Source organism: Amphibalanus amphitrite, unplaced genomic scaffold (genome assembly GCF_019059575.1).
Source record: "Amphibalanus amphitrite isolate SeventyFive unplaced genomic scaffold, NRLGWU_Aamphi_draft 000877F_arrow, whole genome shotgun sequence".
NCBI classification, from domain to species: Eukaryota; Metazoa; Arthropoda; class Thecostraca; order Balanomorpha; family Balanidae; genus Amphibalanus; species Amphibalanus amphitrite.
The window spans coordinates 193,534-264,541 of record NW_024882371.1 but is presented as its reverse complement, the minus strand read 5'-3'; the positions used below and the strand labels follow the sequence as shown (position 1 = coordinate 264,541).

General features: G+C 47.1%; 5 protein-coding genes across 6 annotated transcripts; 3 read left to right on the top strand and 2 right to left on the bottom strand.

Moving 5' to 3' along the window:
* Positions 1-11,119: 11,119 nt before the first annotated feature.
* Positions 11,120-44,648, bottom strand: LOC122367558. Of its 2 annotated transcripts, none has more exons than XM_043340784.1 (12): positions 44,641-44,648; positions 37,464-37,592; positions 33,260-33,364; positions 28,930-29,076; positions 27,219-27,416; positions 26,138-26,242; positions 22,219-22,454; positions 20,183-20,455; positions 16,837-17,178; positions 14,186-14,932; positions 13,613-13,811; positions 11,120-11,341 (listed from the first exon to the last, which is right to left on the bottom strand). In XM_043340784.1, exons 2-12 carry the CDS (start codon positions 37,468-37,470, stop codon positions 11,319-11,321), a joined length of 2,382 nt encoding a protein of 793 aa, XP_043196719.1. In that variant the 5' UTR covers positions 37,471-37,592; positions 44,641-44,648; the 3' UTR covers positions 11,120-11,318. The 2 variants fall into 2 exon arrangements, with proteins under 2 accessions (XP_043196719.1, XP_043196718.1); XM_043340783.1 differs by lacking the exon at positions 44,641-44,648 and adding an exon at positions 39,767-40,653.
* Positions 39,939-45,996, bottom strand: LOC122367555. The gene is made up of 4 exons (XM_043340778.1): positions 45,985-45,996; positions 45,503-45,509; positions 43,500-43,945; positions 39,939-39,944 (listed from the first exon to the last, which is right to left on the bottom strand). Exons 1-4 carry the CDS (start codon positions 45,994-45,996, stop codon positions 39,939-39,941), a joined length of 471 nt encoding a protein of 156 aa, XP_043196713.1.
* A 3,711-nt stretch (positions 45,997-49,707) lies between these two features.
* Positions 49,708-54,531, top strand: LOC122367559 (shematrin-like protein 1). The gene is made up of 3 exons (XM_043340785.1): positions 49,708-49,884; positions 53,290-53,429; positions 53,713-54,531. The coding sequence occupies exons 1-3, from the start codon at positions 49,876-49,878 to the stop codon at positions 53,918-53,920; spliced, it is 357 nt and encodes a 118-aa protein (XP_043196720.1). The 5' UTR covers positions 49,708-49,875; the 3' UTR covers positions 53,921-54,531.
* A 3,573-nt stretch (positions 54,532-58,104) lies between these two features.
* LOC122367550 (shematrin-like protein 3) lies at positions 58,105-61,696 on the top strand. The gene is made up of 3 exons (XM_043340762.1): positions 58,105-58,179; positions 60,904-61,046; positions 61,416-61,696. The coding sequence occupies exons 1-3, from the start codon at positions 58,171-58,173 to the stop codon at positions 61,597-61,599; spliced, it is 336 nt and encodes a 111-aa protein (XP_043196697.1). The 5' UTR covers positions 58,105-58,170; the 3' UTR covers positions 61,600-61,696.
* Positions 61,697-65,645: 3,949 nt separating this feature from the next.
* LOC122367560 (glycine-rich cell wall structural protein-like) lies at positions 65,646-67,438 on the top strand. The gene is made up of 3 exons (XM_043340786.1): positions 65,646-65,677; positions 66,414-66,550; positions 67,054-67,438. The coding sequence occupies exons 1-3, from the start codon at positions 65,669-65,671 to the stop codon at positions 67,229-67,231; spliced, it is 324 nt and encodes a 107-aa protein (XP_043196721.1). The 5' UTR covers positions 65,646-65,668; the 3' UTR covers positions 67,232-67,438.
* The last annotated feature ends 3,570 nt before the right edge of the window (positions 67,439-71,008 follow it).

Here is a 71,008-nt window from a genome sequence, read left to right as displayed (position 1 = left end):
ACATCATAAGGGGGCCTCAGGACAATTAATGGCGCGGTGCGCCACAATCGCTCCCAAGCTACTTGCCAACAGTTGCCATTTTTGAAAATATTATTTTGAAATAAAGTTTCAAGTAATGAAAATATTGTAATAAAGTTGTAACTTAAATCTATACCATATCTAAAAACTTACTGAAAAATGATTTATCCATAGTAAAAATATAAGCTCGATGCGTTTTTTCGTTGCTTTCCTGCTGCTGCAGAGGGCTTGTAAATCGTCTATATCTTCAAAACCAGCCATTTCTTAGCATATTGCTGCTCTTTTTTGTCGCTGGAAAATTAGTTGGGCTTTCCATTGACATCAACGGCTGAGCGATATGTGTAGAGTGCCATCAATAATCTTCAAATGAAGTTAGTCATTTTTACGTTGCAAAGGAATGGAGTACCCCTTGCGAGCATCAGGGGTGACGTCACTCAGGATCTGTCTCTGATTGGTCGGCGGGGGAGTGACTGTACCTTCTATAGATGGCCTTGGGCTAGCCCGCTGCCCCAGCGTACCTTTGAGGTACTCCGGCTGCTCCGACACAAAGATACGCTCGACAGCACTCACTGTGTGGTATGTTACCAAATCCTTGGCAGTCAACCACTTCAGCTGCTTGATGACAGCCGCCACGCTATCACGTCGTCGCCGACCGGACACAACGCGTGCACAAAAGTTTATAACTTTTTGCAGCCGTCCTAACTGCACCTCACCACACGAGCCGTACACCGACAGACAGTACCGCAGCACAGATACAACCAGGGCTTCAACTAGCGGAAAAGACGAGCGTGTTGCCCGTGATGAGAGGAAGCCGATGATACCCAATTTTAAGGTCCTAGGTCATCGGTTGACCTTCCAGGTCAGGTCAATGACCCAAAAGTCGGGAAAATCGCGACCTGTTAGAAATGTTAGAAAGTCGTAAAACGTGGCTGCTAAGGGGTTTTTCGGGGTGCTGATCAAGAATATCATGTTAGTTTTGATCACAAATGATGCCTTCATGCATTTAGGCCAGGTCGGGTCAGGTCAGTTCAACCAGTAAGGGTATTCGTAGTAGGTGGCAACCGCCTCTGACAGCTTCGTAACATGTTACGAAGGCACCAAAACTACTTCGTAAATGTTCATATGGTTGCTAAATTCGAATTCAGCTCCAAAAACTGGCCTAGAAACATGTTAAACTCGAAAAAGTGAACCGAGGTCATCAAAGGTCAATGACCTGACCTGACCTTCCGGTGACCTTGACACCCACCCTAATGCATGGGAGCAACATCATATCCCGTGTTTGAATGCTGAAAACCACGAAAAGACTGCAAACACGCGGCTAATGCGAGCCAACATACGCCGAATCGCGATTCCGGCCAAACATGGTCTCGAAAAGTAGGTCACAGGTCAAAGGTTATTACGATCAGGGTCATGAAAGTTTTAGGGTAGGTGTAAAATTGATTAACGCGAGGGTACTCACAGTTTCGTCGCGATCGGCCGCTATTTACGCGAGTTATTCGCGAAAAACCGAGGGGGGTACGTTCGACCCCCCCCCCCCCTATTCGGGCGAGGGTTAAGACGCACTAGAGTTTATTTATCGGCCAGCAGACGTGTCCACTTAAAATGGCTACGTCCCTGAACATTGAACAAGGCGCAATCACACAGCTGAGGGTCACGATGGATCAAGTTAAGCCACACGAAGCGTGAAATTACCCATTATCGACAAGCAAACCCGGCGCTAGGGCCGTCTCACCGGCCACGGAATAAATGTTCTAGACCTTTGAGGTACTCCGGCTGCTCCGACACAAAGATACGCTCGACAGCACTCACTGTGTGGTATGTTACCAAATCCTTGGCAGTCAACCACTTCAGCTGCTTGATGACAGCCGCCACGCTATCGCTGCCCCAGCGTACCTTTGAGGTACTCCGGCTGCTCCGACACAAAGATACGCTCGACAGCACTCACTGTGTGGTATGTTACCAAATCCTTGGCAGTCAACCACTTCAGCTGCTTGATGACAGCCGCCACGCTATCACGTCGTCGCCGACCGGACACAACGCGTGCACAAAAGTTTATAACTTTTTGCAGCCGTCCTAACTGCACCTCACCACACGAGCCGTACACCGACAGACAGTACCGCAGCACAGATACAACCAGGGCTTCAACTAGCGGAAAAGACGAGCGTGTTGCCCGTGATGAGAGGAAGCCGATGATACCCAATTTTAAGGTCCTAGGTCATCGGTTGACCTTCCAGGTCAGGTCAATGACCCAAAAGTCGGGAAAATCGCGACCTGTTAGAAATGTTAGAAAGTCGTAAAACGTGGCTGCTAAGGGGTTTTTCGGGGTGCTGATCAAGAATATCATGTTAGTTTTGATCACAAATGATGCCTTCATGCATTTAGGCCAGGTCGGGTCAGGTCAGTTCAACCAGTAAGGGTATTCGTAGTAGGTGGCAACCGCCTCTGACAGCTTCGTAACATGTTACGAAGGCACCAAAACTACTTCGTAAATGTTCATATGGTTGCTAAATTCGAATTCAGCTCCAAAAACTGGCCTAGAAACATGTTAAACTCGAAAAAGTGAACCGAGGTCATCAAAGGTCAATGACCTGACCTGACCTTCCGGTGACCTTGACACCCACCCTAATGCATGGGAGCAACATCATATCCCGTGTTTGAATGCTGAAAACCACGAAAAAACTGCAAACACGCGGCTAATGCGAGCCAACATACGCCGAATCGCGATTCCGGCCAAACATGGTCTCGAAAAGTAGGTCACAGGTCAAAGGTTATTACGATCAGGGTCATGAAAGTTTTAGGGTAGGTGTAAAATTGATTAACGCGAGGGTACTCACAGTTTCGTCGCGATCGGCCGCTATTTACGCGAGTTATTCGCGAAAAACCGAGGGGGGTACGTTCGACCCCCCCCCCCCCTATTCGGGCGAGGGTTAAGACGCACTAGAGTTTATTTATCGGCCAGCAGACGTGTCCACTTAAAATGGCTACGTCCCTGAACATTGAACAAGGCGCAATCACACAGCTGAGGGTCACGATGGATCAAGTTAAGCCACACGAAGCGTGAAATTACCCATTATCGACAAGCAAACCCGGCGCTAGGGCCGTCTCACCGGCCACGGAATAAATGTTCTAGACTCTAGTCTCGTCCTGCCAAACAAGTGTCACATTTGTTTGTTTAACGATCCATATCGCTATCAAAGTTATTCAGGATACCTGCGAAGAAAGTTCATTGTTCTACTAAATTTATGACATGCTTTAACTTATTGTGAAACTATTTTTTCTCTACATATGTTGTTACGTTCCTTATTGCTATCATTGCTACGGTTGGGATTACTGTTGGTAGCGTGGCGTGCCGAAGTTAACTGTGCCGTTTAAAGGTAGCGTTTGTTTGAGCTTCCGAGCCGCTCTATTTTGCGTTTGCCAAGTTCGGTCCCGTTGAGTTCAGTTCGCCGTTCTTTCTCTCCCCCACCATTTGTCCCACAACAGACTGTGCAAGTCTTCAAGGTTATTATTTACATAAACACACATGATGATTAACACTGGTCATGGCTATATACAATGCCCCAATAAGGGCCGCACCCTTCTACTTACATGATTGGTGTAGATATGGACGCACACGTCGCGCACTGGGCAGTCTAACGTAGCTCCCGAGTGGAGAGCGAAGAGAGGAGATCACTGCGGGACTCAGCTTATATACCGCGCCTCCGGCGGATGGCAGTTGCCTCGGGCGCGGCCGGTACGCAAGGCTAGTCCCGCAGGACAGAGCGCGCCGAACATGGCAGGGCAGAACAGGACAGAGCAGAACAGCCACAGAACTCAGGACACCGTAGTAGAAGAGGTCACCGACTCGCCGTGGCAATGACCTCGCCGGCCGCCGGCCTGCCCGGTGCCCCAATCGTGGTGGGGTTGTTTGTTGCCCTCCGGCGGCAGGCGGCGCCGAACAGTGGGAGTCGGTCGGCCAGGTAGATGGCGGAGATGGATGTCGCAGGGGCGGCGTCAGGAGGCCCGGCGTGGTCCGCTGCGCCGTCGGAGGAGCTCGGGTCTGTCGACCTGCTGCTGGTCACGCTCCTGCGCCGGCTCTCGGTTCCCACCACGCCGCATCCTCCCCCGCGGTTGTTTGTGCGCGGCCGCCGCCGCATTCCGCCCCCGGCCGTCGGCAGATTTGAGGGCGCGCCGGGCCCATCCGCCGGTGGGGTGCGGTGCGGTCGCCGCGCGGTCCGCCGGGTCCGGCGGTGGCCACGGTCTGGCCCCGTCGGAGGAACAAAGTTTCTCACATCCCTCCGATGAATATAGATGAGAGAATGATTCCGAACTCCGGGTAGACATCTGTGGGTCATAAAACACAGGTCAAGTCCTGAACATGTTGATATTTCAACTGAATTGGGAGATCCAAAGGCTCAGTATAGCTCTGCCCCGGGTACTGCTTCCACTAGATCCTTAACTATGGTTTCATATTTCTTACTGCGTTACTGCTTTGCTGTCGCTTTGGTTTAATATGCGGTTATCCATAAATGTTCTACGTCACACTACCAGTAGCTCAGAAATGGTTTACGTTCAGTTTTCGTCTTAACTCTCCCATGGCTTCCCAGAAAACACAAAATAGTGTTATTCACGAGACATGCTTTGCGTTCGAGATATGCGGGATGGTTCATTTCCAATGCTAATCCATGCGCCCCCTCGACTGCATGACATGCGTTACGTCCTCGTCATTTACAAAATAAATGGCCATTTGGAACCAATGTGGACTAGGATTTAACTTGGTCGTGAGAGGAGCGGAATGGCGTCAAACAGTCGAGCCTCCGTAATAACTGGTTATGGCTTTGCTTAAATTTATTGGTTTCTTGTGCTTTTGAATGTGCGAGGAGCGCTCTCAGCTCTGTCGTATATTCGCATCCCTATCCCAAACTCGGACAACTGAACACAAAGCATCGGCTTCTTGCCTTGCCACGTTAACAAACGTTTCACTGGATTCTAGTCCTTAAGCATTGTACAACTTATATATTAATGTAATTAATGTAATTTTTGGGTGACTCCGTGACGTCCCATCACTGATGCCATTTTAGTGACAGCCGAACATCTCTGTCCCGAGCGTAATTGACCGTCCCATTTGTTGGACTACACAAGACTGCCGGTGTGCAGGTGCCAGTACCATTGTGCTTGGGACAGTTTGCCATGACTTTGTGACCCTTTTAGCCCGCTCATGGTTACCTTCCATACAGTGATAGCTCACTCTGACGCGAACTCCTATCTGCAATGGAGTCGACCCATGTTGAAGACGGAGACCACCGCTGTGGACGCCGATGGGTTTCACTGCTGTAGGGTCCCAAAAAGCGAGCAGCAGGTGTGCACTTTGTGCTGCCTGGGCTGTCTTTGCAACCATTTGGCGCTTGGCTATCTGCCACTGCAAGTAGGTACTGCAACTAGAGCCGACGCTCCATACACCGGACAGCTGTGAGTCATGATATCGGGAGGCTGAGTTCGCTCAGAACATCGTTGCTCAAATCTCGTCATTTGTAACGGCCATGGATGGACATTGCCGCAGAATTGGTCTAGTTTTTCAAATTAGCTTGTTTCGATAGAACCGTACTTTTATGACCGTTTCCTGGCGTTCCAGTTAGTCTCGACAGTTCAGCGTTCGGATGCAGTTATTGGACTTCTGGCAGCGCTCACTCTTATTCATGGCACTCCAATTAGACTGACAAAAAAGACATGATTGACTACGCCGGAAAGCATATAGGTATGCAGACGGTATTTGGTATAATAAATGTGCTTGACCCTGGTCCTGGACAAGGTTATGAGCCAAGATTCTTACGTTAGGAGCAAGTAGACCACCCTTAGGTTACTTAACATCGAAGTCCTCTAGGCAAAATGATTAAACACATTTAATCGTATTTTTGTTACGGTAACTTTAGCAGCTAATGCACTAAACCCTTGCATCCGACCACTTGATTGGCCGATGTTGCAACACTTGCATGTTTGGCAGTAAGCAATACTAAACCATCAAGAACGTTTTAGACACTTGCGACTTGCGAGCTCTACAGTCTGTTACCTACCTGCGTTCTTGTTTCTCCGCTAACGATAGCCGTGCTAAAGGCACTGAAATCAATATCCACTGGAATGTCTGTCCGCCTTATTAACACATTTACCTATACACTTGAAGCCATATACCATCATACTGGGGCGCAAACTGATTGCTTAACTATCCTTACTTTACTCCCAACTCAGTTTCCTCAGGGCAAGGCCATATAGGTCATCAGGGACTATAACGGTCAGGGGGTCTCCTCTCCCGCTGAGACCTCCTGGCCCCGGGTCGGTTTGTTTGTTTGTTTGTTTTGTTGGGTTTGGCCATTTCGGTCCAGTAAGACCATTTCAGAGCCGGGAGGATGATAGGATGTAGGGGGAGACATTGGTCTGGGCAGGCACCCTAGTGAGTCGCCGGGGCTGAGCCCGTCCAGAGGACAGGCCACCCAGCCCCAAGGCACTCACTGCACCCGGCTACGGGGTGCGCTCCCTCGGGAGCAGCGGTGCCGCTCCAAGGGAGCAGCCCGCATGAGATAAAGTTGCCTGTCCAGCCCGGAGGGAGGTTGCGGCGTGGAGGAGAAGGATTTCAGTATCCTGAGGATAGAAGCACGGAACGGTGCCGGGTCGGTCGTGCCGCCGCCTCCTATCCTGGGGAACCTGTGGAGTGTGGAGTCAGTTCGGTCACTACCACCTGTGACTCTGCGTCCGAGGAAGACGAATAGTCCTCCCGGAGCTGCGGCTCCTCCACCGCCTCCAGCCCGTTCTCATTCCGCTGCTGGCGTCTCCAGCAGCGGTCTCGCATCATGACCAACGCGTGGTCCGGTAATGCTCTGGAAGAAACTGTCATCCTATGTTTTCCCCCGTCACGTCGGGCCATGTAGAAAGAGAGTGGGATGGAATCGGGTGGGTGTCGTTGGTCATACATAGGGCAGACTTTGGTATGACGTCGGGCCGCTGTCGGCAAGAGGAGGCAGCGAAGAGGGCGGATATCGGCTAGATTTCGGTGTGTTATTGGGCGCCTGTCAGCAAACGGCGCGGGAGAATGTCTGCCGAGCATTGGTGGATACGGTCTTCATGACGGTACACTGTCGGGCGGCCGCCGGCAGATCGCCAAAGGGCATCGGGCTGCTAATGACAGATATCGGGTGAATGTCGGTATGACGTCGGGCATCTGTGGCCGCGTATCGGGATGATAGTGGCTTGGTGGCGGGCCGACATCGGGCAGCTGTAGGCCCGCCGGGCTCCTATCCCGTGCCGAGTTACCACGTCGGCCCGACCTCGGCCCACTGGCGATTGCATGTCGGTCGGATTTCGTACTAGGTGGACATAGCCCCTCACCAGCCGAGGATCGGGCCGACGGTGGACCGACAGCGGACCGAGTCCCAGACGACGTCGGTTCGCTGTCGGGCCGACATCGTCATGTTCACTTGGTTGCTCATGCATGTGGATTTATTATTAAATTTAATACCTATTAGAAAACACAAAACAAGATATATGTAACAAACGTCTATACCTTGAAATAATTCTTTTGGAAAACTGGCGCGAATGGCTTAATTTTATTTCCTTTGTCAGCGTACGAATTTAGGTACTAGTCGGATCTTCTCCGCTAATCTAGTCAATGTTAATAAACATACCTATAATTATTATAACCGAAATCTGTGGCGTGGTTTTCCATTTTATTCGAAAAAAGTCAGCTGAAGGAAGGGTCAAAATACCTTAGTGTTGTAGCAGCGAACCAGTCACCTAGTTCTCTATATACCGTGCGCCATTCCGCCGGGCGGCCAACTTTCCTTACATGGGCATAATGCATAGCTGAGTTGCGCAAAGTATGCACACATAAATGCAATGCAAATTCATACATGATGTGTAAATGACAGAGCAATGAATGTTCCTCTCAGGTATCCTGAACAACTTAAATACCGACTTGAATCGTTTAACTATAATATATATGACGGCCGTTTAGTAGGGAGACAGCCGAACGTCCTTATTCCGTGGCCGGTCAGGCGCAGGGTATATTGAGTGAAGGTCAGGCGGGCCGAGAGCGCCGGGTTGCGCGTCGATAAGGGTCATTTCACGCTTTGGTGTGGCTTACTTTGACCCATCGTGACACTGAGTTGGGTGATTGTGCCTTGTTGCCGGCAGTGATAATATGCGTCTCGGCGGCGCGGGTTAATATTTGAGAAAAACGCATTTGTAGGTATTCCTAGGAATCCGACGCCGGAACCCGTCCCTGATGGTATAACCACTTTCCGTGGGCACTCGGCGAAAGGCAGCTCTGAGCGGGTCGATCTCGGTGACGCATGGTGTGGGAAGGAAGAAAGGATTTCTGGGGATTTGAGTCCATCAGAAAATTGGTAAGTTCCTCAGGAAAAGAAGGTCGTACTGGACTCTGAGAGGAGAAGGCAGAAATGCCAAAACGATGTAGGAGTGATTGTGACTGATAAGACAGTGACGGACAACGTCGTGCAACGTGATTTAAGATACAATGAGGGTAGTGCTGTACGCGATCAACCAGCTCAGTGTGGGTTTGGCCACCCCACCCAGATAACCCGTGCTATATCGGCTGGGTATAGCGCCCGGGTACCTATATGTCTGTAGATGACCGGCTGCTATAGTAAGGGGCTGGGTCAAGCGAATTCGTCCTCCGTCCGCCACGCCGTCTGTGCGTCACGCCGGGCGCTATGGACTTTGTACCGGGCTCAGTCAGGCGAGACCGGCCGCGGCCGGTCGCCGGTTCACCTGGCGCCCCGTGCGTCTGTGCGCCGCCGCACGCTCGCTCAGTGCCGGGCGAGCCCTTCCGCCATCCGCCGCGCGGTCTGCGCCGTCCTACAGGAGCGGCGGAAGACCTTCAATTAAGGGGGGGGGGGAACACTGCCGACTTTTGGTCCCATTCTTTCCATTTAAGTTTCATCGCAATCGGTCTCGGTCCGGTAGCGGCTGAGTTATTATAGTAATTATTATTACCGTAAACGGGGGTGACTTTGCCATGTTTTCAACTTTAGACGCTTGTATTTTTTAAACTTGTTAAAGCATTGAATGACTCTATGTTCAAAACACGGATGAAGGTAAGCTCTTTCGGTTTTGCTATTATCGTATCTACGCAGTTGCCGACCCAGCACGCCAGCCTGGGACCGCCCCTGCCGAGTCCGGTAGCGGCGCCCGAGAGAGCTCCCGTGGCGCATCGGGTCGGAGCAGGAGCGTGCGCGGCGGTAGAGCCGCCCAATAGCGCCTTGTGTATGGCGCGGCCTGCCCCACGCCGAGCCGCTTGATTGACGCCGCCCCAGGACAGCTGCTGCCCTGGTCGATTCCGCGGCGTCTCGGACATCGTGTCTGCTCGACCTGGCCACGCGGTATCTGTCTGCGAGTCTTCCCACCCACTCGACTCCGGCGGTGTGACTCAGTGAACTCTGTTGACCTGAGCTCTCCAGCTCGCCGTCTGGTCCAGCCGGGACCGAGCCCAATGCTGTCAGAGTGCGAGTCATTAGCCGTATGTGAACTACAGCGATCGGCACAGCCGATCAGTAGCAGCTGTCAGCGCTGTGCTGAGCCGGGCGTTCACTGCTGTCGCCCCCACTGACAGGAGCTACCTGCGCCCGGCGAGCCACCGTAGTCGCGCCCACAGACAGTAGCCCGACTAGCTTATACGACACCGTGGCTGAGGCGTCTTGGGAAGGAAAGAGGACTCGGTGATCGCGGCGGATACCTGGGAGAGAGTGCCATTACGAGGGCGGGGAGGGGAGGGGGGAGGGAGGGTGTGGAAGGATGGGGTGTTGTAGGCTGGTAAGTGGGAGTCGGCGTGGGACGGTGGGCCGCTGGCCCGCTGCTAGTGTTTAATAGTTTATTGTTGGCTTTTTTGCCTATCATGTGATAGCCTGTCTTCCTCAGTTTGACAGATTTTGTCTTTATCTTGCTTTTATTCCTTGTTTGCAATCTTGTGTTCGCCTGTTTCTGTCTGAGGTTAATTGTTGGAGGTTGTTGATTTGTCATTATTACAGTCGGCATATATTCATTTTTGTTCGTACACTACCACAAATTGAATCAATTGTACCATATGCACTGCTGATCATACATATTCGTTTTTCACTTGTCACTCGCTGTCGCCGCCCATCGTTTACCAGCATGTGCTGTGTTGCAGTAGCCGCCGCCGTTCGGCTCGGGGTGCCCGTCTTCCGCGCTGCCTTCCCGCCCGTCTCGGCACCATGGAGGGGTGTAAGGGCAATATCGAGCGCGTGATTCATGTGTGTGGAGCGGCGGGCCGGAAAACCAGAGTGCGTGTATGAAGGCCAGTCCGCCGTGTGATTGACTCCGGCGAGAAAGGCGTGTCCGCCATGTGAGCCGGGAGTCGCTCTTTTGAAGAAAAAAAAACTATCTGTTATCACTTCAGGCAGGGCTGCGGAGTCGGAGTTAGAGTCGCTCGGAGTCGGACAGTTCTGCCCGGAGTCGGAGCCGCCAAAATCGGCTCAGACTCCGGAATCGGAGATAACGCTGCATGGCTCAACGTCATGCACTGCACCTGTTTCTGACGATACTGCGCTCGAAATTAGATTTTGTCGAAAAAACATTTTGCTGTTTTGGACGAACGTTTTCACCGAAAGAAGCAGAAGACGGTGAATACCCCAAAACTTGGGTTTTAATTCTGCATGGCTATTTTTAATGCATATTTGCAACGCAAAGCCTTGGAACACATAAGGGGCCGTTTCAGGCAGGATAAAGGCATCTCCATTATTAACTTAAATTCAATATCATTATACGAATTTTAATAGAACCGTCCGAAGTCGGAGTCGGAATCGCCTTAAAATTCATCAACCCCGCAGCCCTATCTCAAGGTGGGAAAATTTGAGCACAACTCGACGACTTCTTGGACAACCAAGGACCATTATTCGACGGTAGCCATCTCGTCCGGAAATCTAACAGACAGCGATACTGTGCCATTTCAGCACAATTATTGGGGTTCTTGGTGGCCACCACCATCCCCCCGAAAATACAGTTTCTCGAGAAAAGGCACAAAAGGGCTATGTCGTGTTGTCGTCTCAGCTCGGTCCGCATGTGGTACGAGGCTCAGGGAGCGTCCAAAGGCGACAGATGTCTCAGCGCAAAACTGTATTAATCCACACTAGACGGGGGCAGCATGCGAACAGCAGCCAGTGGCAGCATCCCGAACGGTAGCTGGATGATACGGTCCGCACTGTGTTGCGATGTTTCCACCTTCCTCTGGAATATCTCCATAAGGCGGTTTACAGGCCGATCAGACGCTGCACTCGGCCTTCTGCTCCTCGTCCTCGTCACAGTGGGCGCTCATCTCGTCCTGTCGGAAACACAAATCACGATTACAATCAAGCCAATCGCGCTGCCGCTATTCGCCACCCATCACCGGTCGACAACGTCAATAGTTCAAATTTCAGGCCTTAATTTGATATTAGTTCACCAACTGTTTAATTTTCCACAGTCGATATTTGGTCTTTCTAGTTATGCACTTTGATGCCCAGTAGCAGACTGCTTAACCCGCGCCCTGGTGAGGTCTGTTTAAAACGCGACCTGGTGTGTGTGTGTGGGGGGGGGGGGGCTATTTTTTGCCCCCCCCGTATCTCCGAAACTACTGGACCGATCCACAAAATTCAAACGGCGTTCGAAGGCCCAGTCAAATTTGTCGAAAGAAATCCAATTTCATTGACCTCAGGGTCACCGATGACGTCATAGGTCAGGTCAAAGATAAAATGTTTTGCAGGTCACGGGTCTTCTATGTAGGAAATGCGCTATAGCATCGAATAAAACGCATTTTATCAAAAATCAGCGATAGGGCGTCAGTTTCCTGGTGCATATGTTGCTATTAGAGGTCACTGATAACACCAGGTCAGGTCACAGGTCAGGTCACTAAGGGTCAGCACATGAACCCAATTTTACTAGGGCTGTGTGATGCATGTTTTATGGCCAATTTTTCATTTCAAACTCAATGGTGTTGATAAGACAATCAGGAACGGTTTAGGTCACTTCCTGGTGGGGGTCAGGTCAACAGGTAAAAAAGGGCAAATTTCAAAGTTGATATTTTTGCATAAAATGGGTATTGATTCGATGCAGCTCGTTACGGCCAGTCTAATGGTGGTCTTTGTTTTGCGCTACGTGGTAAAAATTGCTAAAAATTGAGTTTGGAAATTTGACGTCATCAATTTTGAACAGTTTTTTTTCGCTATAATTTGGCCAAAGAGAGCTATCGATCTAAAATTTGGTATGTGAATAGAAGACGGTAAGGTCTATCACATATATTCCGTTTTTTCGAAGGTCGAAAACTTTTTGGATTTTTTTTTGGCAATTATATTCATTATTTTTATTTTTGGGGGTCAACATTAAAAAATCATAATTTCGATATAGTCAATTTGTACTTCTGGTAATTCTACACCTTTTATGTCTTAGACGTTTTTCTGCATCTTCAACGCTATAGGCCTGACAGCTCTTCCCGCGAAAGCTTTTTATGGGTCGAAAACGGCAGAACATGACGTCAGTCTGACGTCATTTGCGGCCAACCTATCATAGCCTTTGGAAATTTTTTGGTCACAATGTGTAAAATTGATGCCCGGGGAGGTACCGTAAGGTGGGGCTATTTGAGACAGTATTTAAAATTGCTATAAAATAAAAACCACTTAAATTTATGCTTAATTTTGCTCAGGCGATTTACTGCTCGATTCCACATCTCCCTGAGCAAAAATATCACACAAAAATCAAACGATCTTCATTTTATAGCGATTTTAAATGCTGTCTCAAATAGCCCCACTTTACGGTACTGAAAGTTTGGTGACGATCGGCGCAGCGGTTCTGAAGATATATAGAAAAGTCTGGAGGGGGGGGGGGCAAAAAATAGCCCCCACCAGGGCGCGGGTTAAGGGGGAGGGGGCGTAAAAACGCCCCCTCCCCGACAAGAGGCATTCGGGCCGGAGCAGTGGCACGGCGCGGGTCAGACATGGGCACGGACCCCAGACAACCCGACCGACGACCGACAACACGTCGGGGCGAGTTTCGCACTGGGGTACTCAAAATTTGAAGAATTTAAGACGTTTCCATGAGTTTTGAAGGTATGGATGAGTTCTAAAAATCCGGTTCTCCTTATCCGGGTCATTAACTCCATATGGTCCAGGAAAGCTGGCACACTACCTTTAAAACGTGGAATTATTGTGGAAAACATAGCTAATAGATGCCTCCAACGAACCAACTATTTTGCATCCGCTCAGAGCTTACAGTTTTCAGAAAATCCCTAAGATCCATCTCGGATCCACGATCAAGAATCATGGATCCGAGATGGATCTTGAGGGATTTACTTAGAACTGTTAACTCTGAAGGAATGCAAAATAGTTGGTTCATTGAGAGGCTTCTATTAGCCATGTCTTCCACCATAATTTCATGCTTTAAGACCGTCAATCTAATGGCCATCTCGATTTCCGTGATTGGTTGTCTGGGATCCGTGCCCATGTCTGGCGCGGGTTAATATTCGGAACGCTAAATGGAGGTAGGCCCACGCAATTTTACTAAATTTTTGGCGAGTGAGTATGTCAACACATCATCAGCATGCATATAAATAGACATGTACCTGGCAAATACTGCTGCAGCAAGGATTGCGCAATGTCCAGGTACGTCTGCCGCTCAGCAATCGCCTGGCACATCAGAGCCCGGAGACCACGGAGTGTAGCCTCCGATTCCTCCTGGATGCAATACCGGTTGCTCGTCGCAGTCAGGTGTATGAGAGATGTCCTTTCTGCTTGATCGCGATCCAGCTGCTCTTCCACAACCTGACGATAGAAGTCACGACGTGCTAAGTTATGATAAAACACAAAAGCGAGGTGGTGGGACGGGATGGGGCGTGGTGTTGATTTCACTGTTATTTTATTTTGAAGAAAACCAACGAAAATTGCGTGAAAGGAGGTAGCTATGCAGATGGCAGTTTTCAAGTAAATGGTAAATAAAAGGCATCAAAAGAATTAAATAACAATAAATACAAGGTGGCTGTCTCATATTTCCGAAATTAAACCGCCTGGTTCAATTTGACTTCCCTCAAGCAGTCTCTGGCTATGTGCGTGTCGACAATGACGTCAGTTTTGGCATATCCTTCCAACTTACACATTAAGCAAACGTTGGATGTGTTCAAAGCATGGCTGGCACTGACCTTGAGGGTGTGGATGAGCTGGGCGATTGCAGTTCTCGAGTGATTCAGCAGGCGCTCCATTTCCTCCCTTACGATCCCCAGCTCTTCCAGCGATCGCTGCAGCCGCATGTGGGTGTCGCAGATGGCGCGCTTCACTGACAGGGTCAGCCCACCACTTTCAGTGGGCTGGACATGCCATGGGAAGACCCCTTCCACAGCATCAGCCATCGCAACATTTTCGCCAGTTTCGCGCTCGTAGCGCTTCAGCAGCTTCGCGAGCCTGGCCTTGTCTGTTGTCGCGAGTCTTCGGCAGCGCCTTCTCTGCTTGGCCGAGCTGGCCACGTTGGTGACCGCCGCGAGACGGACCCGCAGGCTGTCGCTGGTCATCTCGATGGCGTTTTCCAGGTTCCGGCCGTCGGACTGCACGTCGCGGCTGCTTAGCGCCCGAGCCAGATTTCTCAGGTCTTCCACCAGAGCAGCTATCCGGTCCTGGGAGACACCATGCTCATCGAGCAGCGAGGTTAGCGTGCACTGAAGCTCAGGGATCCTTTTCTCGGCATCTTGCAGCCTACTGACCAGAAGTCTGGGCATGCGCTCGTGCTTTTCCTCATTGTACTTGAGGACCATACCAGTAAGCGCGTCGTTGCGTTGTGCAGCCGTCATGTATTTGGTCGTATTTGCGGCCCGGCTGAGGAAGGCGTTGGCAATCTCGGTGGTTTCCATAATAGACCACCCAGAACCATCCCGCCAGAAGCCGCCGAACGTGATCTGCAACACAAATACCGGAACACAACACATTTTCAAAACACAGGTAGTTTGAAAATGGTCGCGGCTATGACCGTATTCGGGTACTGTGATTTTTCTTTATTGTAAATTTAGCCCGAACCTTTTCCTTGGAGGGATTCCCAAGGACAAAGCCCCGCTAAGCGGAGCTTGTTGCGTTGACCCTGTGCTCTATCCCTTGATTGCGCTATTCCAGGGACCAGGTCTATGGCATAATTTAGAGCCCGAAGTTTGGGACCCTCCCACCTCCCACACTCAGAGCCTTCAAATACATTAGCCCCTCTAAATTCAAAGTGCTGCAACTTTGAAGTTGAATATTTTGGAGTCCACTTTGTTGGGACACTTATCTTCAAGTAATGGTAAATGTCTCCTCACTTTACGCTATTTTCCCTGCAGAAATCCGTCCACTATTGCCATGCAACGCTTAAAAATGGATTATGAATTTGATGTCACTCGGGCTTATGACGAGCAATACCATAACCCGTTTTCTGGAACTATTCCATCGGCTTAAATTGGCATATTCTGCCAAATCACCATCAGGACCACTGATAAAAATGTTCAAAGACGTCACAAAAGGTGCTTCTTGCCACCAAATCGGACGTACAATGATCCTGTTCGAATGTTTTTGGTCGGTATGGAATTTAAGTGACAAAATCTGCGGCTATTTCGCGAACTTCAGCTGTTTACAAAGCTTCTAAATTGGCCAATGAGCGTCAATTAACTAACATCCCTGTTATATTTTTGGTGCCAATTGGTAGCATTTTTAACGGGCTTTTAGGTGATTACGAGCGAGCGAGCGCAGCGAGCGCAGCGAAGTCTTTTCAATATAACGGAAAAATCTCAGTATGAGCGGCCCGGCCCGGCCCGGCCTGTAACGCTTTTGAGAGGCTTATATCTCAGCAACCGCTGGACCGAATGGCCTGCGGTCTTTTTTGCTGGGTAGCTCCATCCCTTTTACCCCGTAATTGACTACTTTTGATACATCTCAGTGACCGCCGTGGCACGTGCCACGTGAAAAGTCAAGGGTGTTCAAGCAGTTTTGCAAAAGTAATGATTTTGAGAGGCCCATATCTCAGCAGCGGCTTGAGCGATTGTCTTGCGGTCCTTTTTATAGGGTAGCTGCATCCCTTCTACCAAAGTTGGGATACTCTTCATCTTTGTGAGTGACCCCCACTGCACGTGCAAAATACAACAATAAGAGGTGCCAAATTTGTTCCCATTTCAGTAACTCAGTAATTACTGGGGCGATTTCGCTGAAACTTGGCATACAGGTAGGCACCCACCAGGCAATGCAATCCCATGTGTTGCGGTTAGGGTGCTACTGCACGTGAGCACGTGCAGGGGGCGCTCCCAGATCTCGAGAACGGCTGGGCCGATTGCGCTCAAATTTGGTACACGGTTGGGGACCGGTTAGTAGGGTGCCGTGCAAAAGTCAGTTTGGACCCCGTTTGCACGTGCGCACGTGCAGAATGCCGCTTCCAGATCTCAGGAACGGCTGGGCCGATTGCGTTCAAATTTGGCACACCGCTAGCGACCGATTAGAAGGGTGCCTTGCACAAGCCCCGTTGGAAGTACCCTCTCACCCTTACGCACGTGCAGGGCTCACTATCTCGCTCGCTCGTTCTTCGCCCAAAAGGCGTTTTACTGGTGATATTATTTTATTAATACCCCTCCTACATTCGACAATATGAAGCGTCAAAATGTCGTCCGGATTTCAACTACTCACCCATTAGGTATACTAATAATAATACAAATAATAATGATAAACCAGTGTGGACAAATATTTAATGAATAACACTGAAAATAATAAGGAAAATAACAATGAAAGCCAAAGTGACATGTGGGTTATGAGGTAGACGAGGGAACCAAACATGACAAAATGAGCATACCTGGCAGTAATACGCATGTCCAGTAGCATGCATCACGCTGAGGAAGGGCATGGAGTCGCCGGTGCTGTATTCTGGCCATCTTCTCGAAACACGCTGCGCCCAAGGCCAGTATTTGCATACAATGTCACTCGCAAAGTACTGGACATGAGGGAAGCGTTCTTGGTGGAGAAAGTGACTATATGCAAATGATTCTCCTCTGTACATATTTACACCACCCAGGATGACACTGTGACGGCATGTGGCTGTAACCAACCCAGTCTCATCTTGGGACCGCTTGGATGGCAGTGCTTCCGCGTCATTTCTCCCAGCAGTCCAAGTGGAGAGCCCGCACCGGTTGCTTGTCTGAAAAAAGAACCAGTAAAAATGAATAAGAGTGATAGTGCTATTTGCTTGGACGGCACACCTGCACGAGTGCTCATCCAATCGCATTCGCACATAACTGAGGTATTTTTCAAACCTAGCACGGCGCGGGTTAACAAGACATTTTTTTGGGTGAAAGTTATTTGCTTGATCTCTTTTACTCTAGGCAGCAGAGCGCTTCCCACAAACACTTGGTGAAAGTCATCTCACGCCGACGTACGAAAGCATTGACAAAATTGTCGGTGTACGCAAATTTGATTCTCAAAGAGTAGACCAAATATGGTGGCGCTGCGCCTTCTCGTTTAGAAGCTAATAAACCAAATTAGGTTTGGAGGAGAGGATTACGCTCCCACACGGTTCGTCGGAAGATCATCTCAGGCTCAAAAGAAACTATATGTACCATTCAAAAGCTGACGGTGAGCTGAATCCAAAAATGTAATTTTTATCAAAATCGATCAAAATCGCCTTTTTTGAAAATTGCGTTTTTTGTAAAAACTTTATAATCTTTTATTCAACGGGCTGTCCCGGACATTCTTGAAAACATAAACAGGTATTTTTGAGTTCCAGTGAAAGCTGAATGCCAAAAGAACAATATTTGGCGAAGCAATATTTCCAAACATTAATATGCGTCTCCCACAGCCGACAATAAGGCGCAATCACACAGCTCAGTGTCACAATGGACCAAATTCAGCCACACAGAAGCGTGAAATGACCCTTATCGACTCGCAGACCCGGCGCTCTCGGCCCGCCTGACCGGCCACAGAAAGAACGTTCGGCTCTCGTTCTACTAAACAAATGTCATATTTGTCAGTTTAACTGTCCACATCGCTATTCAAGTTATTCAGGATACCTGTGAAGAAAATTCATTGTCCTGTCATCTTCACATCATGCATTAATTTGCATTTGTTCATGTCTACTTTGCTCCATTGAGCTTGGTATCATGCCCATATAAGGAAAATTGGCCGCGCTGAAATGTCAGAGGTTGCACCGGCCTCAGCTCAGGTGGAGTGGGGGTAGCGCCCAGTGGGGCAGGGTAACCTTTGACCGGTCGCACGGCCGAGCAGCTGTCACCAGTTATACAGCCTCTGACAGTGAAACCCCGCTCACTTCCCCTGCGCGGGACTGAGCGCAGCTGGATGGAACAAAACATGTATAAGAAAAATGTAAATTAAAGCATGCTGTAAATCAAGCAGAACAATGAATTTTCTTCACAGGTATCCTGAATAACTTTAACCCGCGCCCTGCTGGGGGGGGGGGGGTGTTTGAACACCCCCCTTGTGGTTTTTCGCGAATATTTCAAAAACGACGGCGCGGAGCGCCGCCGTTTTTAGTACACCTTATCATACATCAATTCTACACATGTTGTGAAAATTTCAGACCAAGGTCATTCAAGGTCAGGTCACCAGGTCACTTGAAGTGACCTCACCTCATAAAAAGTTTCAATGTCTGTCATAGCTACACCGAGTGACCGATCGCTTTGAAACTTTCAGCGATTGCTAACAGCAATAGCATGTACAAAATATATATCTCAGAATTTTGATATCGATGACCTAAGGTCAGGTCAATTTTGCGACCTCCCCATTATAAGTCAATGGGAGAAAATTGAAATGCGTCTCTTTTGGACGAAAGGCATTATAAACACTCCCAAATACCGAATTACAAGTGGTTTAGACACACTGAACATGAAAATGGTGTCCGTGACCCCCTGTTTATGCCCTGAGGTCATCTTAGGTCACGAATGGTATCTAACAGTTTTTCGCAAATAACTTTTGATAGAGGCATGCTAGAGCGATGAAAACGCCTTATATGTGTTCAGCTCGACGATGCGGATCGACTGATATGCAACATGACCCTTTCCGGTCAGGTCATGACCTTGACCTGAGGTCAAATTTTCAAGCTGACCTTTCAAGGTCAAGTTATAGTTCATTCGATGCGTCTTGACGAGAGGAACACGATGCCGGTAAAAGTAAGCTCGTACAAGGCTTGGGTCAAAAGTTATTGCAGAAAAACTGTTTCCGAAAAAATCGGCTATTTTTGCAGTTTTTGCCCCCTGCAGGCAAAACCGTTGACGTTAGGTCAAATCTGAGAGAATTACTCAGAAAGGGCGTTAATAGGGCTATCGAATGCGCTTTTCCGCGGCGCTGTAGCTCTATTGGTTCCCGAGTTATGCGTTGGCTTCTTGGAACTTTTCGACATTTGACCTGGAAATCGGCGAAATTTTGCCTTCAATGACCTCTGGTGACCTGACCTTTGACCTGACCAAAAAATTGACCGAAGTGATTTCGTCATTATCTTTGACGTTCTTTCGAACGCCGCCTTCCGCGTATCGCTACGTGGCCCAGGAGCCGAGTTACAAGGGGGGTGTTCAAACCCCCCCCCCCCCAGCAGGGCGTGGAAATCCAGGACCCCCAGCCGGGCGCGGGTTAATAGCGATGTGGACAGTTAAAACTGACAAATATGACATTTGTTTAGTAGAACGAGAGCCGAACGTTCTTCCCGTGGCCGGTCAGGCGGGCCGAGAGCGCCGGGTCTGCGAGTCGATAAGGGTCATTTCACGCTTCTGTGTGGCTGAATTTGGTCCATTGTGACACTGAGCTGTGTGATTGCGCCTTATTGTCGGCTGTGGGAGACGCATATTAATGTTTGGAAATATTGCTTCGCTAAATATTGTTCTTTTGGCATTCAGCTTTCACTGGAACTCGAAAAAACATGCTTATTTTTCAAGAATGCCCGGGACAGCCCGTCGACTAAAAAATTATAAAGTTTTAAACGCAATTTTCAAAAAAGGCCATCGATCAATTTTGATAAAAATTACATTTTTGGAATCAGCTCACCGTCAGCTTTCGAATGATATATACCGTTTCTTTTGAGCCTGAGATGACCTTCCGACGAACCGTGCCCAGTGGGGCGCAGGCTCATATACAAATACATATAGGCATAATTAATGCATATGTTACGCTCCCCAACCGCACTCTAGTGTACTGACCTTGGTCACGCTCTTCATCTTGTCGACATGGGCGTTGACGGCATCTCTGTCTTCGATGAATGTTCCAACATGGTATGCAGATTCCATCTCACTGCTTCCGGACGAACGATACCGGTAGACCTTGGCATTGCCGTCTAGATGAACACAACGAGGTTCAGCACCGCACGCCTCGCAAGCCATGAAGTCCGAACCTTGAAGGCCTTGAAGTTCGAACTGTATGCAGGTCCATTCCGTAAACGCCTTCTCCAGGCGTTCGAAGTCTACTGGTCTATCCTGAAATGAAAGTTATAAGTTAGTTTTCGTACGCAGTCAAAGCTCTCAATGGTTCTCAACAACGTACTCAAATGACTAAGCGCGAGCCCACTCTCCTCCCACTGACTAGTGTATCCAGACAATGTGCCTCGTTTGTGGTGGCGGTGACGGTGGCGTTGGAGATGTGTGTGTTGGGGGGGGTGGGGGGGTGAAGGGGCCTATTTCGGCCCCCTGTAACTCCCGAACAGTTTCAAGTAGCACGACGGGATACGTGGTATGTACTTTGCAGCATGTATGGCTTTCACAAATATTCCTTTTTTAGATATCCTTATTTTATCGTTTTCGGTGTAAATAACACAAATTGAATAAAATCCGAGACAAAAATACTGTAAAGTGTAGAGCTACTACAGTTAGCTTTTTAAAAAATAAGTTTGACACTCGCAGTAAACGTTTCTTTGCACACAACACGAGGGTTGCTGGCTAAATAACTGAGAAATCTGGTAAGCGCACATTGTATTGGAGCCTTAAATGATATTTTCAAAATAAGATTTTAACACTATAATATACCGTTATTTCAGATGCAGCGCTACTTATTACGAGCGAGCGAGCGCAGCGAGCGAGCGAGTTCATACTGAATTAAGGGAAAATCCTGAGTATGAGCGGCCGGCCGGCCGTGGGGACGCTCTGCAAAATCTAATATCTTAGGAACGGGACATCCGATTGACAAGCGGTCTTCTTTACTGAATGTCACTTGGACGTAAAAGTTCTGTGGTGTGATGGCCACCATGCGTTCTTGCCAACCACCGCACGTGGCGCGTGGTAAAGTTGGACATTTTTTAAGAACCCCCATAATTGCAACCTCAATAACGGCACAACGGTTGGGCCGATTGAATTGAAACTCGGTACACAGTTAGGTCTCCATCAGATAATTCATCTGCATGTGTTAAGGTTGGGGTGCTACTGCACGTGCGCACGTGCAGGGGGCGTTTCCAGATCTCGAGAACGGCTGGGCCGATTGCGCTCAAATTTGGTACAGGGTTGGAGACCGGTTAGTAGGGTGCCGTGCAAAAGTCATTTTGGACCCCATTTGCACGTGCGCACGTGCAGAATGCCGCTTCCAGATCTCAGGAACGGCTAGGCCGATTGCGTTCAAATTTGGCACACCGCTAGCGACCGGTTAGAAGGGTGCTTTCCACAAGCCCGTTGGAAGTACCCTCTCGCCCTTCCGCGCGTGCAGGGCTCACTATCTCGCTCGCTCGTTCTTCGCCCAAAAGGCGTTTTACTGGTAAATAAGTTCAGTCATAATTCTTGACAAGTCGTCTATCTCTGTGGAGTTGGAAATCTCGGAAAATACGAGCTGCAAGGCTGGTAAATAGGACCAAAAGTAGAAATCATTAATAATGAATTTGATCGTCTGTGAAACCAATGTGCACCAACCAGTTTTTTCAGTTACGTCCCTCAGTTTTACGTCTTTTTACACACATCTAACGAAAGTGAACAGGTCTTATAGTTCGAAGTGGGAATACCGGCTCATATATTATATTTAAGGGGATGCGTACAATAAGATCTTGTTAAGCTATATCAAAGTACGTGGAATGATATCGCCTTTGAAACTCGATGCAATCTCTTTGGTAATGAAATAAATCTCAGTAACACTACTATTATAAAAATAAATCATAAAATGGTCGTACCTTTTATTTTAACTTATAACGCTATGCCTTCCAATTAGATTAAATTCAGTTAGGGACCTTGGAAAAATCATCAAAAACTATTCATCAACTCACACAGCCATAGGTCTTCCCGAGCTCCTCGAGCGACGAAATGTAGGCCGTTAGTGACGTTCCAGGAGAACGCGACCTCAGCTTTTGCCACATGATGAATACATCTTCATGAATGACTGTTGACAGCCTGACCGGAGACGCTCTGTAGAAACCGCAGCGAACTAAGTCGATGTGACTGACTTCTGTCGTTATCCCGCATGTCGCACACAACCAGACCGGGACATGCAGGTCAAAGCGGCCTGAAAATGGGAGAAAGTATGTCATATTGCATTATATTTGAGAGAACTACATTAGTCTGGGCCCGGAGGCCAAATAATGGAAAGATTGTGAATGCCAAATGCAAAAAATCCATCGATCCAATACCATCGGTATTAGGTGGACCACACATTGTGATAATCTTCACTGTACTCTTCACTTTTACTATACCCTTTTGCATTTGAACTGAAACATTCGCCTTGACTGTTTGAGGAGCCATTTCGGCAATCGGCATTAAAGGGACCCTCCCACCTTCAAAAAGTTCAGGAATGGGATCAATTTGGCTATTGGCATAATTGGCTTTACTATATGCCGGAGTATGCCTTTAGCATTAGCGCGAACGTGCGGTTCTTACCGTAAACGTGCGAACGTGCGGAACGTGCGGTTCTTAAAACCACGCTTCTCACCAGTTTCTTAGGATTTGACTTTGGTGATGACAATTAAGATTGTATTGAGTTTTGTTATTAAAAAACAAAAAGTCGGGAAACGTTAAGAAAAAAGTGAACAAGGCGTGAAGAATTTGAAGCCTTACAATACCAGTATAACGCCTTTTGGGGCGACTAACGGAGCGAGCGAGAGGGTGGGCCTTGCACGTGCGAAATTGCGAGGGGGTACCTCCAACTGACTCGTGCACGGCACCCTACTAACTGGTCTCTAGCGACGTGCCAAATTTGAGCACAATCGGCCCAGCCGTTCTCGAGATCTGGAAGCGGCACCCTGCACGTGCGCACGTGCAAAATGGGTCCCAACTGACTTGTGCACGGCACCCTACTAACCGGTCCCTAACCGTGTACCAAATTTGAGCGCAATCGGTCAAGCCGTTCCCGAGATCTGGAAACGACCCCTGCACGTGCGCACGTGCAGCTGCACCCCAACTCTGGCACATGTATATGCAGTGCCTAGTGGGTGCCTACCTACATGCCAACTTTCAGCGCAATCGGCCAAGTAGTTACCGAGATATTGCAACAATAACAAAACTGACACCTCTTCGTTTTGCACGTGGCACGTGCATAAGGGGTCACCCACATGCATTGAGAATAGTCCAATACTTGGTAGAAGGAATGAAGCTACCCTATAAAAATTACCGCATGTAAATCGGTCAAGTGGTTGCTGAGATATAAGCCTCGCAAAAGCGTGACCACGGCCGGCCGGCCGGCCGGCCGCTCATACTCAGAAATTTCCGTTAATCTAAGGAAAGACTACGCTCGCTTCGCTCGCTCCGTAATCAGTTTCCAGCTCCCCTTATATCGTGTTCAACATCAGCAACCGTGGAATCGTGAACATCAAAATGAAGTAAGAAGCACGGCACGGTAACACCCGGAGCTGTCAACACTGCTCTGTCGACTAGTCCAAAATGACGTGTACCTACCTGAATAAAAATTTGATTATTGGCGTTTATTTGCGTTTCGTACCTACGGATAGATATCGCCACATGGCCCACCAAAGTTATCCCGTCTTCTGGGCAACGCAAAGAAGAAAGAATCATAGCTAGAAATGAGCTTTGTAAGCAATGTTGAAAGACGGGTCAATGACCTCAAAACAATCTGCTGGTATACGAAAAATGACCACGGTCCAAAACCGTTTCTCAGATACCTAAAGCAGGGCCGAAAGCATATACCAACATTTTCCGAACGCTCGTGCCAATACTTAAGAGATACTCCACCATATGGTAATATATAATACTTCCCGGGGCCGGTATACAGTTTATTTTTTTAAGTCCGAGGTCAGCCTGACAAGTTTTTGCACGAGCCCGTAGGGCGAAGGCAAAGAATTGTCAGGCTGACCCAAGGCTATAGAACTCCGGCTGACCGAGGACTTGAAACAAACTGTCCGACCTTACGGAGGTACTAGGGTGACCCGCTTGCTCCGCAACGCGAATAAGGGGTGATTTTCGATCCGTGGTGTTGGATTGGTCCTGAGTGGATTTGGTTATGAATCCATTTCGGTCGATTGCTCTTTGGGCACGCGCCACGCGCTCCCCATCGAACCTATCAAAATTTTGCACAAATTTCCCACGTCAGATTTTGAAAATGTTTCAGCATGATATGTTACGAAGGCACCAAAACTACTTCGTTAATGTTCAAATGATTGCCAAATTCGAATTCAGCTAAAAAAAAACTAGCCTAGAAACATGTAAAGCTTGAAAAATTGAACCAAGGTCATCAAAGGTCAATGACCTGACCTGACATTCAGTCGACCTTGACACCCACCCTAATGCTTGGAACCAACATCATATCCCATGTTTGAACGCTTTAAACCACGAAGACTACAAACGCGCGGCTAACGCGAGCCGACATGCGCCGAATCGCGATTCCGGCCGAACATGACCCCAAGAAATAGGTCACGGGTCAAAGGTCATTTGGGTCAGGGTTATGAATTTTTTTAGAGTAGGTGTAAAATTGATTGACTCGAGGGTAATGAAAGTTTCGTCGCGATCAGCCGCTTTTTACGCGATTTATTCGCGAAAAACCGAGGGGAAGGGTTCCGTTCGACCCCCCGCCCCCTATACGGGCGAGGGTTAACATGCTTTACATGCATATTGCATAGAAATTCGAACGCCGCATTCTGCCTCCTGATAAAAACTGGTCCCCAGGTTATTACGGAGCGAGCGAAGCGAGCGGAGTCTTACGTAGAATAACGGAAATTTCTGAGTATGAGCGGCCGGCCGGCCGTGCGGACGCTTTTGCGAGGCTTATATCTCAGCAACCACTTGACCGATTTACATGCGGTAATTTTTGTAGGGTAGCTTCATTCCTTCTACCAAGTATTGGACTATTCCCGATGCATGTGGGTGACCCCTTATGCACGTGCCACGTGCAAAACGAAGAGGTGTCACTTTTGTAATTGTTGCAATATCTCGGTAACTACTTGGCCGATTGCGCTGAAAGTTGGCATGTAGGTAGGCACCCACTAGGCACTGCATATCCATGTGCCAGAGTTGGGGTGCCGCTGCACGTGCGCACGTGCAGGGGTCGTTTCCAGATCTCGAGAACGGCTCGACCGATTGCGCTCAAATTTGGTACACAGTTAGGGACCGGTTACTAGGGTGCCGTGCACAAGTCAGTTGGGACCCATTTTGCACGTGCGCACGTGCAGGGTGCCGCTTCCAGATCTCGAGAACGGCTGGGCCGATTGTGCCCAAATTTGGCACATCGCTAGAGACCAGTCAGTAGGGTGCCGTGCACAAGTCAGTTGGAGGTACCCCCTCGAAATTTCGCACGTGCAAGACTCACCCCCTCGCTCGCTCCGTTAGTCGCCCCAAAAGGCGCTATACTGGTCAGGGTAGATATAGGGGATCATTGGATATGACCCGGGCATTCGTTGTAACCGAAGCTTTAAAGGCATCGCTGGGTTCAAGGCCTGGACTTTCTATAAGGAAATGCAATGTCTCAATAAAATAACAAGCATGTGATGGTTGAGTGTTGACGTTATTTCATAGTGCATTCATCAAAAGACAATCCGCAATAAAATAACACAACTGCTTCATCTATAGCCGCATGTAGTCGCATGTAGTCAGTCCAGGTAGCTGTCGGTAGAGCGATGAATTCCGTGTGGTAAGAGCTTACGTCCCAGCGCAAGAAGCTCTGTATAGCGGGGCTATGTCCTCGTGTATCCCGCCAAGCAAAACGTCCCAACTAAATGTATTAAAAGAAGACACATCACATACCTTGCAAGGTGATGACAATCACCATCGCGGAGGAAGCCTGCATTTCGCAATCAGCTTTGCAAGTTCGGCAAACCTTCTTGGATCTGTACAGCGGCAAGACGGGAGCTGAAACAAACGATACATTTAAGTTGACATACTAATAAAGACAACGCATAAACGTGATTAAAAAATATAAAAGCAAAAAAAAAAAAAATCAATAACAGTGACGCTTATTTTACAAAAACAATCAAATAGGGTAAAAAATCAGACTAAGCATTCGCCTTGCAACATTTTCAAAGACTGCAGGGCAGCAGGCGCCAGTATCCGGTGATGCCACCCCATCGTGCGCGCTTACTGCCCGCTAGTTTTGAAATTTAATTTCTGAGCTCATTTACATTTTTATTCCGACAGCGCAGCGCGTGTTTCGGAAGCTGCGGCCCGCTGAGTGACCTGCATCCTAAACGTTTTTAAACCACATCTTTTAGACGATAACTAGAGCACGATATCCAAGGAGTGAAAAATAAAATAAAAAACTGGAGAAATGAGTGGGAAAATATTTCATGAGTGCCATTTTATTACTAAATTTTACGATTCTAGGATATTGGTTGACCCATGTCTTCAGCACGGGACAGGTCACTGCCGAAGCTAAATGGCAAGTACTTTTTACACAGTTTACACAATTATCTTAAGGCTGAAACAGACTCTTCCCGCATTCAGGAAATCGCATGCGAGAACCTATTCAAATACATTGTAATTTTCCCGTATCAATCAGATGCGTGAGGTGCGTGCGATTGATGCGAGCGTGCTTCCATGTATTTGATTAGGTTTTCGCATGCGATTTTCTGACTGCGGAAAGAGTCTGTTTCAGGCTTTACTGCCGAGTGGCAGCGACCCGTCCTGAAGTGGACATGCAATACGTACGTAAGTATGCAATACGTACGGGCATATTTACCATCCTATTCCTACCGCCAGGGAAGAACGACTGGCAGTGGATCTATTAGTAAAGTAATATTGAGTGAATCCGGCAAAAAGATGCCTAGATAACGTCGTTACATCTTGAGCATGGGGGAATGGGCGGCTACCATAAAAAATGGAAACTTACCAAAGTCAATGAATTCTCCTGTAGCCGAGACAGAGACACCAGGCGACAAGGGTTCCAGGAACCCACGAACCCAGTGCCGTCGACGATGAAACGGCTGAGACGTGTGACGCTGCACATCACACTTCAGGCACAACGCAGCCACTGGACAGTTGTCGCAAACAACACTGGCGTGGTAGCCACAGCTTGAGCATACCGACCCTGAAACAACAACGCATTATGGTCAGCTATTTTTATCTAAGGTATGACACCAGTCGAAACTAAAATCCAATGTTTCAGTGCTTGAATCTCTGATAAAATATATATTGATGATAATCCGTTAAAGGGACCCTCCCACCTTAACATTAGATTTGAGTTGAGATAGCCAAAATGGGGTCCCTGGCTCACAATTACCGGTTTCGGCACTCACAACATCGAGAAATGCCTTAAATCGGAAATATTGAATTTCAAAATTGCAGTATTTTGATTCAGAGGGGCTAATGCATAGGAATACCCCTCTGAATGTGTGACGTCAGCGCAGATACCTAACGATTTTTAAATGTTTGACTAAAACGTTTTGTAGCACGCGGTGGTATATGCTGCTTTGCGCGCAGCAAGTGCCGCACTTTCAGCTGCCAAACTATTGCTTCCAAATAAAGTCGCTAGGAACAGCGGAGATCCCAAAAAGTAAACAAAAGTAAAAGTCTAATATCTTGAAAACCGGTGAATATTTTTCGGTGAAATTTGGTAGATATTCGTTTTCGCTCTTTCTGAACCGAGTGACATCACTTTCATGTCAATTCATAAACTTTTTTGTAGGTGGGAGGGTACCTTTAAGAAAAAATGTGTTCTCGAAATTTGCTATCTGTTTAAAATCTCTTATAGACCTATTGCCTACGTTTCCAGGGCACAAGTTAAACCAATTTTGCAAAATGGATTTCCTCGACCATATCATTAAGACATTTAAAACTGTAAATACAGGATTAAGCGGTAGCTAAAACCATAAATCAATCAATCAATCAATCATTCGTCAATCGATCGTCAATCGATAAATCATCAATCGATCAATCAATCGCGGTCTGAAAAGCCGCGATATGTACAAATACAAATAAATACACTCATTTTTTTTTTGCACAAGATGAAGATGAATAGTTTCCGAGAAAAACGCACGTGAAATTTCGTTAAATCGATTTAAGCGTGTCATGGAAACGTAGTGACTGTTGAAGGCTGAAGAAGGTGATTCGATTACAGCCCTCGTTGCGAGCCTCTAACAGATACGGTCTGCGGTTGACAGATGGCCATACCTGGGCCCTGTTCAATCGCTGTTTTTTTTTTAATCAGCAGACTATGACGTCGGCGCCTGATTGCTGTCACGGTTACATGACGTCATCACAGCAGCCCACGTGCTATGTAAAGGAGACATCATGATGCTGTACTGAAAACCTATCTCGCTTCAGCACTTGACCATAGTAAGGGCTGAACAGACGTCAGCAGCTACGTCACGGCTTGCGTGCGTTTCTCGGTCTCTCATTGGTCAACAGCACCAACCAAACAGCATAGCCCTCGCCCTCGCGCCTCAACACAGTAAGCCATCTAGTGGGCTGTTGGGGAAGCTGTTTTGGCAGCAGCGGGTGAAAAGCGTCCCGATTAAAATAATTGAATGTCCACTCCAAATACATGTAAAATGCATGTAAGATTGTAAGATGGATGCGTAATCTGCTAAACCCATCCTCACCTGTTGCTGGCACTGTGCGGGCAGCTACGACATCCTGGAAGACTGCACTTCTTATGTTGTCCCAATTGTCAGTTTCCACAGCCTGTCTGGCACTCCATGACTGCCCTTCTGGATTATGTTGATCACCGGAAGATGGCTGATGTTGTTCTGAAAAGCACATGGACAACCAGCTGAAGATATAGCACATGCATTGACAATTGCAATGCATGCATGAGCCAACAAGCCCAAACAAAAACATCAGCTTCATTGAAAATAATATGATTAAATAAAGCGCAGTTTTAAGGCGCTTTATTATATATATAATTTATCAGCCACGTGACTTAGGTTTTTCATTACAGTTATAGAAAATAATGTTTTCAAAAAGACCAGTTTACATGAGCAATTCTGCAAATTAAAACAACATTTATTCAAAGTTTGGTGTTCGTATATTTGTTCATGAACAGTTCCGTCAACAATGCTTGTTTGTTTATTTGATTGCTCACGAATTCTGGCATTAAAGGGAAACTCCCGGCTCCCACCTTCGAAAAAGTTAATGAATTGGCATAAAAGTGATGTCGCTTGGTTGAGAAAGATAAAAAATATATCTACCAAATTTCACAGAAAAATATTCACTGGTTTTCAAGATATCAGACTTTTACTTTTGTTTACTTTTTGGGACCTCCGCTATTCCTACGACGTCATTTGGAAGCAATAATTAGGCATCCTTAAATTGCGGCAGATGTTGCGCAATGCAGCATATATATCACCACGTGCTACCAAACGTTGTAGTTAAACATTTAAAAATCGTTACATCTGCACTGATGTCACACATCCAGAGGGGGCATTCAAATACATTAGCCCCTCTGAATCCATGTGCTGCAACTTTGAGATCAAATATTTTCAATTTGTAGCATTTTTCGATGTTGTGAGCACCCAAACCAGTAATTGCAGGCCAGGGACCCCAATTTGGCTATCTCAACTCAAAACTAATGTTAAGGTGTCAGGGTCACTGCAAAGGTCACGTGTTTACGAGCAGTGCCCTGTTCACGAACTGTTCGTGGACGTTCATAGACAAGGCCGCATTTTTATAGCTTTTGCGCTGGTATTCCCATACAGTAACTCACACGGTTATAGTCGTCTTTTTTCGCCAAGTAAAAAACGCGCAAATCGTATCTCAAGCCCATAATATCAAGGTTTATTATGATTCATTCAATGCTAAAGCTTAAATTTGCATTCTAGACATTGCATGACATCAAACAAGACATAAAATTTTAACTTGTTTGGTGTAATTCTAGCTTTTCACTCATAACTTCTGATCAAACTGGGCTAGCGAGTCAGTTGAACCATTAATTGACTCAGAAAGAACTGCCACATCGAATGATATGCAGAACGATATCTTCCCAGCAGCTTTCTGGCCCAAGTGGCTTTGACCTGAGGGCTGTTCGGGTCCCTGCAGCATAGATCTGTGCTGCGTGCGTCATACTTGGGTGACGTCAACCGCCTGGCTCCGCCCAATCTCCGCCGACACGCCGCGGCCGAGCGTCGCTGCAGCCTATTTCAAACGCGGCGAACCGTTGTGCGGGTGGACTGGTGATTGTCGCTCAAATAACGTTTAAATTGCGTTCAAATGCGGTGAATACCAATAAGCCACCGAAAAGTGTGATAATGATACCCCAAAAACAGCATACAAACCGCTTACAATAAGAAATATTGGACGGTTAACTTTAATCCGCGCCACTTTCGCCTCCTGCAGCATCGAATTTCCGGCTGCAGGAAAACGAAGTATACTTCAGTAGTTGACGTCACACAGGCGGTGACGCTGTAGTGTGGGCGGGACTAACGGGAACCGTAGCCCTCACTGCGCATGCGTGCTGCAGCATATTTCATTTTGGCTGCGCAGCCGAACAGCCCTCTGATCTTGACCTGAGGTCAACATCCTAAAATTATTAGAAAGGGACCATATCCACCCCCTCTTCACCGTGATAGCGAACGATTCATGAACGTTCGTGAACTGTTCGCTGTTTGTTCACCAAATTTGGCTGATGACGTCACCTCACTTGTTCGCGATCAAACTCAATTTAGAAATTACAACTCAATTTAAAAAAATATATGTTTGGCAATTCTAGACTTCTTAGTGCAAAACAAAGACCACCATAAGACTCCCCGTGACGCGCTGTATGGTACCGACTACCGATACCCATTTTATGTAAGCAATATCAACTATACAATTTGACCTCATTTGACCTGACCTTTACAAGAACGTAGCCGCAACTGGTCCCAAAGGTTGCCTGAACCACAACATCGCATTTGTCATGTAAAATCAACCATAAAACATGTACCATGACACTTTCATACTGTGACCCTCAGTGACCTGACCTGGTACCTATCAGTGACCTCAAAAAGCAGAATATGCGTTTGTCAAACAATGACCCATCGATGAGTTTCAATCGCATATGCATTTTTCGATTTTACAACACCTTTCTAGGAATATCTGTTGACGGTAAAAATTCTACCTTTGACCTGACCTCACCTGTCACGTCATTGGTTGGACCAAGGTCAATGAAATTGGGTCACAAGGTAATTCCCTGGTGGGGATATCATACGCCGTTTGAATGTTGAAAATCGGCTGGTAACTTTCCGAGATCTTAGGGGGGGGGGGGGGCTATCGCCCGCCCCCCACGGGTCCGGGTGGTAGGGTCGGCCGATAGCCCTACGGGGTGCGGGTTACCGGTTAACCGTTGTTGTGTGCACCAGAATCGTCTGCTATTGTCAGTCGCAGGCAGCTGATATCTCCTCTAAAAATGTTCTATAGGGTAGGGTGGGGTAATTTGAACATGTGGGGCAATTTGAACATAGTGTGAATAACACAAAATTACGGAAAATCCATAAGTGGCATGACAGTAAGACCAATGAGAGAAATTATCGTAACCAAAAGGGCTATCATATGAACGGGGTTTAAAGTTTCAGGGAATGAAGATGTTGACGCACAGTGTAAAAATCAATTTCGCAAGGAAAAACGCCTAACAACATTTCATTGCAACTTCATTGCAGCGCAAAATCTTGCATTGCTAGCGCCTAATACGCAACGGCTTTTGTTGTACAATGACCTAATCAGTGCCTTCAATCCAAGAAATTTGCTTTTGAATCCTGTTTTTAAAAATGGCAAAATAACTTTTAGCGTGGGGTAATTTGAGCATAGTGTGAGAATTTCAATGAAGACAGGGATAGCTCCGAAAAAACAACGCTCCCAGTTCTTTTTTTGCCAATATTTTCGACCCAAAGCAGTAGCAAATAAGTGATGCCAGTTTTAGAAAATTTACGTCTAATATCCGTCTACTGTCCGGCATTTTCGTTGATTTTCCGTCCAAAAAAATGTTAAAATCAATTATTTGTCCAAATATGTCCGAAAATTATGCAGCTATCAACACTCAAAACCGTCATTTATATTGCTTATCATGTAATTTTACCAGCCGAAAGGTGTTCATTATATTGAGAGCTTAACAAGCTTTCCATTCGCCAATCAATGCTACGCACGATTACTTGATGAAAACGCGTAAGTGTGGCAGGCAATCGTCCAACGTTGTCCAGAATACTATACCTTTGTGCAATCAATTCCGAATTGGACATTATAAAGAATCGGAACTCCCGAATGTCCAGGTTCCGATTGGCACCACTATAACAGATGAAGTAAGGTTTGGTAGGGTTTTTATCGAACGGAGATGATAGACGTTCTGTTCATTGAAGAGAGGCGAATTCTGTCAACTGACCGGTGTGCAGCGTGCAGATATTGATACTCTGCAACTGTTATTTTTGTTGTTGTGTTGCTTTTTCAAATGAAGCTATGTTTAGAATTGCTCTGCCTATTCGTTTATGGGTCAAACAACATCGGTGCTGGCGAGACTATCGTTTTTATGGCAGATAAAGGCAGTATGTTCAAATTACCCCACGGTGGGGCAATTTGAACACACCGTGACTTGGTGGAGAAGTGATGCTATGCTATTCAAGGTATGCTCGGCTCGTCCAAAAATGAGGCTTGCATGGTGAAAGCAAGTGACACATGCGCTACTGAAACAGTTTTTCTTCATCCAGGGTTGAGCTGGAATTTGGTACAACGGAGAAGACGTAAAAATATGTTCAAATTACCCCACACTACCCTAGGTCGCAAAAATCGTGGCGAAATCCAGCCTCCTCTAATCATTTTTGGGGAGGATCCAGTGGAATAGACCCCTAGAAGACAAAACCTTTGGTGGTAATGGATGCTACCACAAGCAGGTGAAATTGTGAGATAACTAAGATATGCTAATAAAGAAACAGTTCGGACACTCACATTTATCATATAACATGAACATACCTTGATCGAATGCCCCTTGCAACTCCAGTTCTAATGTTGCTGCAGGAGCTGCAACATGATGGTCACTAGGCCTGACCATGTTCTTCCGATGAGCACCAGCTTTTCCTGAAAATTGGAACATTATTTACTGTGACGCATTATAAACAGGTAGGGTGGGGCACTTTTGTGCAAAATAATGGATAATTAATATTCCAAATATATGTTCTTTGGTTGGAGCAATGATAAAATTGTTGATTGTGGTATGGAAAACAACTCTTGCAAATATTTTTTACCTAGAAGAGTCATCTGCTAACATTTTTTTTCTATTAAAAGAGACTTCTAATAACTCTATTGGTTTGCACGAAACTACCCAGTGCATGGGGCACTTTGTGCAAGGGGTGGGGCACTTCAGCACACCCCACAAAGTTAAAAAAAATGGCAGGGGGTGGGATAACCAATAAGCATTTGGGGTAAGCACCAAGAATGGGCTACCAGCTGCCGGCCATCGGCCCGCCTCCCTGACCTCGCCCAGGCGACGTGACTCCCATTTCATGACATCGCATGCACCGTGGCCGGCCGCACCGGGAGCCGAGACTGAGCTCTAGGCGAGCATCATAAATGAAACCTACTACACAGTCAGTCATAGACCGCAATGATGAAAAAAGGTTGCACGAATGTGTCCCTACAGTGCGTACACGAACCTACCCCACGCCACTATTTTTGTAATAGACATATTTCAAAATCTATTGTTGGGGAATGGTACTTGAACATGCAAATTTGCAGCAGTTCCATAAATAGTGAGCTTCTCGAACATAAAATTATAAAACTTAACCCCATTTTTTTAGAGTCAGGATTACAAAAATGGATGCAATGAAAAGGTTTAAAAATGCACAAAGATTATACCTTTGCGATTTTATGCTGGGGAAGTGTTGCCTTCCACAGTGAAGTGGGGGCCTCAACGCTAGGAATATTTTTACAATCTACCTTGACCAGGAGCAACTACTTGTGATCCCATGAAATATGCCCCATGCACGAAAGTGCTCTGGGGCCGTATTCACGTCGACTTCGTAAGTCGATTTTCTTTCCCAAGTATAATTTGGTATTCACGTCGACACTTCGTAAGTTTTTATCGACGGAGTTCACGTGATTAAAAAAAAATCTGAAGAATTAGGTCATGCGTAAGAAAATTCTTACGAAAATGATCGACGTGAATACGGCCCCTGCTTTCAACTAAAGGGTGTCCCTTCCATATCTTCCAACTTCCATATCCCTCGCCCGCACATGGGGGGAGGGGGGATTGGCACCCCCCCCCCAAGTAGTTTTTCTGCTCTGCACTAACATTTTTAGAGATAGAAGCTTGATTTTTCGTATCATCTATCCTTTCTTGATATCCAATGAAAATTTCAAGTTTCTGTGGTTTTTGGTTTTGGAGATATGACCTTGTTCTTTAAAATGACAAATACCCAATATCTTTCGTTGGCTATCGGCCTTGTGAGCTTTTGACACCTTGATATTTCGGCCTTTTTTGCCAGTCTTACCTCCCACCTATCATGGAACATGTTGTTCGACGATGTACAGATGTCAAGGTCAGGGTCAAGGTCAACCTAGGTCTTCTAAAAACATTGCATTTTAGGCAAGCTGAATTTACTTTTCGTGAAGTTTCTTTGGCTGTATTTTCCGTAAAGGCTTCTCATTTCATAATCTCATGTAATATGGACACATAAACAATCGGTGCAAACATCAGTATACACACAGACAGACACACACTGACAAACACATATCATTGACCTTGACCTAACTTGACCTGAAATTACCTCAGCAGCAAAAACGTGGTCGGATAGTGTGACAAAGAGGTTCTAGCTGGCTTGGCACCACAAAACGGCATCGTCATTGGTATATGATGAGCAGCGCACTTGATATCCGACGGTGACCCAAGACAGCAACAGTGTTTAGGTTGACCTGACCTGGAAGGTCAATGACTGACCTGAGAAGGTAAAACTGGGTATCATTGGATTCGTCTCTTCCCATAGAATCTTTTTGGTCTTTACCGCGAAGCTCTATCTCCAACAGGAACGAAATGGCGCGGGAGTGGTAGCACCCCCCCCCCCCCCCATGTGCGTTCTATGATGGGAAAATGGCATGTGTCATTCTCTGCAAACATCACAACAACCTTCAAATGCATGCTAAGCATATTTAGTTTAGTTTAGTTTATTGACACATCACCAACGGGCTGACAACCAATTACTGATGAAGTCATATGATAAAACATGCTTAGGGTTGAAACTTATTCCGGAGCGAGCGAAACGAGCGGAGTCTTACGTAGAATAATGGAAATTTCTGAGTATGAGCGGCCGGCCGGCCGGCCGTGGTCACGATTTTGCGACGCTCATCTCAGCAACCACTTGACCGATTTACATGCGGTAATTTTTGTAGGGTAGCTTCATTCCTTCTACCAAGTTTTGGACTATTCCCGATACATGTGAGTGACCCCTTATGCACGTGCCACGTTGACGTGCAAAACGAAGAGCTGGTGTCAGCTTTGTAATAGTTGCAATATATCGGTGACTACTTGGCCGATTGCGCTCAAAGTTGGCATGTAGGTAGGCACCCACTAAGCAATGGATATCCATGTGCCAGAGTTGGGGTGCTGTTGCACGTGCGCACGTGCCGGGGTCGTTTCCAGATCTCGAGAACGGCTGGACCGATGGCGCTCAAATTTGGTACACGGTTAGGGACCAGTTAGTAGGGTGCCGTGCACAAGTCAGTTGGGACCCATTGTGCACGTGCGCACGTGCAGGGTGCCGCTTCCAGATCTCGAGAACGGCTGGGCCGATTGTGCTCAAATTTGGCACATCGCTGGAGACCGGTTAGTAGGGTGCCGTGCACAAGTCAGCTGGAGGTACCCCTCGAAATTTCGCACGTGCAAGGCCCACCCTCTCGCTCGCTCCGTTAGTCGCCCCCAAAGGCGTTATACTGGTAAATATTGCTTGCCCACAGGCATGACCATTCTTGGTCTTTACTTGAGTTTAAGTCACTTCATATTATACCTTTTGGCATCACGAAAAGTGGCGACACTTGCGCTAGCGCTGTCAGCACCTTGAGCATTCTTAACAACAAATTTGGCAGATAAGCTAGTGACAATTTCGGGATCCAGAGTGTCAGGTAACCAGGGCCCTGTTTCACCGGTGATAGCAGCACGCTGCTATCACGTTTCGCGAGCTGACGTCATGTCATGACGCCATACTGCTGACGTGATGGGCAGTTCCGGCGCACGATTGCCGCGACCTTGGCCGCGGCAGTAAGTGACGTATGAGCCTAAATAAAAGTAAGAGTTAACGCAGTCATGAGACATGATAGCATATTCATTTTTAATATAGATTTTTTTTTAATATGATGTATTTAAAAGAAGTCGGGTTTAAGGAAAATAAGTTGATGACGTAAAACAATATTGCGGTAATCGTGCGCCAGAATTGCCCCTTACGTCAGCAGTATGACGTTATCACATTACGTCAGCTCGCGCAATTTGATAGCAGCGTGCTGCTATCACCGGTGAAACAGGGCCCAGAGGTGGAGATCTCGGGGGTGGGGGGTCAGGCAGGACCCCCCCCTGAAAACGAATTACTGCCATGTAAGTCAATGGTTCTGCATCCAGCCCGCCTCCATCTGTCCGGCCTGGACCCCCCTGACATTTTGACAGATTTCCACCCCTGGAGGTAACCTATGGCAGCACAAGCCATTCAGTTTAAGAGTTGATTTTGATATTATTTAGGCCAAACACGGATCATTTATGAAAACTGCAATTCATTATTGTACTGATACAACAAGTATGTTTGCTTTTTTCTGAAATAATTCATTGAAAAATGAGTATATGCGTACTCATGCCAAATTCGCCCATTACCATGGCAACCTAAGTTTGTTTGGCCCTCAGAGTCGCAGTTACTAAACTCATCTGTCCCCACTTCTCGCCGGAAGCGTTCTACCTGATTCACATAGCTTTGTTTGACCCATATATCCGCACTAAGCCAGCTGGCAACAGGCAAGAGGGCCACAACAGACCTCAGAGGGCTGTGCTGCTATCTACTGTGTTACATCTTTTATTATTCAAATTAATGCTGGTGAACAAGGTGCAGGTGAGCCCGGTCAGGGGGGGGGGGATATGGTACTTTGCAGGCACCCAGGCCCACAGCCATATACAAAACCATTCAGACATTTATGAAATACTGACCTTTCATTGCCCTTGGCTTGTGACATTTGCCTGGTTTAGAGTTGCCTCTTCTATTATTTAGATAGCGGCCATGAGCCTGAAGCGGTACTTCACTTTCCTGAAGAACTGAATCATCAAACAGCAAGTCATCTGTAAAAAAGGAAGTGCTTTTGTTAGTTAAAGCCCAATGAATGTGGGCCTGCCTGTTCACTGTGCTAATTCGCTTGTTAGTCAATAATATGACGTCATCACATTACGTCAGCTCAAGAAATGTGCCGCCAGTGTGCTGCTATCATATTCAGTGAAACAGGGCCCAGTTTTAAATACTGTGCCACCAGTGGAATACCTGGCCCTGTTCATCCAAAGTTTATTTCTCAACAGACTTATGATGTCTGCTCGTCTATTTACACCACAGTTACCTGACTTTATCACTGCTAGCTATGTTATGTGTGAATGAAACCTTTACAACACATGTGGTTGTCCATAGTAAGCGCTGTGCAGATGTTAGCAGCCTACGTCAGTGTATGTCAGCAATCCTGCCTCTGCATGCATTTCTCAGCCTCTCATTGGTCAACAGCACAGTCCTTTCATAGTCTTGTCCAGTCCTGTCCCTACAACACAGTAGCCACCTAATGGGATGTTGGGGAATGTACATGGCGCAGCCGGCAGGGTAGCTGTGTGCCACCCCAAACAGGGAAAGCTGTGTTGACAGCAGCAAACAAACAGGGCCACAGTCATAGCCCTAAGCCCATAGGGTCTGTTCCCGTCGCTCTTCCAACCTCCTCCAAGCTCCCTTAACCTCCCGTTTCAAAAAATTGTTCCTGTCACTCCTCTAAGCTCATCCTAATTTCTATGCCAATTCCACATCTCACCACCATGTGAGTGCCCAAACTGGTAAGTGCAAGCCAAGGGACAGGGACCTCAATTTGGCTATCTTAACTCAGAACTAGGCTGACGGCTACGCACCCTAATCCATGAAGAAGAAGAACTCAGAACTTATGTGAAGTGGGATGGTCTCTTTATGCGCCATCTGGATGCCAAATCATTGCTTCCGAATGACATCACAGGAACAAACAGCAGAGGTCCCAAAAAGGGAACAAAATAGGATAACTAATACGAAAAGGTAATTAGTCCCCTCCGTGGCCGAGTGGATTAAAGCGCCGGAATTTGAGGCTTAGCCGGTAGTGAGAGCCCGGTTTAAGCCCCGGTGCAGGCAGCTACATTTAGCTACTACGTGTGATGGCGTGCATGTCTGTGGCAGGGGCCGCGCAGAAGCCAGGTAACGTGAGTAAGCGGAGGGGGCTGTGCCCAGTCGTGAGGGCACGTTAAACGTTCAGACAAAATTCTGCCATACAATTGGAATTGCGCGATTGGGTGGTGGGGTCAGGGTCAGCACAACAAGCTATGCTTAGTACGGGCTCTGATTCCTCAAAATCCACCCATTCAACCATTCGGACTAAATTTATTAAAAAAATAGGTATCCTGTAAACAAGTTAAGTACCCAATATTTTAAGTGAAATTTGGTACACATTCATTTTTGATCCTTCAGCCGTGCTGCAGGCGCATTCAGCAAGCTGACATCATGCTTCAGCGGTGTTGGAGCTTGTTGGAGGGCTTGTTGCTGTCTCCATGGAAACCCAAGCAGACACGAGTGCTGGCAACGAACTAGCAGCTCTGGCGAAACACCACCAAGAAATCACTTAATTGCCAAATAATTTTTTGAAGGTGGGAGGGTCAATTGTGTCGGCCACTTTCTAGGACCATGGCGCTGTAAGTTCAGTTGCTGTTTTTTAGTCAGCAGATTATAAAGTCAGCGCCTGATTGCCATCACAGTTGCATGACGTCATCACAGTACGCTATGTGTTATGTAAAGGAGACATATATCCTTGCTTCAGCGATTGCCCCTGGTCAGCCTGATAGACGTCAGCAGCCTACGTCACGGCCTGCGTGCATTTCTCGACCAATCATTGGTCAACAGCACAGCCCTCGCATCTTAACACAGTTAGGCCATCTCAATCTAGCGGGCTGTTGGGAAGCTGTTTTGGCAGCAGCGAGCGAACAGAGCCCACGTTTCAGAACACTGCCAGCGAGCTTCCAAAGCTTGTCGAACAGGGTTTCTATGGAGACGCCACCTGCTAAATTACATCAACATATTGTTCGTATTAACCTATTTATTCAATCTACCAGTGATAAGAGTAAGCAGCTTGTAAACAGGAAAGTTACCAATGTTGATGTCATCTGGACAAATCCCAATTGGAACACTACCTCTGATAAAATTTAACAATTAAATAGACGATCAAAAAGCCTGATATTGGAGTACTTACCCATTTCATTCCAGGACGAGGACGTCCCATGCCGGAGTCCGGACGTTTTCCCAATGGCCTTGCTCATATTGTTTTGCAACGAGTCATGAACCCAACGCAACGCTACAGATCTCCAGCTGGTATGTTGAATGAGCAATTAAGCAAACTTGCAAGCCGTGACCATTCAAAGTCCCTAATACTAAAAACTCGCGCAAGGGAAACAGGTCGAGGTACGCCGCGTCAACGAAACCGCGCAATCGTTTTCAGGACCCAAAATGGCGCCAAATGATTTCGCAAATCGCGCAATCCGTAAGTACAAATTTTATCGTCTCTATCGCCTTTTCCGCTTCCGCTTTCATCCCTAACCAGTACCACCGTACCGACTTTTGTTTAGTATGCCATGCTACCAAAAGCAAAGGTGTCGTACTGCGCTGTGGGTAGCGCTTGGCTGGACGGACGGTCTGTAACAACCTATTGATCTGTGGCTGATCTATTAGAGTGTCCGTCCGAGAGCCGTACGACGGCTGACAGAGCCTGGGGGTCGCGAACTGGTGTGGTAACCGTTACGCCCACCTGGGACGCCCGAGTCGGTACGGCACTTGCGGTGTCGTAACCGGATCGGCGGGAACCAGCAGAACGCTGTTGGACCGGCGGTGAAAGTCGGAACCGAGCACTCGCCCACCAGTGGGGGCGTCTGGTCGAGCAGGTCTACCCGCTAAGGCAGCCTGAGCACGAACCAGTGGCAGGGTCCGATCAATTACCGGGGTTACATGAGCGATCCGTTCCAAATACGCACTACGCTAATGCGCATCAGCTCCCCACAAACGTATCTACGGCACCGGTTACATGAGACTAATTCGTTTTATCTACGTCAAACGGATCTTGTTTGGCTCACCCGGGCTGACTCCTCGACGGCCGGTAATTCGTATCACAAACGGAATAGGATTAGCGTACAGTCATGGCGCAGTTGCGGCATTTACCGGGACGACTGAACTAAATTTTAAATGCTTATATCATTTGATAGGCTCAAAAACATTTAAAATTAACATGAAATCAAAAAATGAAAACAAAGTTTTCTTGTTTTAAGTCAGTGGGCACTGATTCGCCATGCAGCGACAGCAGGGTGGTCAGAAAAAATTATGTATCAAAATATTTCATTCATTTTATTTCACATCCAAAGACTAAACCAAAATACCAACATTTTTTTGCTATTTTCTACGAGGCAGCCAATAAAAAAATGCTTAGTATTTTGCATTTTGACGCTTCCAGTCAGCAAAGAATAGTTCTTGTGAAATACGGCCCGAATCGTGTGCCTCGGACGTTTCGGTTACATGAGGGATCCGTTCCAAATACGCACTACGCTAATTCGCATCAGCTCCCCAAGAACGCATTCAGTGCACCGACTACATGAGCAAATTCGTATCAGTGACGTCAAACGGATCTAGTTTGGCTCTCGGCCCGATGCGCATTACAAACGGAATAGCATACAAATGTGGCGCACTTCCGTAGCAATAGAGGTGACTAAATCAAAAATTCATTATCTTATGTCTTTTTTGCATTTAATCTGCTCAAAACATTCTCAATTAACTTAACAAAAAAAAGTTGAACATAAAGTTGTCTTGCTTTGACTCATTGGGCAATTGCCTCTCTTGATTCGTCTGTAGTGCTGTCAGAAAAATGTTTCAACTGAAATTATGTGGATATTTACTATTTGGTTTTCACTATATTTATTGTTGAAAACTTGACAAAATACCGACATATTTTTTTTAAATATTATTTCAAAAGAAGAAAATGAAAAAATACCAATTATTTTGCATTTTAATGTTTCTTTTTGCGAAGAAATAGTTCCTGTAATACGTATCTTGGTCCTATTCGCTTCTAAGCCTCTTTCCCAGCGGATTTTGTTCGGACCGCCGATTCGTATTAGCAGGTGGATACATGAGTCGGTAGTACGCTCCTGATTCGCATTAGCGGTGAATCCGATCGTGATACGTATTTGCTTTGCTCATGTAACCGCGGATCGGATCGCCGATTCGTACTAGCAGGTGGCTACATGAGTCGGTAATGCGTTCCTAATTCGAATTAGCGGCTAAATACGTATTTACTGTGCTCATGTAACCCCGATATATGACCGTGGTCCGACCAGGGTGTCAGCGCAATGGCCAGTCAGAGGCGTCCTTAAAGGGACCCTCCCACCTTCAAAAAAGTTAATGAATTGGCATGAAAGTGATGTCGCTCGGTTCAGAAAGAGCAAAAACGAATATCTACCAAATTTCATCGAAAAATATTCACCGGTTTTCAAGATATTAGACTTTTACTTTTGTTTACTTTTTGGGATCTCCGCTGTTCCTAGCGACTTTATTTGAAAGTGCGGCATTTGTTGCGCGCAAAGCAGCATATACCACCGCGTGCTACAAAACGTTTTAGTCAAACATTTAACGGACGTTCGAAAGCCTGATGATGTCATCAGATTCCCGTAATGGTTAAGAGATAGGGACCACGCTGGTCCCACCCTGCAAGTAAAGGGAAGAAATTTCTTGAACACCATAAAGCTGCGGGGGTTGCGGCCGGGATAAATGGTGGTTTCTGAGCCTGGCCGCAAACTTGGCTATCTCAACTCAAAACTAATGTTAAGGTGGGAGGGTCCCTTTAAGGGCGCGGAAGCCCACCTCGGTCGACTGTGGCCGGTGCAACCTAGTCAGGTCGTTTGTGTGAATCTCCGTGTTCTTCCCTCGCCTCAGAGTAGCCGCTCTTCTCCAAATGCCCGAGCCGTTTTCTATGTGTATTGGTCTTGCAGCGAACAGCAGAGTCGAAAAACGAATTGACAATGTCGCCGAAAACCGCGGTCACATGCTGGCCGTCCCTAGTACTACCAATATGCCCGCAGGCGCGGCGAGAGACAAGCTCAACGTATGAGTCACCGTCCGGCTGCCGGGAGAGCCCCTACCGCGACCTTTGTCCACAGTCATGACGTCACGACAATGGGCTCCTAAACGTACGGGCAGCGGCCGCCTCAGGGGTGCCGCCGTGACCTTTGCACGACACGTTCTATAGCGTATGGCACAGCGGTTACTAGGAAGGTTGAGGCCAGCGGCAGGCCGGTTTACAAATAACAAACATGACGCGCAATTGACAACAGGTAACAGATTGATTAATAAAGCGGTGACAATATAAATGAGAATGACAACATGAAATGACAAATCGCATAGATGACAAATTGCATAGATGATCCCTACAGTACCCCCTCGCCAGACATGTCGCGGACAAAAGTGACATGGCGATATCTTACCGGAGGTCGTACGACGCGGCCGGAGCGGGTCGTCCGTAGTATCGGCTGAGGCTGCAATGGTGCAGCGTCAGCCCGAGCGACGGCTGCAGGGCGAGTTGGTGCGTCACCGTAGATCAGAAGCTCCGGGCCGCTGGGCTCATTGCTGAGCGGTGGTGCGGCCGGCGGGCCGCTGGACTGAGTACCGTGCGGCTGCACAGTCGGCAGGTCAGACTGTCGATGACCGGATTCGTCTGGCGTCTCCAGGAAGGCGACCTTACACCGGTCGATGCTGATGACCTCCTTTTTCTGTCGACGGTCGATGGTGATGGTTTTGGTGGTCCTTTCGGTAACCGGGAACGGTCCGTCGTATGGAGCGTCCAGCGGGTAGCGGTGACAGTCCCTGCGCACGAAGACGTGTGTCGCCGTCTGGAGTGCCGTCGGGACGTACGTGGCGCGCTGGACCGGACGTGGGAGTGTCGGCCGCACCTGAGACATGGCGCGCTTCAGGTCCTGTACGAAACCGGCCGGTGATGCTGCTGAGGCTTGGCTGCTGATGAAGAACTCGCCGGGAAGCCGCAGTGAGGAGCCGTACACCAGCTCGGCTGACGTCGCCTGCAGGTCCGCCTTGATGGTGGAGCGTATGCCCAGGAGCACCAGCGGCAGCACGTCCGTCCATGACGTAGCCTGGTGTGCACGGAGGCTGGCCTTCAGCTGGCGATGCAGGCGTTCCACCATACCGTTGCAGGCCGGGTGGTAGGACGTCGTCCGAGTTCGCTGGCAGCCCAGGAATCGCTGTAGCTCCGACCAGAGGGCCGACTCGAACTGGGCGCCTCGGTCCGTCGTGATGATGGACGGAACGCCGAATCGGGCGACCCAGTGCTCGAGGAAGGCGCGGGCGACCGTGGTGGTGCGGATGTCCGGCAGAGGGATGACTGTGGCCGGTGCAACCTAGTCAGGTCGTTTGTGTGAATCTCCGTGTTCTTCCCTCGCCTCAGAGTAGCCGCTCTTCTCCAAATGCCCGAGCCGTTTTCTATGTGTATTGGTCTTGCAGCGAACAGCAGAGTCGAAAAACGAATTGACAATGTCGTTTTTTTTTTTTTTTTTTTTTTTTTTTTTTTTTGAATTTTGCATCCCCGCTAGCTCAAGGCTATAGCAGGGGAAGGGACGAAAACCGCGGTCACATGCTGGCCGTCCCTAGTACTACCAATATGCCCGCAGGCGCGGCGAGAGACAAGCTCAACGTATGAGTCACCGTCCGGCTGCCGGGAGAGCCCCTACCGCGACCTTTGTCCACAGTCATGACGTCACGACAATGGGCTCCTAAACGTACGGGCAGCGGCCGCCTCAGGGGTGCCGCCGTGACCTTTGCACGACACGTTCTATAGCGTATGGCACAGCGGTTACTAGGAAGGTTGAGGCCAGCGGCAGGCCGGTTTACAAATAACAAACATGACGCGCAATTGACAACAGGTAACAGATTGATTAATAAAGCGGTGACAATATAAATGAGAATGACAACATGAAATGACAAATCGCATAGATGACAAATTGCATAGATGATCCCTACAAAGGTTATTTGGTAGCTTCCGCTACCAAACAACTTTTCCTTCTTGGTAAGACCACCTACCAATTACTTCCGAGGATGGGTTGGAAAACGGGGGGCCGGCTGCACCTCTGACGCCAAGCGTTAACGTATTTTGCACAACTGACGTGAAAAGACCATACACACTTCCATCTTTCAAACCCGACAACACGCTTTGCAACAACGATAGAAAACTTGCTCAGTCTGTTTTTCTGCCGCACTGCCACCATCAAACTAAGAACTGGGTTACTCTCAGCCGGTAGTCCCAAATTGGCCCCCAGTTCCGCCTGTGTCTGCTAGTTGTGGGTTTTCGGCACGGGCGTTGTGGTCAGAGGCAGTTTTGTTGGATCCCTCCAGAGTTCTGTCGTCGTTTTGACATCACCATCCGGTCGGAAGACGGCGTAGTGGAGGCGAGGCGACCCTGAAACTGCGGGGGCTCGGTGCGCTAGACAGTAGACATGGCTGATCCACCGACCTAACCGGATACTCGACTGGGTGGGTGGGAAGGGGCCTCGGCGACTGAGGTACAGGTCACCGCTGAAGTAATGTGCGCATATAGGTACTGTAATCGGACGAAACCTAGCACCAATCATTAATGGTGATGCCTATCATCAAAAGAGAGTATCTCACAGATTCGTGTTCCAATTGGACAACTTTATCTAACGCGTCACAGTTCCACCTGCAACAGAATGCTCGCCATAATCGAAAAACGGGAATATTCACTCCATTTGGGGCATGCCACCCCGGAGTCTAATCTCTGATCGCCACTGAACGGAGAGCTGTAAAACTACGCACGTGCGTACTACGCCTTAGGCATTACTGGACCCTCCAGTATAGTGTTTGGCTATGTGTCTTGTGAGCTTTTGACACCTTGGTTTCGTTTTTTTTTTTTTTTTGGCAGTCTTACCTTCCACCTGTAATGGAACATGATGTTCAACGATGTACGTACAGATGTCAGGGTCCGGGTCGACTGATCCAGCCCTCTTGTTGCGGCGTAAATGACCTGTTTTTGTTCTGCATAAGGAAAAAAAGGACTTGCTCATTTGACCTCCTGCCCTCGCTCCGCATGAGTGTAAAATATAACGAATGTGAGCAAAACATAAATGTCCAAGAATTTGAAACAAATCCACGTGCGCAACGACATGCTGTGCATATTTTATGCATCATAGGCATTTTCTTTTTGACACTTTTAGTAAAACACTCTGTAGGAGCTAGTTTCTGAGCCCATGGCCCATGTTGCGAAGCTACCCAGCCCCTGGGACTCCGTATACGGAGTTGCCTATGTGCTTATAAGCACCTATACTATGTAGGCATAGCCGGCGGAACGTCTAAAGATCGACCTGATCTGACCTGACAGGACCTATCCTAACAGCATAAAAATGACGTTACTCTGGGCGTCATTTTCCGCCAATCTATACGAAGTTATAGGACATTGTGACATGTTTATGCAGCCAGAAGGTAAAGGTAGTATGATGTTGATAGGCCTAGACTTAGAAGATGTTGCGAAACAGGAAGGCGCCCTGCAGAGCCCCCCTCCCTCCCAGTTAAGTACAGTCGAAGGACTCGCTTGTAAAAATCGTACGGTTGCGGAGCTGTTCTGATTCACCCCTGAAGCGTCCGGAACACCCCGGATCTCGGTCTTGCTGCAATAGTTTGACCCTATTCCGGCACAAACCGACCCGACAGACGGGTGTCAGTGTCACAGGCGCATATTTACGTCTGGACAACGAGTTGCGGGGAAAAGTGCTGCTTTTGTTGCAGTTTTAGGAGCCGGTAATTAGGCTGGATTTTGGGGTTACTTTTTCGTTCTGATTCATGTATTTCGTAGTGTTTGGCTTTTGAATATTTTAGTTCTTTCAGATAAATATTAATCACCTTACAACTTTTGTAAAAACGTTTCATTTTTTATAAGCCGACATTCAGAGTCCTAAAAATACATCAGCACTACAATCATTGTAAACAAACAAATGGAGCACCACTTGGCTCTGTTCCAAGGCGCTTTTTAAGTTTATCTGGTTGTTTCCGTACTCTTGTACGTCGTTTTGTTGGATGTTTTGAATCCTTTAAGATTGACTTATATCATATTTAAAAAGCATGTGATTGAAAACAATCCGAAGTATCCAGGAAGCTGACAGAGGTCCTGACTCCTGAACAATATCAATATCAAGTTGAACTTGAAGTTATGAAATTTTGGTTGATAAACACAAGTTGATCGGGCTCATATATCAGCAAGAAAAAGTAAAATTAAAAGAGCTTATTGGCCGAAAACAAGCTATGATATTGCAGATCTTGGAGCAATACTGAAGAGCGCGCTGAGCAGGATCATGCCAGAAAATGTTGTCTGATGAGCGCATATTGATGTATTGGATTGGTATGAATATTGAATGATAACTTACAACAGCAAGATAAATTAGTGCTAACTATCAAGTTAAAAATCTAGAATGAATGGACTTTGGCAGCTTTACTATGCTTAGATGCTATGCACTGCAGATTGTAATATGTGCATCAGGTACTCAGTGTCTGGCAAATGAAACATGCAGTCATTCCATTGCTACTGGAGGAGAAAGCTTGGATCACTAAATCCACTTTATGTTGATTTTGAGGTTAATCATTACTGTATTTCTTGAAAAAAGGATTGTTATAAAATTGTCAATGTGACAATCCATGCAACGGTGTGATCATATAATGTGTTCATAGTCATTCGTGATATGTGATTGTTGGTCCAATATACAGGGTGTCCGGAAAGTCCTGGCGCTTCTTTTGGACGCCGTGTAACGCGCGCTGTGATTATTGGACATTCAGCCAATCATCACAGACATGACCCCTCGTTGATTGCTCAGCCAGGGGTCGTGTAAATATGACCTTGAAATCGTTTTCAGTGATGGGTAGATGGGCGAAGATGCGCCTTGTCGCTGAATGCCTGCGCGCGGCGGCCGGGTGCGACTTGAACGAGGCGCGAGTTGCAGCGCGATGCGGCGTTTTTCGATGAATGGTTTAGCAGGTAAAGGTTTATTTCGACTCGGGAATTCCTTAAAAAATATCCTCAGACCGTTTCGAACGCGATATGGGAACGGAGCAGCATTTCAACGCGGCAATCGAAGAAAGTGCGGGGGTCTGATGGACAAAAATGTCCCATCATCTTCGTCAATGTCGAATAAATGAATAACAGGCTGGCCCACGAGGGGTTCCTGGACAGCCACATCAACCCGAGGGTCAAGACGACATGCCCTAAGGGTCACTTCGCATTTCAACAGCACAGAGCACCCTCCAACAACGCCGCCGCCATTCAAGCTAAACTGACAGAGGAGCTTGCCGGGCCAGATCACCGTGGCGAAATGAGATTAGGCCGCCTTATTCTCCTAACCTGACCCGCTCGACTAAGGCGTGCTACGCGTTTTGTAGAACAGGATCTAGGCCATTTCTCACCCCAACCTGGAGTCGCTGAAGACTCGCATCATGACAGCATGGGAGGACCTGGAAATGCCCCGCATCGTCAAAACCCGCAGACGCTTCATTCCCTACGTCGAGGCCGTCGTCGGCGCCGACGGTGGTTACATTGAATGAGCACGTAGCGGAAGCATGTGGCTTGGTGTCCCTGGTCATTGTTATGATCCATTGATTAGTATCTATGAACCAATGGCATTTGTTTTAGAAAATGTTGAAAAGCGCCAGAACTATCCGGACACCCTGTACAATGGCAAAGCTCTCAGTTTCAGCGTTTCTGCCTGTGGCTGGCCAGCAGTGACTCAGAGCTTAGAACTTAGAAGTATTAGTTTTCTTCACAGGGCTGGGATAAAAAGTACTGAGGGTAATCTTCCACCAAGGAACTCTACTTTGACATGGTATGACATGTAGGCACAAGTAGGTAGGTGCTTAGTTCCTATAGTCAGCAGTTATGTAGGTTTAGTCGGGTTAGCTTAGATTAGGATGTTAGTTTTTTAGGTTGCCAAGTGTCCATAAAAATGTGACCTGAGCAATGAGCATACCTGAATAACCTGACAGCTGACCTAACCTCAATCATCACACATATTTGCAGCCTGGCCAAGACCTGCATAGCAGTAGCACCCAGTTATAGGTAGGTACTCACCCTAACTCAATCTTACCTGCTAACCTTCAACTTGCCAATAGTTAGCTCACCTTGCCAAGCTGCATCCAGGGAAACAGTCAACTGAGGAACTGGCTCATTGGGTGGCTGGTGTGAGTCTGTGCATTTAAAGTGTTTCTTCTCTGAAGCTGCTCTGCAAGCTGCTGTATGTCATGTTAGATGCTCAGAAAATGTGGAAAATGATTACTAAGCTACTTTAGTGCTTTGTTAATGCTCGAGACATGAACAAGTACAGATCCTGCAACGTACAGCTATGAGTTAGGTGCTAGGTGAGTATGTTATGTGAATGTGCTGTTCCCTGTTTGACCATAGTAAGTATACAAACAAGCACAGGGTCACAGTTATATTCAATCTCCACATAAACATACAACAAAAACGGCCATATAGCCTCACTCCGAACACACCACAAAGAACTTAAGCCTTTGCAAGCACAAAAATGCTTTGATTTACAGGACAGGTACACAATATATCCTCTGTCCTTGGGGATCTTGCTGCCAAGTGGAGGTACGATGACTGAACTTCAGGATTGATCAACCTTTTCTTCTTAGCCACTGCTTATATACGAGAAAGACCAAATGCTTGTTTGTAAACTGCCTTGAAAATTTAACATGTCGACAAATAAAATAGTTCCCTCTCCTTTTGGAATACACAAAGCAAAATATTTAAAAACTTCTAGTGGATGGACAAAAGCAGTTAGCATAGCTTCCCCTCAAGTCAATTTCTGACACTGATGAATTACACTGACGCTTATTCGCTTCATATTTTGTAACAAACGCGCTAAAACTGCAATATAACAACACTATATGCTTCTTGACAAAATGCAAAAGTAGTAAAAATTTAGCCCTGATGGCATTCATTCTTGCTGGAAACGTAATCACAAAACATTTTGTAGTAACTATTAAATTCCGGCCGAAAACAGTGCACGGTTTAAAAAAGAATCATTCCAATGACGGTCCATTCTGGCGGTCCTGAAATCGCCACTATTTCCGGCCTCTCCAACGCAACTCGTTGTCCAGACGTAAATATGCGTCACAGGCACATCTATTGCGCCTTGCGGTGCTCCGAGGTCACGTGTCCTTTCCTGGGGGCGAATGACGCACCGCGCGGCGGCCAGGTATATATCGGAAGGTCACCGGCGGCGTCTTCAGTCGATAATCTAGTCGGTGGTCAGCAACATGAAGCCGGTGAGAGAACGCACGTCCGATCATATACCACAGTGCTGTACAACAAGACTGTGCTCAGTGTTCAGTTTGGTCCAATTAGATTGTATTACCTGGTGTTTGACTTTATTGCTTTTTTGTTGATTGATACATTATTTGAGTTGTATAATTTCTGTGTTTATTCGGTCCTTATAGTTTACTGTGTTTTGTGTGCGTGTGTGGGTGTTGAAATGGGGAGGGGACTTCCGCAGTTACTGTTAAATGGCTGAGGAGTATTTACTGGGAATGATGTGGCGTGCTTTAAGCAGTGGCGCAGCCAGGGGGGGGGTCAGAGGGTCAGCTGACCCCCCCGAAATTTCTGTCAGGGGCCCGCTCGAGAGAAGGAGAGAGAGAGAGAGAGAGAGAGAGAGAGAGAGAGAGAGAGAGAGAGAGAGAGAGAGAGAGAGAGAGAGAGAGAGAGAGAGAGAGGGAGGAGAGAGACCCTAATCTAATCGGACGAGCCCGCTTCGAGAAATGCCTACTGGGACACCACGGGTGAGGGGTCGGCCTGGGCCCCAGGTGGACGGGACCCGGGCCTCCTTGGTGGATAGGGCCCGGGCCCCCGTGGATGGGTCCGGGTCCCCGGGAGAACGGGCCCCGGGCCCCCGGGAGAACGGGCCCCGGGCCCCGGGTGGACGGGGCCCGGACCCCCGGTTGGATGGGGCCCGGGCCCCCGGGAGATTGGAGAACGGACCCGGGCCTCCCGGAGAACGGGCCCGGGCCCCTGGGAGAATGGGCCCGAGACCCCTGGGTGGATGGGGCCCAGGACCCCGTGGATGGGTCCGGGCCCCCGGGTGGATGTTGCCCGGGCCCCCGGGAGAACGGGCCCCAGGTGGACGCCGGACCCCGGATGAATGGGGCCCGGCCCCCGGATGAATGGGGCCCGGGCCCCCTAGTGGACGGGGCCCGGGCCCCCTGGTGGACGGGGCCCGGAGCCCCAGGTGGACGTGGCTCGGGCCCCCGTGTGGATAGGTCCCGGGCCCCTGGTTGAATGGGGCCCGCTAGGGTGACTCGCTTGCTCCCCAAAGCGAATAAGGGGTATTTTCGATCGGTGGGCGTTTGGCTGGTCTTGTGTCCGTGGGTTATGTATCCATTTCGGTTGATTGCTTTTTGACGGCTAAGCATTATGGTTTGGGAAAAAGTATCCATTGCATCGAGGTGCTCGTGTCTGATAAGCATGCGTTCTACTATAGAACATGTCATGTGTAGTTTATAACAAAGGTTGACGTAGGTTATTGAAAAATGATAGCGATCGATGAATTACTTTGTAGAGGTTTGCAACATTTATATTTTTAAGAATACTGTTGCTCGTCATGCAAAAGCGATGATTGGATTTTGGACAAAATTAAATGTTCTTTCCAACTCTGCCATTTTCAACTGTCAAACGTACCAGGTTATGCAGTAAAACCCATGTAATTAAGTAAGTCATTAACAAATACCATTCTCTCCAGCGATTTGTTCTGCACCTTGTTTTTGATCAATTAGCTTTTCACAATTTTTCCATGAGAGGCGGTACCTTTCTTTTGCCAACAGGCGTTGTTTGAACCCGCTCCGTCAAACAGTCACCCGAAAATAGCATTAAGTCCCAAATCTGTCCGAAACGTAAATTTTCCAGCATAAGTGCCCTCACGGGTGCACGTGGCGCGTGCCATCCCTGCACCGCACACCATTCGATAGCCCTTTCGATTCTCTACACGATACTGTGTTCCCCGTGCCGATTGGGCCCACGGTTACCGAGATACTGCATGGGTACCGGACCAGTGTCTGGCATCATATTTAGCCATTTTCGCCCGATTTCGCAAGCGGATTTATATGTATACATGTAAAGTCCATGACGCGAATTTGCACTTTTTGAGCACGCGCCATGTGCTCGCTATCGATCCGATCGAGCTGAGACCCCCAAAGGCACGTTGCCCATCCTTGATCTATAAGTTGCGCAAATTTCAGCGCACTTGGCGCAACGGTCGGGCCCGTACCCCGCGCTAAGTAACACCATGCCGGGACCACGATAGCAGACAGAATCTACGTCACCACATCACCACGCCACAACAAACCCGGCCCAAGGCAAGAGTATGCATTTAGGCCAGGTCGGGTCAGGTCAGGTCAGGTCAACCAATAGGAGTCCTGCCGGGTATTCGTAGTACCTACGTGTCAGCCGCCTCTGGCAGCTTCGTAACATGTTACGAAGGCACCAAAACTACTTCGTAAATGTTCAAATGGTTGTTAAATTCGGATTCAGCTCCAAAAACTAGCCTGGAAACATGTATAATTTGAAAAAAGTACCGAGGTCATCATAGGTAATGAATGACCTGACCTGACCTTCAGGTGACCTTGACATCCACCCTAATGCATGGGAGCAGCATCAACTCACATGTTGTTTGAATGCTTGAAACCACGAAAGACTGCAAACGCGCGGCTAATGCGAGCCGGCATACGCCGAATCGCGATTCTGGCCAAACATGGTCTCGGAAAGTAGGTCACAAGTCAAAGGTCATTTGGGTCAGGGTCATGAAATTTCTAGGGTAGGGTAGAACTGATCAACGCGAGGGTACTGAAAGTTCGGTCGTGATCGGCTGCTTTTTACGCGAGTTATTTGCGAAAACCCTTAGGGGGTTGCATCATCCCCTCCCCTGTGCCGGCGAGGGTTAAAACTTCTTGTGAGCGAATTCACGTAATGAAGAATAATAAATCACAATCTACTACAGCAGCCAATAGATGACTTAGGAGTTAGGACAGGCACATGGGACTGCTTAAATCTTGTCCGACAGAAGCAGGCAACAGTTCCGTTTGCATATATGCTATGCATATTGCGGAAGGGGCACATTTCGCCCTCGAAAGATACGAATTCATACGTCATAGTAACATATTTCCGTCATGGTCAATTCGCGTAGAAATTGAACACTGGGTGATTACCGAGCTATTGTTCTATCAAAATTTTCCGATTCAAACTCGCTCAGGGTTATCGTACAGGTAAAGGGGGCCCGCTCAGCAGAATGCGTATGTAGGTAATATGGAAAGATTCTGAAAAATGGGTGGGGGGCCCGCACACTAGGGGGCCCGCTTTGGAGGCGATGACCCCCCCGAAACGAAATCCTGGCTGCGCCACTGGCTTTAAGCATATTATATTTATTCTTATAAAAGTCAGAGCTATTAAAAAAGCTTGCACAACTTTGATAAGCTACGCCAGCTTTCTTCCGAATTATAAATTCTATCGTGTGTTTTTTTTTGTGTTTTTTTTTTTCTGCTGCTGAGCTGGTTATGAAGCATTTGGGCCAGCCTATTGGATTGTCTCTATAACTACATATGTACATTGCCAAGAAATGCGATTCACGGGTGTCACTTCTATGGAAAATCACTGTCATCAGTGACCGCGGCTACTTTTGGTTTCAGTTTGTGACGCTGTGCCTTCTGGCGGCGCTAGTGGCGGTGGTGACCTGCCAACCTGAACAGCAGGCAGCCGCCGAGTTTACACCGGATGCCGACCAGCCGGTGGCCTCTGAAGCCGGAGATTTGAAGGGTTCTGAAACTGGGTAGGTCACAAACATAGGCTAAAAGAGCTTGATTTACTGGTTGATCAGTGTATTAGAAACTTGTTTATCAAAAGTAGACACTCGCGATTAAGAGTTTAAGACATGCACTATGGCAAAAATAATCAACTTTAATGCAATTTCCTAGATAGGAACCAAAACTTAGTGGCGGTAACCTTTTAGTTCTCACTTTATATTCCCGCAATTTAATATTTTTTTTTCACATATGAAAATGCGAGTCCGGCAGATTTTACGGGGAGCCCTGACGACATCCCAACTTTTTCAGCATCTTCGGTCGCCTGCTCGGGGGCCTCCTGGGTCGCGGCCGTTACGGTCGAAGACACGGATACGGCGGTTACTTCGGGGGATACCCGTACGGCTCGGGATATGGATACGGACACCGCGGATACGGATACGGATACCCTGGATATGGACATGGGCTTGGATACGGTCTTGGCAATGGATATGGATACGGATACCCGTATTACGGATAATGAATGACAATCTGTGTACACTGTTCAGCCTCGCACTGGGAACGTGCTGCGCTGCTGTTCTGGCGTCACGTGGCGAAACCGAATGAATGCCTTGCGATGGATTTTTGCTCAAACGTGCACGGTTCGGATCGACTCATTTTGATGTGTAGACTTAGTTTTGTTCTAGTCGGATGCTTGAAATGCATTCATTTTCACAAATGTGAGCATTGTCTTTAGCAGGATAGGATCCAAAATACTTGGATGTAAATGTTTACTTGGCACTTAAAAGTTGAAACGCGATTTTCTCTTTCATTCTTATTTCTTGGATCCACAGGTAATGTTGATAAAGGCTAATCGGATCAAGCGCTACTGTGTATAGCAACGAGCAATCAATGAACAGGTATACAGTTTGCTACATTAGTGCCTACATATACGGAGGTGCGGTCGCTGCGCTAAAAAAACGCTTGTAATACGCATTTAGTTCCTCAGGTAGGTGCTCTACCTTTAGGAGCATTTTAGTCATAAACCACGACGTGAAATTGTTGCGTGTACATGCAACAATTGCGAATCCATCGAAAATTCGCAATTGAATGCTGATCTCACATACTTCAATAATAAAACGATGGCCCAAATTCTCTTTTAATTTCTTATCTTCTACAATCTACATTTCGAACACAAAATCAATTCCGGCAATTTTATTTGCACAAGTCATGAATCACTGACTAGTAGCTGAGAAGAGAAAGATGTAGGTGTACCTGAGTTAATAAATTCAAGCGACTGATGCCTGTAGAGGCTGTCTTTTGGGGTATATAATAGCCTTTTCACGACGGGCTATCCGGCGAGTGCACCTAATTTGACCAATGCTGCACCTAATCTCTTTTACAGCAAATATCTTTATTTTATGAATTTAACTATTTCAGTGTTTTAACTTTCCAGGCGGTGGGGGGGGGGGCATTTTTTTGCCCCCCTTCAGTTTTTTCGATATATCTCAAGAACCGCTGCGCCGATCGTCACCAAACTTTCAGTACCCTCCCCGGGAGTAGCTATAGCGCACATGGTGACCAAAAATTTTCCAAAGGCTATGATAGGTTGGCCGCTAATGACGTCAGAGTGACGTCATTTCTGCCATTTTTGACCCAAAAAAGGTTTTGCGGGAAGAGCTGTCAGGCTTACAACTTTAGAGATACAGAAAAATGTTTCAGACATAAAAGGTGTGGAATCAAGAGGGCTACAAAACTGCTATTTTGTTTTTTTCGAATTTTTGGATTTTGACCCCTAAAAATACAAAATAGATTTTTGAATATAATAGCCGAAAATCAAAAAAAGTTTTTTTTTAATTTCGAAAAAACAGGAATATATGTGATAGTCCATACCGCCTTCTATCTACATACCAAATTTGAGATCGATACCTCTTCTTTTTTTGGCTAAGTTATAGCGAAAAAACTGTTCAAAATTGATGACGTTAAATTTTCAAACTCAATTTTTAGAAATTCTAGACCTGGTAGCGCAAAACAAAGACCACCATTAGACTCCCCGTGACGAGTTGCATCGAATCAATACCTATTTTATGCAAAAATATCAACTTTTAAATTTGACCTTTTTTGACCTGACCTTGACCTGACCTCCACCAGAAAGTGACTTAACCGTACCTACCTGATGGTCTTATAACCAGCACCATTGAGTTGGAAATGAAAAACTGGCCATAACACATGCAGCGCATAACCTTAGTAAAGTTGGGCCCATGTGGTGACCCTTGGTGACCTTTGGTGACCTGACCTGTGACCTGACCTGGTATGACCAGTGACCTCTAATAGCAACATATGTACTAGACAACTGACACCTTATCACCGATTTTCGACAATATGCGTTTTACTCGGTGTTATAGCGCTTTCCCTAGAAGCCCCGTGAACGGTGAAACATTTTATCTTTGACCTGACCTGTGACGTCATCGGTGACGCCGAGGTCAATGAAATTTGGTTTCCCCAAACAAATTGGACAGGGCTATCGAACGCCGTTTGAATTTTCCGGATCTGTCCAGTAGTTTCGGAGATACGGGGGGGGGGGGGGGGGCAAAAAATGCCCCCCCCCCCCCCCCACCGCGCGGAAGGTGGCCGGGAGGCGTATTCGCCAATTGTATTACACGAATCGGCCCATCAACTAGCGACATCTCTAGTGCGACGTCATAGCCATCCGCCGCGACAATGCATGCATTGAGGCTAGATTTGAGTTGAGACTACTTTTGTATTGTATATGGCTATGAGACATGTGTGTGTCGCCGTAGCCGAGTGGTTAGAGTCTCGGTGTGATGGACGACAGGTCGGTGGATCGATTCTTGCTTCAGCGGTTCTTTTCTCTTAAAAGAAGTCGGTCGTAGACGCGCATTTTTGGCCCCTACGTTCGCACGCCAATATCGTACGCCCAATAAATCTCTGACAAGTGTTCATCTGATTAAGGAATAAGTTGCAAAAGAACTGCAGTTGCAGTCTATACCTGAACTACCAATTTTGTTACGGCACTGTCGATATTCGTCAAAGTCGGAAGAGCTATTATGAAACACACTCGAATGACAACGGATTCCTGTATTATTTCATCGATCAGATAAGACATGTATAGAGATAAATTGATGACAGCCCGCCGTGAGCATGCAACTTAACAACCAGTCCCAAGTTATCTTCATAAACGTCTAATATAAATCTTTTGACTTTAACTAGATTCCAAGTAAGAGGACTTAGGTATCCCCCTGGCGGCTGAAATGTAAAAGTTAAAGTTAGGACATAGCTCCTATAGATGACGCTCTGACGGCTGGAAACTGATTATCTCGTCCCGTGATTACGCTAACAGCTATGCCGAACTTTTTTTGTGCATGGTGATTCTTACACGAAAAGCTATCTAATAGCCTGCTTACCAGCGTGCGATTTTTAATTTTTATCTTAGGTTTCGCTACTTTTAGGTACTTTACCTTGCCAAGTGCCCACCTACTTTCAAAAGGTCAGCGCCGCCCCTGTCAATGCTGCGTGCTATCACCCATTGGCAGTGAGAAATATTGATCAATGAATGGCCATCGCCCAGCACCATTTGTCTTTCCATTGGCTACGTTCGCATAGTATGCACTATGCATTAGTGATGTCAATCACAGAAAATCAGAACACCGCTACCAAACCAAATACAAACAAAGACCATTGGAAAATACCGAAACCGAACCAATCGGTTGGACTGCAAATATCTATCTTATGCAACATATTCATTAGAAGAATGCCTACGTCTGATTTCTTAGGTGCACGCCGTTACAAATGTATAAAAAACGCACAATGACAGATGACACGAAAATCGAAGTCGCCGAGTAGATTCGAACCACCTACCTCTGAATCACCAGTCCGATACTCTAACCACTTCGCCACGGCAATAATATACCTCATGTAGCTTAAATGTCAATAACTTAAAACCTAGCTTCAATAGACGCCACCAGGGCGAGGACCGAAAGTATGACGCCACGCTGACGTCACTCAGGAGGCAAGCCATTGGTTGGCCGATTCGTGTAATACAATTGGCGAATACGCGGCCGGGAGGCCCACCGCCTGCCGGGTTAATCGATGATACTCTCAGATCATAATATGACAAAGCAGGCATATAAGCAATTAGTGCAACCCTAGCTGATAGCTACTAAGAGACACACTGAACCTGATTTGACCAAATCTGCACCTGATCTGCAGTCTGCACCAGATGTGCACCAAATGTGTACCAGATGGCCGTCGTGAAAACGGCTAATGCAGTCCAAGAGGAGCGTTGCTACGGCTGATTTTATGTGAACCTTTGACAATAGACAGCATGACTTGCAGTTGCTCTCACGTAATGCCTAACTAATCCGATTGTCTTGAAAACCTCAAATATCGCATAACATGAATTGCTCGACAGCATCGCAACAATTCTGAGAATAACAAGTCTGCCATAGGGCACATAGCGTATGCTATGCATGACGTCGCCTATTCTGATGACACTCTGCCAATTTAATGCAACTTATATACATCACAACGCAACACAAAATGCTTATAGACTGAACCTTCATGATCATTAACAGACACAAAACAACTACTGAGTATGTATCTTCCTGCTATCAGGATGTTGGTGCCACTACTTTGCGTTGACCGGGCTGATGTACCGATACAAGGCTATGGCTATTTTCTGAGCGTCCAATGACGTAGCACGCTCCCAACTATAAAACGGAAGGTCATCTTCTTCAGCGTCAGTCGCTAAGCCAGTGAGCAGAACTCAACATGAAATCGGTAAGTAGGATTGCACAATGGGTTTGTTAGTGACTACCGGGCTGCTGCAGCATTGCTTTGACTATTGCGGCGTGTTTTCCGTGTTGCCTAGAGAGGACATTTTCACCTAACAATCAGCGACTTACATCAACAAAATAGCGCCAATAGTGCAACTTGATTAGCCAATGACTAAGGGTAGTCTCAAGTGGACTAGATATACGAGCAGGCGATCTGAGGGCATGCAATGTTTAAAATACCTTTACCTAACGCATGGGATGGTGATAAGCAAAAAAACGTAATATGATCAAACGTTACATATATGCCTGTTTATCAATAGTCACTGCGTATTTTATTCGTTTCTGTAGTAGTTTTATCATGTAGAGAAGAGCGGGGAAAAGATGCCCAGGGGTTTGTAATGTCATAAATTATTCGAAAATGGCAATCGGAAAGAAAAAACTTGGAGTTTCAACGGAAGAAGCCGACATCATTTTTTTTTTCTTCACAAAATGCCACACTTTTTTGCTTGAAATATTATAACTTTTTTTGCTATTGATCATTTTCCTGAAGTAGTGAAAGGGGGCACCTTATCCCAGAGGGCGGGAAAGACGCCCCCTGGGGCTGGGTAAGATGCCCCTCCGCACTACAAGTGACAAAAATGGGCACGTGAGCTGCCTAAGCGAATCAGTTCCATTCGAGCCTGCGGTAGACAGTTAAAAGCCATCATAAGGGCCCTAAAAAACCGTCATGAGGGCTTCATTCAGAGGTCATCGTGAGGGCCATCATAGTCCAACGCCCAAGCCTCCGTGGTGCCGTTCGTAGATCGTTGTTGGGCCCTTATTAGGTCTTCATGAGACTTGAGGGCCCTTAAGACAATTGTTAGGGACCTCAGATGCCAGCGCGGCACGTGAGGCCAGCGTGGGAGCTCTCAAAGAGTGTTGTAAGGGGCTTCGGAGCCAATAATGGGGCCCACAGAGGCCGTCGTGAGGGCTCTTAGAGTCAGATGCCGCCCAAAAAGTTGGCGTATGGGCCAAGAGACCGATATGGCGAGCACCTGACCGTATTGTGCTCTCAATAGTCCCGAATCGGCTTTTGTCTCTCTTCACAAGTATGTATGTACTAAATGATTCGACGAGTTCCTTAAAGGGCAACCCACGGACTTAGGGGGGCGTCTTTCTCCATCAGGTCAGGTGGCATATTTCCCAAAGTACCGAATTAACATTTAAATCATTACAATTTGTTAACACTAAAACTACACCCTGAAACAACTAGTTGGGAAAAAGTACATGGATATAAATGTATCACGACAATAGCAAGGGACTTTAGAATTACATATCTTCTTTGATATTTAAAATGTTTTGACACTAAAATATTTTTTTTTAAAGCAGCACATATAAAACAAGCAACCACCAGCCCACCGTTGCCCAACTGAGCTTGGCAAATTTTTGTGCAGTAAACAAGGAAGGTTTCTGCTTTATGCTAAGAACATGAATTTCCAGGTTTGATTTTTTGTTTTGCCGTTAGAAGGGGTGGGGCGTCTTTATCACCCTGGGGATCTTACCCCACTCTACTCTAAACATGGTGGGAGCTTACAATCTTTGACCTTTTTCGGTAGGCTTACTGATATTTTCTCTTTCACGGGACAACGTGAAATGAATGTTTCTGTAACATTGAATAGTTGTGATGCTATACGATGGAACGAAACGTATTTCCAATCGCAAGATGCGTTGTTGCATTTATTGCTTAACCCTAGAACGCCTAGGGGGGGGGGGTTGTATCAACCCCCCCCCTGAGGTTTTTTCGAAGTGCACGCTAAACGGCTTGTCGTAGCGGGCTGAAATTTTCAATACCCTCTGGGGCAACCTTTGCGCATCTTTTGCCGAAAAAAAATTGATCGGGTCATGTCAGGTCACGGAGTTATGACGTCATAAGAGGTACAGCCTCCGGCCGGATTTTCACAAACTGAGTGCCAACGCCCGAGGTTTCCTGCCGGTGGTACGGACATCGGTTGATGGATCGTGATGAAACTCCCCATGCATGTTGGGGCAAGTATTGGCTATCATATGGTATAAGAAATTTGACCGGGTCAGGTCAGGTCACGGAGCTATGACGTCACAAGAGGAACAGCGTCCGGTACTATTTTTGAAAAGCGCCCGAACCACTATTTTGCTAATTCTTGTCACCTCAATGGGAATATGCAGCAATATTAGCTTCTATAGGGAGCAAATGGACCTCCCAAATCCAAAAATACAATCAGATTTCAAAAATTTAAATTTTGATTTTTCGAATTTCTGCCGCCGACTGTGACCTTGCCGACTTCCGGCACTCCCAACGCGCCATTTTTAGAGCTAGGGAAACGATATACATACCAAACGATAGAAAATTGATCAAGGAACACGATAGTGAAGGTTTCAAGTCGATATCTCCCACCGTTTTGCCGCAATCGCCGCCGAAAGTTGAAAAAATTCTATTTTTCCGAAAATTTGACCTTTGACCGGTCAAAAGTAGGTCAAATGTTGACCTAGGACCAAAAAATATACCACCAATCGCGAGATCTCGTTGAGAGCAATCCGTTGGTTTTTTTCGCTAAGCTCTACGACCTTCCGTTTCGAAACGCCAGGGGTCCAGGGGTCGTAACCCCCCCCCCCCTGGTCGTTCGTGTTATGAGAAATGGCCTGGTCGTGCGAGGGTTAACAGATAAAATGTTCAACATCATCTATTGGTGATTACGGTGACTTTTGGTTTCAGTTTGTGACGCTGTGCCTTCTGGCGGCGCTAGTGGCGGCGGTGACCTGCCGACCCGAACAGCAGGCAGCCGCAGAGGTCATCAAATCAGACGCTGACCAGCCTGTGGCCTCCAAAGAGGGGGACCTGGAGGGCTCTGAAAGCTTGTGAGTTGTAATGAACGACAAATAAAGCGACTGCTGACTACACCTTTTTAAAGGCGTACATACCCGTCCCCTTTCCTGACTACTTTTTATGGTACACCTTGATTCGGCTCACGCACTATGTACAATTACATACATTTATAGCACAGAGCCTCTTTACTTAGACTTTATTAAACCTTTTTTTAACTTCCTGAAGAGATACCATACCCCAATAGGAGAAAATTATTTTTGAAAAAAAAAACTGTTGCTTGCCAATGGACTTAATTTCTTTGACTATACCAGTTTCCATAAATATAATGTGTTGCCACTTGCCAGATGCCAAAAATCTGCATTTTTCGCTCACGATGCTGACTTGAACCATCTCTACCACAGATTGCTCGGACGTCTTTTGGGAGGCGGCCTCCGGAGGGGAGGAATCGGATACGGCGGTCTCTACGGCCGCTATCCGTACGGAGTATATCCGTATTACGGATATCCGTTTGGAGGATTCCCTTACGGAGGATTGCCCTACGGAGGATATCCGTACGGGGTGGGGCCCTACGGATTTGTTGGATAATATCCGTACTTCTGATCTTCTGTGTCTCTTCTGTGTGTATACCCATGCTAATTCTTCTTCCGTGCCGAGGAGATGATGAAACAAATAAACGAAAGTGTAATGCTACTTATGAAAGTGTTTCAATATTTTGCTATAATAGTGGAAAAAGGGCTTTAATATTACAGACACATACCATCATCAAGCAAATTGTAGGGAATTTGCTCAGTCACATTCGTTTAGAGGCCATGAACTACTCAAGTTGACCTAATTATCTGACATAAAAGACGCAGTTTAGGAGTATTGATGCATGTAAAATTTGTGCACTATCATCAATACCAATTGAAGAGGCGATTTTTCTTGCACACGGAAAGCTGGCTAAAAATGGAGAGTGAGGCCCCGTCCCCACTTCTTCCCAGCTCTGCTCCCAACCAACTGACCAACTCTTCGAAATGAGTTTAACAGATTTAAGTGTCTCTTCATATCCATAACAGGGATGCACCGGTATGCACTTAGTTTCTGGACAAAAGATCGATTAATACAAGCGAGGGGGTGAAGCGAGTGAAGCGAAGTCTTACTTTGAATAACATAAATTTCTGAGTATGAGCGTCCGTCCGGCCGTGGTCACGCTTCTGCTAGGCTTATATCTCAGCCACCAATGCAAATGGACCGATTCACTTGCTGTATTTTTTAGGGTCGTTTCATTCCTTCTACCAAGTATTAGACTACCCTGATAGATGTGGGCTATCCTAATGCACGTGCAACGTGCAAAATGAAGAGGTGTCACTTTTGTAACAAGAAGGCTATCTCGGCAACTACTGGGTCGATGGCGCTGAAACTATAATAGGCATCCACCGGGCAAGGCATTTATTTCCATGTGTCACTGTTTGGGTGCACTACTGCACGTGCACTCGTGCAGGGGTCGCTTTCAGATCTCGAAAACGCGGCTAGGCCGATAACGCTCAAATTTGGGGCACCATAGGGACCGCCGATTTGGGTACCATGGAAAGTCAGTTGAAACCCAGTTTTCACGTACGCACGTGTAGGGTGACGCTTGCACGTCTCTGGGCCGATTTCCACTCAAAGGTGGCACACCGCTCGACACCGGTTAGTGCGTTGGCGTGCACACTGTACTTACAAGCCAGTTGGAAGTACACTCTCGCACCTCCGGCTCCGCGCGTCCAGGTTCACTCGCTCGCCCGCCCATTTGTCGCCCTCGAAGGGCGTCTTATGGTCCGTATCTCGTAAACTGTCGTAGCTATCATATACATAATACATACTTAAGCATAGTAAATGATCATTCAATATAGCCTGTCCCGTTGGTAGAGCATCGGACTCCCGGTAGTGAGAGCCCGGGTTCGAGACGCTCCGGCGCTCGATATATGAGTCTCCTGACGGGGATGGTGTGCGGTTGGTGGGAGCAGCCGCAGCCAGTTGATGTCAGTTGAATGGGACAGGCCGTGTCCGGCTTTGAAGGGCACGTTAAAACTTTGGCATCTAAATTCTTTCCGTTACCCGGAATTGGGCGATCGGACGGTTAGGGGTATAGGAGTCTACGCAACAAGCTTTACTTAGCGACTAGCGTAGTCTCCGGCTCTGTCGATCTGTCCATTCAAACATTCGAGCTAAATTTATATAAAAAAGAGAGAACTATAAAGATCAATAGGGAGCTAGAGAATAGAGAGAGAGCTAGAACTAGAGAACTAGATCAATAGAGGACACCCCTCCAAGTGTTTTTATTAGGAAGGGAGCTAATAGCTAACACGCGGCCCAAGGCTGCATATTGGGAGCACTACCGGAGGAAAGCATGCGTGTCCTAGTCAGAGCACACTGCAGCCCACTGTACGCGTGGAGCGCTGTAGGATCTGCTGAATAGCGCGCGGATGCCGTTTGTATGCAGCGAAGATAATTCTCTCGGCATGCCTGAACGGCGACCGGATGGGGACTCTGCGGGGGCTTGGTAAAGCAAGCATCGCACTAAGGAAGATTGTAAGTGCAGATTGGCGTCTGGTTCAAGTAAAAAAGAAAAAAAAAAAACGCTGCTTCTTGCCGCCATACAGTGGCCCGAAGGGGGGACCATCAAAGCGTCCAAGACCGCAGCATCCAAAGTACGCAACATCCAAAACCGCAGCGTCCAAAGTACGCAACGTCCAAAATACGTCCAAAATCGGGTATATAGGGAGCATTCACAACGTCCAAAACCGAAACATCCAAAACCGCAACATCCAAAACGTATCATCCAAAAACGCAACATCCAAGGACGCATCATCCAAAGTACGCAACATCCAAAGTACGCAACATCCAAAGTACGCAACATCCAAAACCGTTAGGTTAGGTTAGGTTAGGCTAGGTTAGGTTAGGTTTCCTTATGCCCGGTAGGCATAAATCAGTAGGTTAGGTTAGGTTAGGTTAGGTTAGGTTAGGTTAGGTTAGGTTAGGTTGGGTTTCCTTATCCCCGGTAGGCAAAAATCAGTAGGTTAGGTTAGGTTAGGTTAGGTTGGGTTAGGGATAGGCAAAAATCAGTAGGTTAGGTAAGGTTAGGTTAGGTTAGGTTAGGTTAGGTTAGGTTAGGTTAGGTTGGTTTTGGATGTTGCGTGCCTTGGATGTCGTGGTCTTGGACGTTGTGGTTTTGGAGGTTACGTACTTTGGATGTTGCGTTTTTTTGGATGATACGTTTTTGGACGGTGCGGTTTTGGATGTTTCGGTTTTGGACTTTGTGAATGCCCGCTATAAACCCGATTTTGGACGCATTGTGGACGTTGCGTACTTTGGACGCTGCGGTTTTGGATGTTGCGTACTTTGGATGCTGCGGTTTTGGACGCTTTGATACGGACCCGGCCCGAAGATGTTCATCAGGAGTGTGCCTCAGATCACGCAGACTGTCTGAGATTCGATACCGCCTTGCACTTTTATTAACCGTTAGCTCGTTTGTTGCTTGTGTAATATGTGTGCCAAATTTCATTGTAATCCAAGCTCAAAAACCGAAGTTCTAGCAGAAATTTGTGTGAAAACTAAGCGCACACACGCCATGCATAATACCCGGCACCTAACGTGCACGCCTTTGCTTGTTCGTGATCCTTGGATGAATCCCGTGTGCCCCTCGGACAGCTTTTTCCACGACTGTCTGACAGGCGTATATTTCCCCTCCGTCATGGCTGCCTCCACGAATGTCTGACAGGCGTATATTGCCCCTCCGTCAGCTGCCTCCGAGACTGCCTGACAGGCGTATATTGCCCCTCCGTCAGCTGCCTCCGAGACTGCCTGACAGGCGTATATTGCCCCTCGGTCAGCTGCTTTCACGACTGTCTGACAGGCGTATATTGCCCCTCCGTCATGGCTGCCTCCACGACTGTCTGACAAGCGTATATTGCCCCTCCGTCATGGCTGCCTCCACGGCTGGCTGACAGGCGTGTATTACTGTATTGCCCCTCCGTCAGCTGCCTCCGCGACTGTCTGACAGGCGTATATTGCCCCTCGGTCAGCTGCATACGAGACTGTCTGACAGCCTCCCAAACGTGTGATGACGTCATCGAGGCATTGAACGACGCGGATCTCTGCGAATCTGGAATGCCCGGCCCGCCGCCACAATTATATAACACCCAGTCAGATCAGATGCCTGAAAAATCAGCGACGTGCTCAACGATCTCTGGAAATTCAATGCCATCGTGTTTTGCTCTGAACAGCTTCCGCTGTATTTTTGCTGATTTTGGCAGTTTTCCGAGGTTAAGGTATCAATCATGGAGCTCTGTAAAGTGTGACGCGTTACCTTTCTTGGAAATGTGCCAATTTGTTTCACTAACCTCCTAAGCTGATGTGATGACCTTCAGAAAACATTCCATGGTGATAAAATGCACGCCTACGGGATTGGCTTTGATTCACTAAATGGTCGAAGAACCCTTCCTTCATCCCCTGAGGGATAGGAGATTTAACCTTAATCTGGGACACACTCATAGACCGGTATGGCAAGCATTCTGAACGACCCGAGGTCATTTGGAATTTTCCGGGGGCCTGAATGACGTATCCCGGAGGCTACCTATAAAACGGAGGATGTGCTCGGTAGCATCAGTCGCTGATTAAGCGAGAAGTGATCAACATGAAAACGGTGAGGGTGACTGACTGTGTTTGGGATTCGAGTGATTGCTGGCGTGGCTTAACAGACTGCGAATGGTGCGCTTATTATATATAGTTTGAGTCGCGCCCTTTTATACGCGGAAGTTATAAATCTGACGAAAGGAGCTGAAACCGCTGGAACAATTCGATGAATATCGACGAAACTTTTTGGGGCGAGCATCGCTGTTTCATTCGGTTCCACTTCCGGTCGTGTAAGGGTCCCTGCACCGAAAACTTCGTGCTGATCTTAAGCCTTTCGTTGTTGTTGTCGTTTATGGGCTTAAGGGCAGCTTTTCTTTTTGCCTGCTCAATTATTACCGAGCTAATGAAAGCGTCAATTAGTCATCCCACCAAGTCCTATAGGTGATTAATGTATTTTGCAATACTTTTCGGTTTAGTGAAGCCCTTTCAGGATCATGTAACTAGAGTAGGTATAAGTGTATATAAGGGGGAGATGGGGGGAGGGTAGAAGCAGAAAATTGGACTGATTCCAACCACCGACTGAGGCGCAAAGTAGCTGTAGGTACCTTTTGGATGGGATAATATCCCGGTGAGTCAGCTCACAACTTCCAGGTATTCGGGGTCTAACTGTATTACGCAATGAATAGGAATTAGGATCTAGCAACAAGGCAAGGCCACATCGACGAAAGATTCCCACAGGTTGGATTAAAAGCATCTTCCGAAGTCATGTGTGCACTGTGGGTGACCGCGGTTACTTTTGGTTTCAGTTTGTGACGCTGTGCCTTCTGGCGGCGCTAGTGGCGGTGGTGACCTGCCGACCTGAACAGCAGGCAGCCGCCGAGTTTACACCGGATGCTGACCAGCCTGTGGCCGAAGCTGGAGACCTGCAGGGCGCTGAAACTGGGTAAGTCTCTAAAAAAAATTATCTTGCTCATTATATGGAATGATTTTGTAGAGCAGATGTGTCGACTGCTGTCGACCACATTCTGCACACGTGTCTTTCAGACGGGCGCATCTATCCTCCTAAGGATTACCCATCCTTTTCATTGACCATTTATCCATCCCATAACAGAATCAATGGCTTTATCGCAGACGTTTGCAAGTAGGTTTGAGTTTATATCCATTTAACCACTCAACACGTGGTCTTAGAATGGTGTAAATTGGCCGGAATAGATACATCCCATCCGATCCAATGATATTATATTTTACCTAGACCTTGTCCAATTAGGGAGAAGACTATTGAGAAACATCAAACACTGATTTCATCTGCTTTTTAACTACCTATGCAGTATGAACGCATTCAAGTGAACGTTTAAGGGCGGTCTGACAACACTATATCTGTAAATACGGAAACATCCGAGCTTATTTACCAATTGTTCTGACGTCGTGTACTTGCTGTTTTCGCAGCATTTTTGGCCGACTTCTCACGGGACTCATCGGAGGAGGCGGTCTTGGCCGTGGACTCGGACTCGGAGGACTCGGCGGAGGATACGGATACCCGTACGGAGGCGGGCTGGGATACGGACGGGGCGTGGGACTCGGATACGGACCCGGACTTGGCTATGGACTCGGCCTCGGACGTTAATTTCGGCATAGTTTGTTCAGTTGTGTGCATTTCTTAGAGTGTACTCAGTGCTTTATCATGTACTATGTAGACGCCCAATAGAGGGTTTTTTGATTGACGATGACTTCGAAACATATTGCCTGAGATGAAGAATTGCGAGCTTGTTGTGTTTGCCGGAAGTTATCAAATTTCGTGCATTGTTTAAACAAAATAAATTGTGGTGAAATGTCTAAGCATTTTCAGAATGTTATCGTGCACTACTCTTCTTCTGGAAGCCTAGAGTTAGGTTTGCATTTCTTTCTGCGAGCTGCTTTCTTTTCCCGCGAAATGTTAGGATATTTTCGACGTAGCGACACGCGGTAAGCGGCATTCAAAAAAGCGTAAAAAACAATGAAGAAAACACATCGGTTATTTCTTAGATCAGGTCAAAGGTCAAGTCGCCAGAGGTTATCAAAGGTTAAAATTTGTATATATCAACAATTTTCAAAAAAACGCGCGCATAACTCGGGAACCAATACATCATAGAGTTACAGCGCCGCAAGAAGCGCATTTGATAGCCCTTGCAATGTTCTTTCGCAAGCCTGTGCTCAGATTTGACCTCAGGTCAACAGTTTAGCCTCCAGACGGCAAATCTCCAAAAATCGCCGTTAAACAAATTTTTTGTGCAATAACTTTTGACTTATGAAATTGACGACGTTTATTTTGCCGGCACCGTGTTTCTCTCGTCGAGACGCGTCGAATGAACTATATGTTCACCTTGAAAGGTCATTTTGAAAATTTGACCTCAGGTCAAGGTCATGACCTGATCGGAAAAGGTCATGTTGCACATCAGTCGATCCGTATCGTCGAGATGAACACGTCTGAGGTGTTCTCATCGCTCTAGCCTGTTTCCATCAAAAGGTATTGTTAAAAAACTGCTGTGGACCTTTTATGACCTGATATGACCTCAGGGACATTATAAGAGGTCACGGGTGCCATTTTTTCGGTTCAGTTTGTCAAGTTCATCTATATTCCGATGCTTGAGAGTGTTTTAAATGGCGTTCGTCCAAAAAAGGCGCCTTTCAAGCTTCTCTCTTTGAATGGAGATTGGAGAGGTCGCAAAAATGGACTTTACCTCAGGTCACCGATATTAAAATTCCGAGAAATACATTTTGTATATACAGTAACTTTTATCAATCACCGAAAGTTCAGTCGGTGTAGCTATGACGAGGGTTCTAACTTTTTCTGAGGTGAGGTCGCTTGACATGACCTGGTGACCTGACCTCAAGGAGCCTGGGTCTGAAATTTTCACATGTGCGAAAAAAGATACATTAACAGGTGTACCGAAAACGGTGGCGCTCCGGGCCTATTTTTGAAATATCTGCGAATACCGCAAGGGGTTGTTCAAACACCCCCGGCCCGGTGCGGGTTAATCATCTTGCCAGTGCTGCCTCATCGGTGGATTAGACGGAGACATTCGTGTGGGAAGGACGTTCCACTGGTTATAAACTTTATTTTTGGAGACATTTTTGGGCGCTACATGCAATTCTGACACCACCCGGAGGCTCATCACCTCGTGACGTGCACCTTAGCCGGATGTTTGACGATAGTGACAGGAGGGACATCGGTGGCCTCCACGCAGTTGTTCTGCCCGTTGACGGATGAAACAGCACACAAGATGTCTCACCTGACCACAACGCCAGCTGCCAGTCCTCCCTCGTCTAGGTTTGGCGCTCTTTGGCAAACTTCAATCGACAATCCTGCTGGCACTTCGTGAATTTTGGTCATTTCGAGGTTTTTATGACCTTATCTTCGAATTTTCATGGATGTCTGTGCGAATTGTGATATGTTAGATCGGGTGCCGGCCGCAGTAAGCTATTCTGCTAGTTTTCGGGTCGACTGGCGCCGTTTTGTCACCGACATATTGACCACCATTAGGCGACGGACAACACTATTCGACCGCCACCCTTGCAGCCATTCTATAACTCAGGAACCACTGGACCGATCGGGACGAACGAAACACCATTCGAATCAGGGGGTGCGATTTTTTCAGCCGACTCGAATATGGTGACCTCAGATGACCTGTGTGACCTCAAAGGGTCAACTTGGCGTTGACGCCTATTACAGCCACATTGTATAACTCAGGAACTACTCAGCCAAGCGAGACAAAAACACCACCAGCCGATTCAGCGTATGGGATTGCATCAGCCGTTTTGAACATGGTGACCTCAGGTGACCTCTGTGACCTCGAAAGGTTAAAGGAAATAGTTTACTTTTAACGTGGGGTTCTGAACTGGAATAACAGTTTTGTAGGTTGAGCTGAGACTAGCTCAAATCAAAAGCTGTTATGGTCCAACGGTCACCCTATAGACGAAGATACTCCATTTCTCGTTCCGAAAAGAGTGCCTTGCAGAGGAATGCAGCCACGTCAACAGCAGTCAATTAGCATTCTGCTTACAGCCAATGGGTTTGTACTACGCAATATTTTTGGTCAACGCGTAATAAACTTCCGTGTCAAACAATATCTTATGTTATATCTTATGTAGAATATAGCTCTTCCAAAATTAAAATATGCCTAGAAAATAAACTCTTTTTTAATAAACAGGTGTTATTTTCTTTGCATATCATTATGAACATACAAAATCATAAATCCATTGCAAAAAACTAATTTCGGGAAAGTGAACTATTCCTTTAACTTTACGTTTTCGCCTATTGCAGCCATTCTATAACTCAGGAGTTACTGGGCTGATCGAGACGAAAACACCTTCAGTCGAATCAGCATATGCGATTTCATCAGCCGTTTCGAATATGGTGACCTCAGGTGACCTCAGTGACCTTGGGAGGTCACATGACCGTTGTTGCCAATGACTGAATGCCAATGACTGAATTGCCAATGAATGAATGTTGCCAACGTATACATAGCCACGCTGGATCAGAGAGCAGGGGCAATGGGCATCTCAGGGTAAGTCCAAAAAGAAAATTGATCGGTCCAGTACCTCCTTAGTTATAGGATGGCTACCATAGGCGATTACGATCATGTGACCTCCCAAGGTCACCGAGGTCACCTGAGGTCACCATGTTCAAAACGGCTGATGAAATCGCATACGCTGAATCGACTGGTGGTGTTTTTGTCTCACTTGACTTAGTAGTTCCTGAGTTATGCAATGGTTGCAATAGGCGTCAACGCCAAGTTGACCCTTTGAGGTCACACAGGTCATCTGAGGTCACCATCTTCGAATCGGCTGATTAAATCGTACGCCCTGATTTGAATGGTGTTTCGTTCGTCCTGATTGGTTCAGTGGTTCCTGAGTTAAATAATGGCTGCAAGGGTGACGGTCGAATAGTGCTGTCCGTCGCCGCCTCCGTCAGCTGACTCCGCGACTATCTGACAGCTCCCCAAAAGTGTGATGACGTCATCAAGGCAATGAACGACGCGGATCTCTGCGAACCTGGCATGCCTGGCCTGCCGCCACATTTATATAACACCCAGTCAGATCAGATGTATAAAAAAAATCAGAGACGTTCTAAACCATCTCTGGGATTTCAATGCCATCGTGTTTTAATCTGAACAGCTTCCTCAACATTTTCGCTGATTTTGGCAATTGGTCTGCAGCTTATCAACCATGAAGTTCTGAAAAAATGACGCGATAGGTTCTTGGAAGTGTGCCAAAATTTTCCAACCTGGAGCGCAGATGTGATGACCTTCAGACATCATTCAATGGTGATAAAATGCACGCCTACGGGATTGGCTTTAATTCACAAAACGGTCGAGGAAGCCCTTCCCATCCCCTATGGGGTAAGGTATTTAATCCCAATCTG

What these genes read in the sequence shown, in the direction of transcription:
- LOC122367550 (XM_043340762.1), top strand. An exon ending in CTGGAGGGCTCTGAAAGCTT is followed by an intron (nt 61,047 to 61,415) that starts GTGAGTTGTAAT and finishes TCTCTACCACAG; the next exon opens with ATTGCTCGGACGTCTTTTGG.
- LOC122367558 (XM_043340783.1), bottom strand. Translation starts at nt 39,833, where the DNA reads ATGAGCAAGGCCATTGGGAAAACGTCCGGACTCCGGCATGGGACGTCC. An exon ending in CAAGCCAAGGGCAATGAAAG is followed by an intron (nt 33,365 to 37,463) that starts GTCAGTATTTCA and finishes TCCAATTTTCAG; the next exon opens with GAAAAGCTGGTGCTCATCGG. An exon ending in AGATGAAGAGCGTGACCAAG is followed by an intron (nt 17,179 to 20,182) that starts GTCAGTACACTA and finishes TTCTTTTTTCAG; the next exon opens with ACAAGCAACCGGTGCGGGCT.
- LOC122367560 (XM_043340786.1), top strand. An exon ending in CTGCAGGGCGCTGAAACTGG is followed by an intron (nt 66,551 to 67,053) that starts GTAAGTCTCTAA and finishes CTGTTTTCGCAG; the next exon opens with CATTTTTGGCCGACTTCTCA.
- LOC122367559 (XM_043340785.1), top strand. An exon ending in TTGAAGGGTTCTGAAACTGG is followed by an intron (nt 53,430 to 53,712) that starts GTAGGTCACAAA and finishes CAACTTTTTCAG; the next exon opens with CATCTTCGGTCGCCTGCTCG.